Below are 69,741 nucleotides of genomic sequence, written 5' to 3' on the forward strand. Positions count from 1 at the left end.
TTGTCCACTGCCCGGACCGCAGCCCACTGCCCAGACAAAGCCTGGACCGCGACCCAGACCACAGCCCACTGCCCGGACCGCGACCCAGACCATAGCCCACTGCCCGGACCGCAGCCCACTGCCCAGACAAAGCCTGGACCGCGACCCAGACCACAGCCCACTGCCCGGACCGCAGCCCACTGCCCAGACAAAGCCTGGACCGCGACCCAGACCACAGCCCACTGCCCGGACCGCGACCCAGACCACAGCCCACTGCCCGGACCGCGGCCCAGCCCACTGCCCGGACCGCGGCCCAGACCACAGCCCACTGCCCGGACCGCGGCCCAGACCACAGCCCACTGCCCGGACCGTGGCCCGGCCCACAGCCCAGACCGAAGCCCAGACCGCTGCCCGGACCACGGCCCAGACCACAGTCCACTGCCCGGACCGCGGCCCAGACCACAGCCCACTGCCCGGACCGCGGCCCAGATCACAGCCCACAGCCCAGACCGCTGCCCGGACCGCGGCCCAGACCACAGCCCACTGCCCAGACCTCTGCCCGGACCGTGGCCCACAGCCCAGACCGCTGCCCGGACCGCGGCCCACTGCCCGGACCGCGGCCCACTGCCCGGACCGCGGCCCACTGCCCGGACCGCGGCCCACTGCCCGCACCGCGGCCCACTGCCCGGACCGCGGCCCACTGCCCGGACCGCGGCCCACTGCCCGGACCGCGGCCCACTGCCCGGACCGCGGCCCACTGCCCGGACCGCGGCCCACTGCCCGGACCGCGGCCCACTGCCCGGACCGCGGCCCACTGCCCGGACCGCGGCCCACTGCCCAGACCGCGGCCTAATGCTCAGATTGAGGCCCGCTGCCCACTGCCCAGCCCACTAACTACTGTCCAAACAGATGCCCCATCCCAGACTGCTGCCCACTTTCCAGTCAGTTTCCCACTGTCCCGAGACTGTTGAAGTGTAAACTGAGCCCTCAGTGACCTCAGACTGCACAGCAGGATAATTTATTTTCTCCTTGGATTGCTCTTTATTTTCACTTTTAACACATGACTCTACATATAAAGAATCCCTCTTTGCACAGTCACACGTGCACACTCACTCATTCACACGTACACACTGTGCAGCCTTTCCTGAGACACGATTTCAGGGGTGCCAGTCCTAGTCTCCACTTGTCTTGATGCCCACAGGCTGCTCATCGATTCTGGGCAATACCACTCAGGTTCTTCAGCTGTTCAAGCAGAAAAAGGGAACAATCATTAGCCTGGGTAAGCGACAGGGAATGGGGATGAGGCGGGGGCTGGGGAGGTGGTGAGAGGGCCCCGGGAGGTGGTGAGAGGGCCCCGGAGGGTTGAGGGCAGGGCCTTTGGGGAGGCAGTGGGGGGCCCAGGACGTGAGGCTTGAAGGGGGGGTTGCAGAGGAACCTGGAGGGTTGGGGAGGGGTGGGGTGGGGGGTGCACAGGGGCCTGGAGGGTTGGGGGGCAAGGGGAGGGTGGCATGGAGGTGAGGGGAGGAGGCTGGAGCTTCTGCCCAACAATCCCTTCTGTCTCCTGAAGATTGTCGTGGGTACTGGGATAGAGTCCCAGACACCAGGCGGCCTTCAGGGTGTCACCCAAGTAGCCAATCTTGTGTGATCTCAGACAACAGGTGCCAATTAGCTATTCAACTGCAACAGGCATCACTGCTGCCCTCCTCTCACACACACTTTCCAACGCTTGTGGCTGGGTAAATACTAGCAGCTCCCACTCTGGATGATATAGCACAGCCCAGGACCAGGATCCAGCCTGGGCCCTCAGGCTTGGTGTGTGTGACTCAACACCACAGCAGGCACTCGGGGTCTAGCACTTTGTATTGGTTGTAAATACCCAAACATTCACTTACTGTCACTGCAGCACCAACGAGACCCTGGAAAAGGGCTTTGCCTGTTGATCCAGCCTGCAAAAGGAAACAAGATTAGTCAATGATCCCCCAGCGGGCGGGCTGGCGGGCGATCCCCCAGCGGGCGGGCTGGCGGGCGATCCCCCAGCGGGCGGGCGATCCCCCAGTGGGCGGGCAGGTGGGCGATCCCCCAGCGGGCGGGCGATCCCCCAGCGGGCGGGCGATCCCCCAGCGGGTGGGCGATCCCCCAGCGGGCGGGCGATCCCCCAGCGGGCGGGCGATCCCCCAGCGGGCGGGCGGGCGGGCGATCCCCCAGCGGGCGGGCGGGCGATCCCCCAGCGGGCGGGCGGGCGATCCCCCAGCGGGCGGGCGGGCAATCCCCCAGCGGGCGGGCGGGCAATCCCCCAGCGGGCGGGCGGGCAATCCCCCAGCGGGCGGGCGGGCAATCCCCCAGCGGGCGGGCGGGCAATCCCCCAGCGGGCGGGCAGGCGATCCCCCAGCGGGCGGGCAGGTGATCCCCCAGCGGGCGGGCGATCCCCCAGCGGGCGGGCGATCCCCCAGCGGGCTTGGTCAGAGTAACAAGTGCATGATTGGAAGTATGTGCTGAGTGTGAATGGTGAGTGGTTGTGAACAAAGTTCACAAAGCCTGTGAGCCTGTGGAATTCGTTACCACAGAAAGTAGTTGAGACCAAAACATTGTATGTTTTCAAGAAGAAGTTAGATCTCGCTCTTGGGGCAAAAGGGATCAAAGGATATGGGGAGAAATCAGGAGCAGGCTATTGAGTTGGGTGATCAGCCGTGATCATAATGAATGGCGGAGCAGGCTCGAAGGGCCGAATGGCCTACTCCTGCTCCTAGTTTCTATGTTTCTAAGTTCCCTTTAAACTGGTTTTCAATGTCTGGTGCAGTTAATGTCATTGAGCAGCTGTATTGCTGCAGTTTTTCAAAAGAGCATGGCCAACATGGTTAGCTTCCAGGCTGCTGCATGGCTCTGCAGCTTAAGAGGAATATTGAATGTGACGAATACGCACCGTGAGTGATCCCCGAGGTGTACGTGTGGAAGCTGACAGCTCGAGCTGATGTTAGTGAAATTCCCCAGGATTCCAGGAGTCTCACCTGTTTGACAGAATGAGCCACGTTGACAGCATCATTAACACGGTTTTGCAGGAAGTTCCAAGTGTCCTCATAATCCGGAGAGGAATCCTGTACCAGCACGAGCTCTGTAGTATTGTAGATTCCTGCTAGAATGGCTCGCTTTGTGTACCAGTTAGACTGTCCAGGAGTCAAAAAAGAAAAACTGTTACTGTCACAGGACAATGATAGTAAAGAACAACCCCATTCAACCTCTTGTTCTAGTTAGTGCTGCTGAATTGTGCATGGTTGCAGCTTGCAAACTCACTGCTCAACAGGTAAGTGATCCCTGACAGAAAATCAGCCCAGCTTCCAGTAGAACATGAGGGAGTGACAGTGCATCACAAGTGAGGACAGGATCAGGCTCAGCTCTGATACTGTCCATTGTGGAATATCCTCACACATGAAGAGTGATGCCCAAGTGCAGCTGAGAGCTGGGAAACCTGCACCCCAGCTGCTGTCGGTTGGTGAAACCTGTACCCCAGCCGCTGTCGGCTGGTGAAACCTGTACCCCAGCCGCTGTCGGCTGCTGAAACCTGTACCCCAGCCGCTGTTGGCTGCTGAAACCTGTACCCCAGCTGGCGTTGGCTGGTGAAACCTGTACCCCAGCCGCTGTCGGCTGGTGAAACCTGTACCCCAGCTGGCGTCGGCTGGTGAAACCTGTAACCCAGCCGCTGTCGGCTGGTGAAACCTGTACCCCAGCCGCCGTCGGCTGGTGAAACCTGTACCCCAGCTGCCGTCGGCCGATGAAACCTGTACCCCGGCCGCCGTCGGCTGGTGAAACCTGTACCCCGGCCGCCGTCGGCTGGTGAAACCTGTACCCCAGCCGGCGTCGGCTGGTGAAACCTGTAACCCAGCCGGCGTCGGCTGGTGAAACCTGTACCCCAGCTGCTGTCGGCTGGTGAAACGTGTACCCCAGCTGCTGTCGGCTGGTGAAACCTGTACCCCAGCTGCTGTCGGCTGGTGAAACCTGTACCCCAGCCGCTGTCGGCTGGTGAAACCTGTACCCCAGCTGCTGTCGGCTGGTAAAACCTGTACCCCAGCCAGCGTCGGCTGGTAAAACCGTACACACCCCCTCTCCCCCACACTCTCACCTCCTTCCCTCCTACCTCAGTCTGACCTCCCTCCCCTAAGTTCATTGTGTTACTCACGTCTGTGGACCTGTCTCCTGCGTAGTACCAGATCTCATCCACCATATTCGTCAGGTTCCTCAAACTCTCGGCAATGTTTTGTGGGAGCAGTAAAATACTCATAGCCTGCCAGAGATTGGCAAGATTTGCTTTAGTGCATTTTCCATAACAGTTGTACATGGAGTATTACAATGAAAATGACACGTGGTCATGGGGAGTAATCAGGGACATTATTGCAAGGTCGGGTTAGTCAGCAGTGTGTTACGGACTGACACTCACACTGTGCAACACCACAGTGGGACTGGTAATTGGATACCAGCCTCTCAGTGGGTGGCACTCTCTAGGTTGATACTCCAATACAGTACTGAGACTGCTGGTTGTGGGATTTTGCTGTGTGCAAATTGGCTGCCACATTTCCAACATTACAACAATGACCATGCTTGATTTGCTGTAAAGTGTTGCGAGATCTCCAGAGGACAAAGTGATACGACTGACAGTATAACAGGAAGAGCCGTTGGGAGCCTGTCCAATATGTTATTCCAGCTGAGTGTGCTGTGGATATGTTTTTGATCAGGAAGAGGGGAAGGCAGGCTTTTAATGGCTTGGCGGCTTCATGTGTGTGAAACATGGGGTGTTGAGTTTACTCCGACTGGCAGAAATCCCCAGCTGCAGAGAGTAACACATCCTGGTGTTCAGACTGCATGCAACCAATCACAAGGCCTGAAAGATCCAAACCTTGGCAACAGGAGATGGAGATCATCAACAGTGGGACCGAGGACAGTGGGCGTCCTTCTTTTAAAATTCATTCACGGGCTGTGGGCGTCACTGGCTGGGTCAGCATTTATTGCCCATCCCTAGTTGCCCTTGAGGAGGTGGTGGTGAGCTGCCTTCTTGAACCGCTGCAGTGCATGTGGCATAGGTACACCCACAGTGCTGTTAAGAAGGGAGTTCCAGGATTTTGACCCAGCGACAGTGAAGGAACGGCGATATATTTCCAAGTCAGGATGGTGAGTGGCTTGGAGGGGAACTTCCAGATTGTGGTGTTCCCATCGATCTGCTGCCCTTGTCCTTCTAGATGGCAGTGGTCGTGGGTTTGGAAGGTGCTGTCTAAGGAGCCTTGGTGAATTCCTGCAGTGCATCTTGTAGATGGGACACACTGCTGCTACTGTGCGTAGGTGGTGGAGGGAGTGAATGTTTGAGGATGGGGTGCTAATCAAGTGGGCTGCTTTGTCCTGGATCAAGCTTCTTTAGTGTTGTGGGAGCTGCACTCATCCAGGTAAGTGGGGAGCATTCCATCACACTCCTGACTTGTTCCTTGTAGATGGTGGACAGGCTTTGGGGAGTCAGGAGGTGAGTTACTCTCCGTAGAATTCCCAGCCTCAGTAGATTACGGTGCTGAATTCAATTCACTTCATTATGCATACAGGTTATGTGTTCTCCAGCCTGTATGTTTATCAACGTACTGCGCCCAGGAGCCGGCTAGTCCCTGGGTTTACCCGAACATACAGGTGAGGTCTGACTGCTGTGCCTTTACCTGCGGCCAGGTGTCTATATAAGGGATCACCATCCGGAGCCTCGCTTCCACTGCATCCTTCACAAATCCATCAGTCTTCTTGGCTCTGTGTACAGAAAGGAAAATCTTCAGATACAGCAATAAAGAGTTAGATCAGAGAAGAAATGGTTTCCTGATACTCCCATCCTTTCCTGAAAGTTCTTGCTGAAGGTGGGTCTCATTCCAGTCCTAAACGCATTGAGTGCGGGGAGAGCAAGGCATCGCAGTTGTCTTGCTCAGGTCCCTCACCTGGCAGAATGGAGGGAGCGGGGTGAGAGAGGTGGGGAGTTGGGTAAGGGGGACAGGGTGATGAAGGTGGGGGGACCAGGCAAGGGAGGTGGGGAGTCAGAGCGAGGCAAAGCGTGGCAGGAGAGGGGGGGAACGTGGCGAGGGAGGGGGACGGCGGGGCCGGGGGGGGGGGGACGAGACGGGGCCGGGGGGGGGGGGGGGGGGGGGGGGGAAGAAACGGGGCGAGGGGGGGGTACGGGGCGAGGTGGGGAGGGACGGGGCGAGGTGGGGGGGGACGGGGCGAGGGGGGGGGAACGGGGCGAGGGGGGGGGACGGGGCGAGGGGGGGGGACGGGGCGAGGGGGGGACGGGGTGAGGGAGAGGGGGGTGGGCGAGGGGGGAGGGATTGGTGATGAGCATTCTCCTTTACCCATTGATCTGAGAGTCTTGTTGAGAGGGCACGTTTGAGAAGTTAACCAAAATGGTGTGGGTCCGGACATGGTAAAGACAGAATGGTTCAATATCTAAAAGCCATTCTTGAACCAGCTGTGTTTTACATCATTCCAACAGTTTTCTCCTCACTCTTACTGAACCCAGCTTTTTATTTCCAGACTCGTTAAAACCAAATCTAAACTCTCAAACTGCCACGATGGCTTTGAACTCTCTGGATAATTATCTACCTGTGTGAATCAGAAAAGTGGAGTGTCTGAGGCCATTATATCTACTGTCATACTTACTCCTGCTGTCCCGCCTGGACCTGAAGGTGTTGCTCAGTCAGTTGTTCAGAGAGCTGCTTGTTACACTGGCACACAAAGTGCAGAACGAGGTCCCCTGGGCCATGACTCAACATCCCAGTCACTGCTGGTGACAGATCCAGCACCTGAGACAGGATAACAGGCAGAGGACACATTGATGATGACACTGCAGCTTAGCACCATCCTATCCCTCATCATCCGATGACAGAATCAATCATTGGCACCAAGAGGAGACTGGGGCAGGGACAGGGAGAGTCAGCAGGAGGAGAAGGAGAGGTCGAGGGACAGGGTGGGGCTGAGGGAGAGGCCGAGGGAGGGGAGAGGTCGAGGTAGGGGAGGGGGGGCCGAGGGCAGGGGGGAGTCGAGGGCAGGGGGGGCCGAGGGAGGGAAGGGGCCGAGGGAGGGGAGGGGGGGCCGAGGGAGGGGGGGGGGGGCCGAGGGAGGGGAGGGGGGGCCGAGGGAGGGGAGGGGGGCCGAGGAAGGGCAGGGGGGGCAGAGGGAGGGGAGGAGGGGGGTCGAGAGAGGGGAGGGGGGGCCGAGAGGGGGGGGGGGGGGAAGGATAGGAGGGGGGGCCGAGGGTGGGGGGAAGAGGGAGGGGGGGCCGAGGGCAGGGGGGGCCGAGGGAGAGGCTGAGGGAAGGGAGGTGTGGCCGAGGGAGAGGCCAAAGGTGGGGGGGGCCCGAGGGAGAGGCCGAGGGAGGGGAAAGGCCGAGGGAGGGAGAGGGAGAGCGCGAGACGGCGAGGGAGGGACAGGGAGAGCGCGAGACGGCGAGGGAGGGAGAGGGAGAGCGCGAGACGGCGAGGGAGGGAGCGGGAGAGCGCGAGACGGCGAGGGAGGGAGAGGGAGAGCGCGAGATGGCGAGGGAGGGAGAGGGAGAGCGTGAGACGGCGAGGGAGGGAGAGGGAGAGCGCGAGACGGCGAGGGAGGGAGAGGCAGAGCGCGAGACGGCGAGGGAGGGAGAGGCAGAGCGCGAGACGGCGAGGGAGGGAGAGGGAGAGCGCGAGACGGCGAGGGAGGGAGAGGGAGAGCGCGAGACGGCGAGGGAGGGAGAGGGAGAGCGCGAGACGGCGAGGGAGGGAGAGGGAGAGCGCGAGACGGCGAGGGAGGGAGAGGGAGAGCGCGAGACGGCGAGGGAGGGAGAGGGAGAGCGCGAAACGGCGAGGGAGGGAGAGGGAGAGCGCGAGACGGCGAGGGAGGGAGAGGGAGAGCGCGAGACGGCGAGGGAGGGAGAAGAAGAGCGCGAGACGGCGAGGGAGAGGGTGAGCGCGAGACGGCGAGGGAGGGAGGGGGAGAGCGCGAGACGGCGAGGGAGGGAGAGGGAGAGCGCGAGACGGCGAGGGAGAGCGCGAGACGGCGAGGGAGGGAGAGGGAGAGTGCGAGACGGCGAGGGAGAGCACGAGACGGCGAGGGAGGGAGAGGGAGAGCGCGAGACGGCGAGGGAGGGAGAGGGAGAGCGCGAGACGGCGAGGGAGGGAGAGCGCGAGACGGCGAGGGAGGGAGAGGGAGAGCGCGAGACGGCGAGGGAGGGAGAGCGCAAGACGGCGAGGGAGGGAAGTGGGAGCGCGAGACGGCGAGGGAGAGGGAGAGCGCGAGATAGAGAGGGAGAAGGAGAGCGCGAGATAACGAGGGAGGGAGAGGGAGAGCGCGAGAGAGGGAGAGCGTGAAATAGCGAGGGAGGGAGAGGGAGAGCACGAGATAGCGAGGGAGGGAGAACGCGAGATAGCGAGGGAGGGAGAGTGCGAGATAGCGAGGGAGGGAAGACGGAGAGCGCGAGATAGCGAGGGAGAGCGCGAGATGTAGCCTGCAAAAGAGGGAGACATACACCAGCAAGTGAGTGAGGGTGGGAAGAGGCAACAGAGGGAGAGGAAAAGAATAGAGAAAACTGAGAGAGGGAGGGAGAGACGGAGAGAGAGGAAGAGAGCCAGCAGCAGGAGAGGGAGAGAGCGAGAAGGAGAGAGCAGGGAGAGCGAGCGAATGAGAGCACGAGAGAGAAAGAGATCGAGAGAGCGGGAGAGGGTGAGGGGGAAGAGAGCAGGAGAGGGTGAGGGGGAAGAAAGTGAGAGAGGGAAGGTTTGAGAGAAGGGAATGAAGGGAGGTGAGGGACGAGAGAGGGAGAGCGCGAGAGAGGGACAGAGGGAGATAGGGAGAGTGCAAGGGAGTGACAGAGGAAGAAAGCGAGCGAGGAGGGAGGAAAGAGAGGGAGAGAGTGTGAGAGCCATGTGGGATAGAGCAAAGAGAGGGACAGATGAAATTTGATGCAGAGAAGTGTGAAGCGATTCATTTTGGTCGAAAGAACACAGAGAGACAATATAAAATAAACGGTACAATTCAAAGGGGATGCAGAATCAGAGAGTCCTGGGGGTACATGTGCATAACTCATTAAATGTTGCAGGACAGGTTGAGATAGTGGTTAATAAGGCCTACTGGATTCTGGGCTGTGTTAATAAGGGCAGAGAGTACAAATGCAATGAGATTATGGTCACCCAGTATAAAACACTGGTTCAGCCTCAGCTGGGTTACTCTGTCCAGTTCTGGGCACCACACTTTAGGAAAGATGTGAAGGCATTGGAGAGAGTGCAGAAAAGTTTCCCGAGAATGGTTCCAGGGGTGATAGATTGTTGATAGATTGTAGAAGAGAAGGGTGAGAGGAGATTTGAGAGAGATATTCAAAATCTTGAGGTGTCTGGACAGAGTAGATAGGGAAAAACTGTTCCCATTCGTGAAGGATTGAGAACCAGAGGGAGAAAGATTTAAGGTGATTGACAAAAGAAGCAATGGCGACATGAGGGAAAGCTTCTTCACACAGCGAGTGATGAGGATCTGGAATGCGCTGCCTGTGAGTGTGGCAGAGGCAGGGTCAATCGAGGTATTCAAAGAGGAACTGCATAAACAGCTTTACTCTGTATCTAACCCCGTGCTGTACCTGTCCTAGAAGTGTTTGCTGGGGACAGTGTAGAGGGAGATTTACTCTGTATCTAACCCCATGCTGTACCTGCCCTGGGAGTGTTTGCTGGGGACAGTGTAGAGGGAGATTTACTCTGTATCTAACCCCATGCTGTACCTGCCCTGTGAGCGTTTGATGGGACAGTGTAGAGGGAGCTTTACTTGTATTTAACACCATGCTGTACCTATCCTGGGAAGTATTTGATGGGGACAGTGTAGAGGGAGCTTTACTCTGTATCTAACCCTGTGCTGTACCTGTCCTGGGAGTGTTTGATGGGTACAGTGTAGAGGGAATTTTACTCTGTATCTAACCTTGTGCTGTACCTGTCCTGGGAGTGTTTGATGGGGACAGTGTAGAGGGACATTTACTCTGTATTTAACCCGGTGCTGTCCCTGTCCTGGGAGTGTTTGATGGGGACAGTGTAGATGGAGCTTTCCTCTGTATCTAACCCCGTGCTGTAGCTGCCCTGGGAGTGTTTGCTGGGGACAGTGTAGAGGGAGCTTTACTCTGTATTTGACCCGGTGCTGTACCTGTCCTGGGAGTGTTTGATGGGGAGGGTGTAGGGGCAGCTTTACTCTGTATCTAACCCCGTGCTGTACCTGCCCTGGGAATGTTTGATGGGGACAGCGTAGAGGGAGCTTTACTCTGTATCTAACCTGGTGCTGTACCTGTCCTGGGAGTGTTTGATGGGGAGGGTGTAGAGGGTAACGTGAAACATGAGATGCTTTAACATCACCAGTGCTGAGAGGGTATGACAGATTGACCCTTTTAAACAGGCTGTTTCAATGGAAATGCGAATTAGGAATTTCGAATGGATAAACGGTACAGGAACAGGAAATTGAATTCAGCAGATTGGAAGTTTGTGCAGATACAACAATTTTTACTGCTTTGTAGCTATGAGCAAATCTTGGTTCCTCTACCTTGGCTCCCTCTGCCACGGCCTCCAGTGACCAGCCAAAGCTGGGAACAAATTCCAGAGCTGCAGAAAGGAGCTGCTGTCTCAGCTCCTCTTCAGATTCAAATCCCTCTGATTTCTGCCCATTCTGATCGGAATGACTGCTGGAAAAAGGTGAACAGAAGAGTAAGAAATGCACCCAGTTCCTCCATCATATCTGATTAACCCAGGAGAAAGGGGAGTCACATCTCCGAGCTGGAAAACAGTGACAGCACTGGTGTGCCCCATTGGTTCCCTGCAGCAGATCCAGCTGTGCCATTTTCTAACACGACTGATTGTGATCAGGATGGCGTGGAAATGTGGTGATCCAGTAACAGTCATTACAATTCAGAGAGACGGGGGTTGAAGGAAGGAACTGGAATCTTAATCCAGTTACAAGTGTTAATTCACAGAGACACCTTATATATCATACATCTCCAATCCAACAATTATATTTCAGTCTGTTCCTACCTTTTTCGAACCCATGACTAATTAAATGTCCCATTAACCCACCGTAATATAAAGAAAATCTCATCTTAAATTAAAATAACATTCCCAGGGGTGATGTTGTAGTCCAGTCCCCTGGTGCCCGCCAATTGTGAAAGGCCTCCAACACCTAGTTACCTCTGCAGGGACACGCGGGCACAGACATAACCTTGGAAGAGGGGCAGGGAGTCGGGCCAAATGACCCCTCGACTGCCCGCTGCCTTGGGCAGGCCCAGGAGCAAGTTAACAAGGAGGTCCCCTGAGCTGGTTGGCCCTCTGCACACCGGCTGTTCCTATATATAGCACAGCTCAGTCCCCAGTCCACCAGCTTAATACAATTAAACACTCAATCAATACACAATTAACAACAGTACTTTCTCACTCAGTGCCCAGTGCTTTGCCTCTTCCCTTCACCTCTTCCCAATTTCTCTAAATCTCTCTGGAGGTATGGAATAATACTGTCTTATGGATTCCATAGGGTCAGAAAGGTATTCAAACATGGAGGGAGTGTGGAGGGCCTTCTCGTCCAATCACTGCACACAGTTACATATGTACGGACAGATAGATGCACACAGCTCCAGCAGCATCTCCCGTAGAATCAGGAGAATTGTGCTCAATTTACCGCTCCAGCCGGCACCCCCAGCTCACCCAGCAGCCGGCACCCCCAACAGCCGGCATCCCCAGCTCACCCAGCAGCCGGCACCCCCAGCAGCCGGCACCCCCAGCTCACCCAGCAGCCGGCACCCCCAGCTCACCCAGCAGCCAGCACCTCCAGCTCACCCAGCAGCTGGTACCAATGGTTGGCTCATCCTGTCCATTTTGGTGTTTACCTGCCACAGAAGCACTATTCCAGTCCTATGTTTCTGTTCCCATATACCATCAGCATGCTTTCCTTAAATCACTTATCTAAACTATTTCTAACACACTCCCTACTGAGTCACTGACTCTAAGAATGCATTCCACAGACTCGCAAGCTTTGGTGTGAAAAGCCTCTCCCGCCCTCTATCCTAAATATCACACATCTCAAACACTGCAAAGAGTCTGTTTCTGTTCTGTCACAACTGTTCATGATATAAAACATCACTATTAAATCATTCAACCAGTTCCTCGCTTGTATCTAAAACAGGACCAATTATTTCAAGTTTTTGTTTGGATGTCTCCATAAAGCCAGCATCCAAGTGAATCTGCACTGCAACCCTCTATTGCTGTAACATCTTTCCAATAATGTGGAGGCCAATACTGCAAGCACTATGCCAACTGTAATACTGCAAGCACTATGCCAACTGTAATACTGCAAGCACTATGCCAACTGTAATACTGCAAGCACTATGCCAACTGTAATACTGCAAGCACTATGCCAACTGTAATACTGCAAGCACTATGCCAACTGTAATACCGCTGAGCTTTCATGTACATTTGCCATTACACTCAAACATACAGTACAGAATCTGGCAATTTTATTCTTTCATGAGATATGGGTATCGCTGGCTGGGCCAGCATTTATTGCCCATCCCTGATTGCCCTTGAGAAGGTGGTGGTGGTGAGCTGCCTTCTTGAACCGCTGCAGTCCATGTGGTGTAAGTACACCCACAGTGCTGTTAGGGAGTTCCACGATCTTAACCCAGTGACAGTGAAGGAACGGCGATATATTCCCTAGTCAGGATGGTGAGTGGCTTGCAGGGGAACTTCCAGGTAGTGACGTTCCCATCTATCTGATGCCCTTGTCCTTCTAGATGGTAACTGGAGACTCATAACGGGGGGAAGGTATGGTTCAAACCTAGTCGGCACTTGTGTTTAATTTGAGCTTTGAGGACTGTCTTATTATTTCGCATAGTTCCCATGACGGAACCATATGGTGACCTGTGAGGAAAGGTTACATCTTACACCATTTAGTTTCTCTTGTGATCTGAACGACTGGGGATGCTGCTTTTAATTTCCTGTGAAGCCGATTACTCCTCGATATGGTGAATGATGCCGTTGTACTGCTCATCTGCAGGAGCTTCAAAGCTGCTGACCATACCTGGAGTATGATTCCTGAGCCACTGTGTACGTCTGTGAGCTCTGGTAATGCTCTCTGGGCTGCTGCTCCTCACCAAACATGCTTAAGTACGTTGATGCTCGCAGACCCCTGCGCACTACATCACGGGAGTACAGACCAGCTGCTGGGAGAGAAAAGGGGCTTCAGTTCTGCCATTCAAACATAGCAAAAAAACACTACCCCACTAATCCCATCAAATACTCCCAGGGCAGGTACAACACAAGGTTAGATACAGAGTAAAGCTCCCTCTACACTGTCCCCATCAAACACTCACAGGGCAGGTACAGCACAAGGTCAGATACAGAGTAAAGCTCTCTCTACACTGTCCCCATCAAAAACTCACAGGGCAGGTACAGCACAAGGTCAGATACAGAGTAAACCTCCCTCTACACTGTTCCCATCAAACACTCCCAGGGCAGGTACAGCACGGGGTCAAATACAGAGTAAAGCTCCCACTACACTGTCCCCATCAAACAGTTCCAGGACAGGTACAGCACGGGGTCAGATACAGAGTAAAGCTCCCTCTACACTGTCCCCATCAAACACTCACAGGGCAGGTACAGCACAAGGTCAGATACAGAGTAAAGCTCTCTCTACACTGTCCCCATCAAAAACTCACAGGGCAGGTACAGCACAAGGTCAGATACAGAGTAAACCTCCCTCTACACTGTTCCCATCAAACACTCCCAGGGCAGGTACAGCACGGGGTCAAATACAGAGTAAAGCTCCCTCTACACTGTCCCAGCAAGCACTCCCAGGACAGGTACAGCACGGTGTTAGATACAGAGTAAAGCTCCCTCTACACTGTCGCATCAAACACTCCCAGGACAGGAACAGCACGGGGTTAGATACAGAGTAAAGCTCCCTCTACACTGTCCCCAGCAAACACTCCCAGGGCAGGTACAGCATGGAGTTAGTTACAGAGTAAAGCTCCCTCTACACTGTCCCCATCAAACACTCCCAGGGCAGGTACAGCATGGGGTTAGATACAGAGTAAAGCTCCCTCTACACTGTCCCCATCAAACACTCCCAGGGCAGGTACAGCACGGGATTAGATACAGAGTAAAGCTCCCTCTACACTGTCCCATCAAACACTCCCAGGGCAGGTATAGCACTGGGTTAGATACGGAGTAAAGCTCCCTCTACATTGTCCCCATTAAACACTGCCAGGACAGGTACAGCACGGGGTTAAATGCAGAGCAAAGGTCCCTCTGCGCTGTCCCCATCAAACATTGAGAAGGTTATGGTTCGGGTGAGATAAGGTTGGGTGAAGTAAGATGTGAGGAGGCTGATGCGAAGCAGAAATGGATTTGGGCTGAAGGGGATATCTCGATGATTTAAAGGTGGTGTTTGAAAGGGTGAAACATGAGACGGTTCATGTTGTAGATTTAAAATTAACCCTAACGTGATGAGACTAATAAACTGGGCAAATCTGCGGATAAAATAACCACCCGAGTCCCCGCGCCCTGTCCACTGTCCCAGTCCAGATTCCCTCTCCACTCTGCCCCGGTATCAGCACCATCTCCCCGGGTGGATTACCGATCCGCAGTCCTCTCTGCAGTCCGCTCCGCCAGAGCGCCGCCATCACGTCTTCTGTGATGTCACTGTTGTCGCGATCCGATGACGTCCAAACAGCGCCGAAATAGAGAGTGAGTGCGAAGTGGAGACATAAATACTGACATAAATATGTATATAAAGAGAGAGAGATAGAGGGAAATATCTATACAGAGAAAGAGACGGGGGAAGGGGGGCGGGGAGAGAGAGAGAGAGAGGGAGGGAGGGACGCGAGAGGGGGACGGGTGAGAGACGGAGGGGAGGAGAGACAGGGTGAAAATGGGTGGGAGGGAGAAGGGAAAGCGGGGAGACAGGGGGAGAGGGATAATGAGGAGATGTCTGCTCCGTGTAGCTGTCAGCATTTAATAATATTGTGTTTTTCAGGATTTTTAATGGATCGATTTGATATAATGTCAGGCCACAATGTGGCTGTCCTCTGGGACAATTCATCCACTGCTGAGTCCGGGATGCAATTGGTTCAAGACATTCGGGCAGTCACTGGGGAATTCGGGTATGTGGCAATGGAAAACATCGGGAGACTGACCATATGTAAGTTGCAAAGCTACTTTACTAACTTTGTTTTCTCCACTTCCCACATGGTCTATCTCTTTCCTGCCAGTAGTTACAGTGATATTATCACTCTTCTCACCTCTGGGGAGCTCTGACTGTCACCTCCATCCAGCCTGATTTCTTAGCTTACTCCACACCCTCTCATTTCCACCAGTCCTTGATTAGAGCGGACAACAAAATATTCTCCATATCTAATTAAGCATTTGAGTTACTGAGCAGCGAGGGATCTACCCTCCGCACTAGCACTATTCTCATCATTTGTTCCTGTTCTTTCCCAATATTCCGTCATCCCCACTTTCCGTAACAATTATCTAAGTTATTCTTAAATGTTGACATAAGTCTCTAACTCTGGTAGTGCATTGCACAGCGCTCAACCCTCTGTGTGAGAAAGAGTTTCTCTTGGTTGTTATTTAATCATGTACCTGTGCATGTTAATAAATAAGATGTATTTAATGCTGGGTGACTATGCTGTGATTGCCAATACAGCCTTTAGACTGTCCAATAAGATCTGCTTGGGGGGTGTTAGTGTGGCTTTGTTCTTACCGTGCTGTCCCATGACTTTCAATCACTGCTCTCTCTCTCTCTCTCTCTCTCTAACTTCAGCTGCTCACCGGGACTCCAGCTTTGACCTCGTGCTCTCAGGCTTAGTACCAAACTCTGCCACCATGCACAGTTTTGAGGTTTTTGCTGAAATAGCTCGAATCCTGAAGCCTGGAGGAAGATTTTACTTCACGGAGCCCGTGTGTGTATCAGGTGACATTCTACTTTGGACTTCTGCTGGGTAAATTCAGATATGATGTTCCTGAGATCGGAAAGAGACTGAGGCCAAACATTGATAACTTGAACTATATTAGATTGAGGGTGTAAAACGCAATGTCCTGGAAATACTCAGAACCTATGGCGAGAGTGATAGAGTTAATGTTTCAGCTCAATTCCCTTTCATCAGAACTGGGAAAAAGTTGGGTAGAACTGGTTGTAAGCAAGTCCAGAAGTGGGGAGCGAAGTACAAAAGAGAAGACCTGTGATAGGGTGGAAGCCAGGAGGAATTAAATAACATGTGTTGGGTTCAAGCAGTTACAAGCAACTGCTGCCCAAAATAATTGGAACAGTGATTGTGATTTGAAATGGTTGTGCTCAATATTGAGTGTGGAAGGCTGTAAAGGTTTCTTGAAAATAGGGTCCTGAACATTTGCTCACCCTGCAGCTTGACGCAGGAATACAGCACACCAATGGCTATACTGCAGGACAATGGCTATCCTGATCAGACAACTGTTCACTGTGTATTGCGCTAACTTGCAAATGGGCTAAGGGCCACCATGTTCAGACCTGAAAAGTGCCAGGTCCACCTCAGATTACCCTGGAAAAGCAAAGTATCTGAAAAATGTGAACAATAGGTTAAGTGAACCATTTCACACTGCTACCATGCAGTGGCTACACAAGTGATAGTTACTACTAGCAGGATGCTGTCGTCAATCCAGAAAGATGTTCTGCCTGCCACATGATTGAGAAACGTTGTGTGTGAATTTCAGTGCCTGTGTGATGCCAGGCTGTACATCACTGATTGACTGATCAAATCAAATGGCACGTTCCTTGAGTTACTCATAATAGGCAGAGTACAGACCGTACTCAACCTCCCCAGTGCTTGCAAAACCCAAGACAAAACATCTACTTGTTAGATGTGATTGCACAATTGGACAAGACTTGCTGAACAATCCTGAGTGCGCTGATAATTACACTACCAATTTAGGATAATCAAGATTTAATATAATTAAGATAAGGCAGTCCAACTTGTCACATGGCTCATTTATGCTTGCTAGAGGCAACATTCATAAGCAGGGCCCTGTTCTCTGCAAAGTGAATATGTTCAAGCTTTGCACCTTTTTTTGAATTACCCAGAAGCATGTTGCTTTCTCCATGGCAGCACCTTGGCCAATCAGAATTGATTTTCCAACTAATCAGCAGCCTTTTCTCCTGTAGTATAAATTGTTGTTCCCTTTGAAATTTGGCATTCTTGCTTTTGTTCTGAAGAGTGCAAGATGAACAGCTTTGACAACATGTCTCTTCAGCAATATTCAAGTTCTGTTCTACCATGTTCATTTATGGGATCTAGGTGTCATTATTATCCATCCCTAATTGCCCTTGATAAGATGGTGGTGTCCTTCCTTTTTGACAACTTGACCAGCCATTTCAGAGGGCAATTAAAAGGTAACCACACTGCTGTGGGTCTGGATCACATGTAGGCCAGACCAGGTAAGGATGGCAGGTGTCCTTCCCTATTGGACATTAGCGAACCAGATGGATTTTTACAACAATTGATGATAGTTTCATGATCACCATTATTGAGACTAGCTTCCAATTCCAGATTTCATTAATTGAATTTAATTTCCACCAGCTGGCTACCGTGGTGGGGTTTGAACCCATGCATTAGCCTGGGTTTTTGGATTACTAGCCCAGCGACATTCCCCTGTTGTGGGCCTGGAGTGACATGTAGGCCAGACCAGGTTAGGACAGCAGATTTCTTTTCTGAAATCACAGGGGGATTTGCTCGTGCTACTGGAGAGGGATTAAACTAACTTGGTCAGGGTGAGGGAACCAGGAGGTCATGTTGGAGAGAAAACCCAAGGCACACAGAGAGTTAAGAGAGACAGATAGCACTAGAGTAGGAAATGGTAAAGTATTAGGTGGGTTTGGAGTAAGAGAAAATGTAATAAGGTCTGATTTAGAATTACTGTGCATGTATGTGAATATGCATATGCAGAGTGTGGAAAATAAAACAGGTGAGCTGCAGGCACAGACAGCCACTCGGAAATATGAGGCTGTAGAAATAACAGAGATCTGGCTTAATAAAGGACGGGACTGGGTATTAAGTATTCCTGGATACAAGGTGTTCAGGAAAGATAAGGAAGGAAGGAAAGGGGGAGGGGTGGCAGTATTGGAGGAGAACATTGCAATGCTGGAGGGAGAGGATGTCCTAGAAGGGTCAAGTACAGAATCTATATGGTTAGAGGTAAGGAACCATAGAGGCACTATTACATTGCTCGGTGTAGTCTACTGGTCACCAACTAATGGGAAAGATCTAGAGGAGCAAGCTTGCTAGGAAATTACAGAGAGGTGAAAGAATTATAGAGTAGTTGTAATGGAGAACTTTAATTATCCAAATATAGACTGGGGTAGCAGTAGCGTAAAGGGCAGAGAGGGACAAGAGCTCCTAGAGTGCATTCAAGAAAATTTCCTACAGCAGTATGTTTCCAATCCAATAAGAAAGGAGGCACTGCTAGACCTGGTTCTTGGGAATGAGGTGGGTCAGGGGGATCACATTTCAGTGGGAGAACATTTAAGGGACAGTGATCATTGTATCATAAGGTTTAGGTTGGCTTTGCAAAAGGACAAAGAACAATCCAGGGTAAGAATAATTAAATGAGGGAAAGCCAGCTTCAATGGGATAAGAATAGATCTATGCCAAATAAATCGGAAACAAAGGTTGGCAGGCAAAATGGTAACTGAACAATGGGTAGCCTTTAAAGAGAGAATTCAAATGCATTGGGAGTTGTAGCATTTATTAATTATAAATTGATTAAGAAAGTAATAAATTAATTAAAACATAACAAAGGTGGCAGGGAAGATGATATGTTGTGGCTGCAGAATGTGGGAGCTCCTAGGTGCCGGACTAATTGAGGGCTACATGTGTAGTAAGTGTCTGCAGCTTAAGGAGCTTCGGCTCAGAGTCATTGAGCTAGAGGCCGAGTTGCAGATACCAACGCACCAGGGAGGGGGAAAGTTACCTAGACATTTTATACCAGGCATTAATCACACCCCTTAGGTTAGAGTCTTCTGATTTGGTCAGGGACAGGAGGATATGACAGTAGGTGAGGCAGGATTGAGATTTGGAGGAGCCTCGGCTCTTGCAATTGTCCAAAAAGTTTGAGGCTCTTGCAGCCTGTATGGATGAAATTGGGGCTGCAGGGTGGATAAGTAAACTGACCATGATGCCATGTTACAGGAGGCCATTCAAGTGGGTGGGAGGTTGGTAGGAATGTAGTGGTAGCAGGAGATTGTATAGTCAGGGGAATAGACACAGTTCTCTGCAGCAGGGAGTGAGAGTCCAGACGGCTGTGTTGCCTGACTGGTGCCAGGGTTCGGGACATCTGCTCTGGGCTGGAGAGGAACTTGCATTGGAAGGGAGAGGATCCAATGGTCATGGTCTACATTGGCACCAAAGACATAGATAGGACTAGGAAAGAGGTTCTGAATTGGGATTATGAGCAGCTCGGGGCTAAATTATAAAGCAGAACCTCAATCTCTGGATCATTACCTGAGTCACGAGCAAATTGGCGCAGGGTAAATAAGATTTAGAGAGATGAATGCTTGGCTCAAAGACTGGTGTGGGAAAAATGGGTTTCGATTCATGGGGCACTGGCACCAGTACTGGGGAAAGTGGGAGCTGTACCACTGGGACAGTCTTCACCTGGACCATGCTAGGACCAGTGTTCTGGCGAGTCACACAACTAGGGTAGTAGAGAGGGCATTAAACAAATAGTCGGGGGGAGGGATCATGCAAGGGGATATGTAAATGGAAGGGAAACAATGAGGTATTAGAGCAAAGTACCGACTTAGGTAATGATAACCAGAGTGTCGCACGAAGGGACATTCAAACTCAAAAGTGCATCAGCAGAAAAGGGCAGAGAGTGCACAAATAGTAAAAAGACAAAGTTAAAGGCTCTGTATCTGAATGTGTGCAGCATTCGTAACAAAATGGATGAATTGTTGGCACAGATAGAAATAAATATGTGTGATTTGGTAGCCATCACCAAGACATGGTTGCAGGATGATCAAGGCTGGGTCCTAAATATTGAAGGGTATTTGACATTTCGAAAAGATAGGAAGCTAGGAAAAGGTGGTGGGGTTGGGGTTGCTCTGTTAATTAAGGATGTCATTGGTACAGCAGGGAAAGATGACCTTGGCTCGAAAGACCAAGATGTAGAATCAGTTTGGGTAAAGTTTATAGGTCCATTAACAGTAGATACACGTAAACAGAGCATAGAAGAAGAAATAAATGGAGCGTGTAAGAAAGGTACTGCAATAATCATGGGTGATTTTAATCTATTTGTAGATTGAAAGAATCAAATTGGCAAAGGTAGCCTGGAGATTGAGTTCATAGAGTGTATTTGGGACATTCTAGGCTAGGTGCAGGCTACCCTAGACCTGGTAATGAGCAACGAGACAAGATTAATCAATAACCTTATAGTAAAGGCGCCTCCAGGTGACAGTGATCATAACATGATAGAAATTCATGTTCATCTTGAAGGGGAGAAGTGTGAGCCTAAGACTAGTGTTTTAAACCGGAATAAAGGTAATTATAAGGGTATGAAGACAGAGCTAGCTAAAGTGAACTGGCAAACTAGTTTAAGAGGCAGGGCAGTAGAGTTGCAATGAATGACCTTTAAGGAGATATTTGATAACTCCCAGCAAAGATTTATCCCAGTGAGGGGAAAAAAAGATTCTTTGAGAAGGATACATCATCCATGGCAGAATAAGAAGGTTAAGGATGGTATTGTTCTGACCACAGCAGATGTAAATTCCTCAAATGCTGGAATTCGCATTAAAGGTGCAGACTTAGTCACTGCTTGAGGTTTTTCTATCACCTGACATGTGTGACATGTTTGACAGAATTTGACTACATCTTTATGTAGTCCAGACCAATAGAAATGTTTTTGTATTTTAGCTTGAGTTCTCCTAAATCCCAAATGTCTAGCCATTGGAATTTCATGAGCCAGTCTCAAAATTTCATTCCAGTACCCAGATGGTATCGCTACTTGGTACACTATCGCCCACTTTTCATCTGCTGGAACATGAGGCGTTCTCTATTTCCGCATTAACACTTTGTCCTTAATGTCATAATACTCTGGAATGTATTCAGCTTTTGTTTCAGAATAAGCAGTCTGATATAACTTCTTCAAGTCTGGATCCTGCTGCTGTAACTCCACAAACTTCAATGAATTAAACACCTCAACCTCATCGACTTTCATCTTCTCTTCCTGAGTAATCTCTTCAAAGACAGACCCAGCCAACTGAATTTCAGCATCCTCCCCTGTCTCTTAGATTCTTCCTCTTCCTGTTTAAACTTGTGCGTCTGTGACCTCGTCAACATACAATCTGGAAACAATCCAGGATAATCTTTCTGTAAAACCCCTGTTGACTGTGTCTCAACAGGCTGCTCTACTACAGTAGGCATAGTCAACATCTGTGATCCAGCTATATCATTCCCTAGAATAAATTGAACCCATGTGCAATTTCTCTACTACCCCAACAATCATCTCTCCTGTTTTCAAATCACTTTTAAAATTTACTTTATACAATGAACTAGGTTTGACTCTTCCATGAATCACCCTCATCAAAGCTCTCTCCTGCAAAAATGCTTCTGGACAACAGATAGCACTATTCCATAATGTTAAGGACTGGCTAGCCCCCCTGTATCCCTTAAAATTTTGACTTACTTTCCTGCTTTTCCCTGTAAACATGGACATATTTTCCCTTTGCATACAAAATCTTTAAACACCTCTGTAACCTGCCCTTCAGAACTCCTTTGGGTAGATTACATACGAGCAAGGAACAGAAGTAGGCCAGTCAGCCCTTCCGAGCCTTCTCTGCCATTTAATAACCGCAAATCTGCATCCCACCTACCCCCGATAACCTATCGTCCACTTGCTTACCAAGAATCTATCCACCTCTGCCTTAAAAATATTCAAAGGCTCTGCTTCCACTACCTTTTCAGGAAGAGAGTTCCAAAGATTCGCAACCCTCTGAGTGAAAAAATTTCGCCTCCTCTCTGTTATAAATGGGCGACCCCTAGTCCTAGATTCTCCCACAGGAGGAAACATCCTCTCCACATCCACCCTGTCAAGACCCCTCAGGATCTTATATGTTTCAATCAAGTCACCTTTTACTCTTGTAAACTTCAACAGATACAAGCCTAGTCTGTCCAATCTTTCTTCATAATCAACCCACCCATTCCAGTTATTAGTCTGGTAAACCTTCTCTGAACTGCTTCCAACGCATTTACATCCTTCCTTAAATAAGGAGACCAGTACTGTACACGGTACTCCAAATGTGGTCTCACCAATGCCCTGTACAACTGAAGCATATTGTATTCAATTCCCCTCGCAATAAATGATAACATTCTATTAGCTTTCCTAATTACTTGCTGTACTTGCATACTAGCCTTTTGTGATTCATGCACTAGGACATCTAGGTCCCTCTGCACCTCACAGCTCTGCAATCTCTCACCATTTAGATAATGTGCTTCTCTTTTATTCTTCCTGCCAAAATAGACAATTTCACATTTTCCCACATTATACTCCATTTGCCAGATCTTTGCCCACTCACTTAACCTATCCATGTCACTGTAGCCTCCTCACGTCCTCTTCACAAATTACTTTACTGCCTATCTTTGTGTCATCAGCAATTGACAACTATCCCATCCATCCCTTCATCCAAGTCATTTATATAAATTGTAAACAGTTGAGGCCCCAGCACTGATCCCTGTGGCACACCACTCGTTATAACTTGCCAACCTGAAAAAAAACAATTTATGCCTACTCTCTGCTTCCTGTTAGCTAGCCAACCTTCTATCCATGCCAATATACCATGAGCTTTTATTTTCCACAATAACCTTTGATGTAGCACTTTGTCAAATGCCTTCTGGAAATCTAATTACGTTACATCCACCAGTTCCCCTTTATCCACAGCACCTGTTACTTCCTCAAAGAACTCCAATAATTTGGTTAAACATGATTTCCCTTTCACAAAATCATGTTGACTCTGCCTGATGACCTTGAGCTTATCCAAGTGCCCTGCTATAACTTCTTTAATAACAGCTTCTAACATTTTCCCTGTTAAACTAATTGGCCTGTAGTTTCCCACTTTCTATCTCCCTCCCTTTTTGAATAATGGAGTTACATTTGCTTTCTTCCAATCTAATGAGACCTTCCCCGAATCTAGGGAGTTTTGGAAAATTAAAACCAATGCATCAACTATCTCACTAGACACTTCTTTTAAGACCCTAGGATGAAGCCCATCAGGACCTGGGCACTTGTTAGCCCACAGCTCCAACAATTTACTCAGTACCACTCCTCTAGTGACTATAATTTTCCTCATTTCCATTTCCTGGTTTATAGCTGCTTCTGGGATGTTACTTGTATCCTTTATAGTGAAGACCGAAGCAAAATACCTGTTCAATTCATCTGCCATCTCCTTGTTTTCCATTATCAATTCTCCAGGCTCACTTTCTATAGGACCAGCACTTACTTTGTTAACTCTTTTCTTTAAAAATATTGATAAAAACTCTTACTATCTGTTTTTATACTTCCAGCTAGCTTTCTCTCATACTCTAATTTTTCCCTCCTTATCAGCCTTTAATCATTCCTTGCTGTCACTTACATTCTGTCCAATCTTCTGACGTGCCACCCGTCCTTGCACAATTATATGCTTTTTCTTTAAGTTTGATACTCCCTTTAATCTTTCTAGTTAACCACAGATGGTGTGTCTGTCCCTTGGACATTTTCTTGCTCATTGGAATGTATCTATTCTGTGCACTCTGAAATATCCCTTTAAATATTAGCCACTGCATCTCTATTAACCTAATTTGCCAATTCACTTTAGCCAGCTCAGCTTTCATGTCCTCATAATTGTCCTTATTTAAGGTTAAAAACATAGTCTCGGACCCACTCCTCTCCCTCAAACTGAATGTAAAATTCAATCATATTATAGTCACGGCTACCTAGGGGTGCCTTTACTATGAGATTCTTAATTAATCCTATCTCGTTGCTCAATACCAGGTCTACTATAGCCTGCTCTCTGGTTGGCTCCAGAATGTGCTGTGCTAAGAAACTATCCCGAAAACATTCAATATGCTCTCCATCCAGGCTATCTTGCCCATCTGACTTTTCCAGTTTATATGTAAATTAAAATCTCCCATGATTGTCACCATGCCTTTCTGACAAGCTCCAATGATTTCTTCCTTTATGCTCAACCCTACCAGGCGGTTACTGCTTGAGGGCCTGTACACAACTCCCACAAGTGACTTCTTGCCTTTACCAGTTCTCATCTCTACCTAAACTGTTTCCACATCCTGGGTTTCTGAATTTAGGTCATTCCTCTCTATTGTGCTAATACCATCATTAAATAACAGAGCCACCCCTCCACCTTTCCCTCACTTTCTGTCCTTCCTAAATTCCCTTGCCATGTCTCCATGGTGAACACATTCCCACTTCTCTGGCTACCACTGATTCTTCCTGCTCCACCTGTACAAAATCCACTGCTCTGTCTTGCTTCTGGATCTCAGAGCCCACTACTCTTACTTCCAGAACTTTTCTGAGTTCTTATCACTGCAATCGCTCTCCTGTTTATCCTCCAAAAATTTGATCTTGTATGTCCAGCCTTATTACAATAGTAACATCTCAGTTTCCTTCCTTCAACTCTACTTTCCACCTTTCTATCTTTAATAGACTGGCGTCCTTCAGCTTGATCCTTATTACTAACATTTTTCCCATCACTAGGTTTCCTAAATCTCCAACTTCCCTGCTGATTTCTGTATGACCCTTTTCCTACTGTTTGTGTGAAATATCATACATATTGGCTAAAACAGCAGCTTCCCTGATCATTTTGCTTTATCTTTCATCTAAATATGTTATGATGTTTACTGGAATGCTATTTCTAAAGTCTTCGATAATCATAATCTCTCTTATGTTTTCAGAAGTCTTGTCTAATTTTAATGCCCTGAACCATTGGTCTCAGATAATTTCTTTTTCTCTTGCAAACTCTACAAAAGTCTGATGAGGTCTCTTTCTTACAGTCCTGAATTTCACCTGATAAGCTTCAGGGACAAACTCATAAGCATTTAGTATTGCCGCCTTTACTATCTCGTAATCTGCAGACTGCTCCTCTAATAAACTAGCATATACATTCATTACCGTACCTGGCAATACGCTCTGTAACATTGTAGTCCAAGCACCCCTTGGCTAATTCAATTTCATAGCTACCTTTTCAAATGAGGTAAAATATCTTTCAACTCCATCCTCTGTAAATGTAGACTAAGATTTTTAATTAAATAAAATTCCTCAAAGGAATCGAAGTCCCCACCTGAATCACTATCTCTCCTTTCTTCCTTCATTCTAAGTTTCACTTTAGACAATTCACACTGTCTGGCTCCTTTCTCTCCTTGAAGCTCTCTATCTCTTTCCCTATCTCTTTCCTCAATTGCTGACTTCTCTCTCTGAAGTTGAAGTTCAATTTTTCACATTTCTATTTCTTGCAATCTTTTCTTTTCCTTTTTCTGCTCTTTTTCCCATTGAAGCTTTTTTGTTTCTATTTCTTTTTAACTGTCCTTTTCTTTTTCAAGTTTTATCATTCCTCTTTCTTTCTACTTTCTTTCTAACTCGAGTTTTTTTTTCATTTCTCTTTCTTTTTCTTCCAATTCAAGCTTTTGCCTTTCTCTATCTCTTTCTATCAAGCTGCTTCATTTGCAACTTAAGTCATACTACCTCCACTAGTTTAAGGCATCCCTTCCTCCAACTTTAAATGCTAGGTAAGTATTTTAACCATATCAGCCTTACGAAATTCCGCTTTTATCTGCTGTACTTTATCTGCTAACTCTCTCAACTAAGTTTTAGCCAGAGATTTCAAACACTCCACAGTCACGTTTCCTCGGCCCAGAAAAGTCTTAGCAATTTCTAAAGTCATTTTGCAGTCCAACCACTTTAAAATCTCTCAACCCAAAACTCCTGAGTTAAGCATTCTTCTCGTACACTTGGATTCACAAACTCCAACCCAATCAAGGAATTTTAATATTCCCACAAAAAGCCCCCAAATTTGTTATGACCACAGCTGTGCAAACCAAATCCCAGATCGAAACTTGACTTACAGGCCATACCCTTTTTTTGTATTTTGAAAACAAGAAGAAAATGTACTGATCTCAGCAGCAAGAAGTCCAGTAACACTTTGGGATTTAAAAATAATTTAAAAAAGAAGTTTTATTAAAAAGAATCGAAGGTAACTTAAGCACACAAGATTACAGTTGCACAATTAAAATTAGCCTTACAAAACATTCCCCCCAAAGACTCCCTACTTAGGCAGACCCACAAGTAAACATCATTATTAAGGAGGTTATAGCAGGGCACTTAGAAAATCATAATGTAACAGGAGAGTCAACATGGCTTTGTGAAAGGGCAATCACATTTAACTAATTTTAGCTTTTTGAGGAAGTAACAAGCAAGGTGGATAAAGGGGAACCTGTAGATGTCTAAAAGGCATTCGATAAGGTGCCACATCAAAGGTTACTACACCTTTGATGTAGTACCTTACTACACCAAAGTAAGTAATGATAATTAGCACAGATAAAGGATTGGTTAGCTAACAGTAAGCAGAAAATAGGGAAAAATGGGTATTTTTCAGGTTGGCAAGCTGTAACAAGTGGAGTGCCGTAGGGATCAATGCTGGGGCCTCAACTATATGCAATCTACATCAATGATGTGGATGAAAGGACTGAACTTATGGTAGCTCAGTTTACTGATGACTCCCTTATCTATCTGTCTTGGTGTAAAGAGATGGGGCTCAAGCAGAAAGTGGAGTTGAGAGCACAGCCAGATCAGCCATGATCTTATTGAATGGAAAAGTAGGCCTGAAGGGCCAAATGGCCAACTCCTGCTCCTAAATCCTATGTTCCTATGTGCAGTCAAGGTACAACTCTAAATCCTGAGCTCCCTGGATGATGAGAGATGGAGATGAAGGTAAAGAAGAAAACATGTGCTTATGACAGATGTCAAGTGGATGATGCAATTGAGAACCAGACTGAATGTAAAAGGTTCAAAGGGGAAGTGAAAAAGCAAATAAGAGAATCAAAAAGAGAATATGAGAAGAGACTGGCAGCTAACATCAAAGGTGATGGAAGCTCGGGGAGGACTGAACGGAGGAGTTCCTGCAAAGTGATCACCTAATCTGCATTTCGTCTCCCCAGTGTAGAGGAGACTGCATCATGAATACAGTAAACTAAATTGAAAGAAGTAGAAGTCAATACTACTTCACCTGGAAGGAGTGTTTGGGGCCTCGGTCAGTGAGGAGAGAGGAGATAAAGGGGCAGGTGTTACATCTCCTGCAATTGCATAAAAAGACACCACGGGAAGGGGATGAGGTGTTGGGGGAGATAGAGGAGTAGACTGGGGTGTTACAGAGTGAACAGTCCCTTGTGAACACTGATAGGGGAGGGCAGGGGATGGTGTGATTGGTGGTGTCACATTGGAGCTAGTAGAAATGGTGGAGAATGACCTATTGAATACGGAGGCTGTTGGAGTGGCAGGTGAGGACAAAGGGAACCCTTGCTTCTGGGACGGAGGAGGTAACAGCAGAAGTGCAAGAAAGGTGATGGATGCGATCAAGGGCCTGCCAACCCTGGTTGTTGGGGAGAATCCTCAGTTGACAAAAATGGGAGACTTATGGGAAGTGCTAACGTTAAACTGAGGGTTGAGTGTGTGAGGATTAATATCTGTTGTCACTTTGCTGTACCTCGATATACTGACGCTTGGGTCCTGAACACTGGCAAAGCCAGTGGAAAATGAGGAGCCTCTGGTGCCATCCTTGTGGGCTTAAATTTGATGATATCAATTCACTGCTAGTGTTTGCCGAGAAATCAGCTTGCATCTGGCAATCTGACTGTGAAGCCCTGAAAACCTATAGGAAGCAGAGACATCAGCTAATGTTGCTTTCTTCAGGGCAAGCAGAGGGAGCTTTACCCTGCCCCTTCCATACTCAGTCTTGCAGTGCTAACTGTTAGCTCTGATTGCCCAATGGAGGGCAGAGAAAGATACAATTGGAGAACTCACTGGGATGTCTTTCGAATAAACTTTCTTAATCCCGTCTCTCCTGAAGCTGGTGATGCTTGAGTATGTCGTTGGCAGATGTTGGGAGGAGGCAGTGGTGATGTAGCGGTAATGTTACCAGACTAGTAATCCAGAAGCTCAGGCTAATGGTCTGGAGAGTAAGGGTTTAAATCCCATCACAGCAGCTAATAAAACTTAAATTCAATTAATCAACAAACATCTGAATTGAAAGCTAATGTTAGTAATAGTGCTACAATGAAACTACCACTGATTGTTGTAAAAGCCCATCTGGTTCGCTAATGTCCTTTAGGGAAGGAAATCTGCCTTCTTTATCTGCTCTGGCCTAGATGTGACTCTTAAACACCCTCTGAAATGCTCTAGCAAGCCATTCAGCTCAAGGGCAGCTAATGATGGGCAACAAATGCTGGCCTTGCCAGTGACATCCACATCCCATTAAAGAATAAAAAGAAAAAAGATTACCTGTGGAGGACCTTGCAACCAGGCATGGCCCTGACATTACTCACCTCTGCCCATCCCAGTTCCATCAGGTGCCACTTGGTCGTGTCGGATGGGGGGTGCAGATGGGGTGCCCTGAGTTGCAGGGGTATCAGTCATCTCCCTCTGCCTATGTGCTTCAATGAGCAGTGCCATAAGAGGTCAAAGCTGCATTCACACCTGCCATGGAGCAGTGTCATGCTCTGACCCACTGCTCTCTTGTGTTTGCATTAGGTGATTCCAGCAAGCTGAAGACTGGATCCCAGCTCACCTCTGCCCTGAAGCTGGCTGGATTTACCGAGATCACTGAGGTAGGGCTGTTTACGGTAAGCCTATACAGTCAGTCCATCTGTTGCCTGAGATAAACTCAGCTGCGGTGCGGCAGAGTAGGGTTTTGGCGGAGGGAGGCTGAGTGGGGTTGGAGAGAGGCTGCAGTTGTGCTGGGGAGGGGTGAGGTGGCAAGGAAGGGCAATGGGGAGGCTATGATCAGGGCTGACTGCAGTCCTGAAGGCTCAGACTGTTACTGGTGGATCCAGAGGAAATGGGACCTCAGCCAAGTCACTATTCTCCCTGTGTGAGTGGAGACAAACAGCCCAGCCTTGGGTAACTTCACACCCTGTGTACTCATGATTCACCCCCACAGAGTTGCAGCAGAAGCACAGGTACATTGTATTCCCCCTCCCCCTGGCCGCAGCACCATTGGGTTGTCTGTATTGAAGATGTATATACCCACTGAGCCATTGTGGATGGGGCAGCCATCCCTCTGCTCCACGATAAGTTTATTTGCTTGGGGTAGTTCCTAATCCTCTTCGCACACTCAGCAGCAGTAACTAGATTCACTAACTCTGCTTCTTCACAGATACAAACTGAGCCTTTAACAGCTGAGCAGCTGTGTTCCATCAAACAATCTGTCGGTCACCAGGGTAACAACTTGATAAAGATGGCATTGATGGCCAAGAAACCAAACTTTGAAGTCGGATCCTCTGCTCAACTGAAACTGTCCTTTGTTAAAAAACCGAAAGCAGTAGGTAGGTGTTGATTCACTGCCTGAGAGCAGATGCCTCTGTGACGTGTTTAAAGGTTTTGTTGGAGTCATGGTTATGGAACAGGACTAATCATTTTCCTGTGTGCTGCTATGTAACCAAGGCAATAAAAGCAGCCTTGTCTTTGATACCCCCACCCCAGGAATAAATGAAAACCCGGTTTCTCCCTTGTCATTCTGGCTGCTGACTCCGAGAGTCCAGCATTGCCACACATTGCAGCAGCGGATCAGCTGAGAAATCACAGTCATCACTTCAAAGAATATTCTGAATATTTTTAAATATGCTTTGCTCAACGTGCGGGGAACTAACAGTTTGAAATGCAGGCAACCAACTTCAAACACACTCAGGACATGTGCGACATGGGATGAGATACAGAGTAAAGCTCCCTTTATACCATCCCCGCCAAACACACCCAGGGCAGATACAGCACGGGGTTAGATAAAGAGTAAAGCTCCATCTGCACAGTGTTTGTATCTAATAGGTTCTGTTGATGGATGTTAAATACCCAGTAATTGAAGGTAACAAGGTGAACAGATGTTGGGTGTTGATTAATTATACTTAGATGTGTATATAAAGAAGAGTGAGCCAGCACTGGCGGTGGGTGTGTTAGAGTGGAGAAGTAAGGTCTGTGGTGAACGATAAACAGTCTCCACTAAAGCAAAAATAAAAACAAAAAGCTAAAAGCTACTGCGGATGCTGGAAATCCAAAACAAAACAAAAACAGAATTACCTGGAAAAACTCAGCAAGTCTGGCAGCATCGGCGGAGAAGAAATCAGTTAACGTTTCGAGCCCTCATGGCCCTTCGGCAGAACTGCAGCATAGTTTCAGCAAGGGAGAAATATAAATTGGTTTAAGTTGGGTGGGGGGGGGGGTGGGGGGGGTGGTGGGGGAAGAGACACATTGAGGGTGTGGCGTGAGCAGATAATCAAAGGATGTCACAGACAAAAGGGTCAAAGAGGTGTTGAAGGTGGTGGTCTTTGTCTGAGAAAAGTGCTAATTAAGAATGGAAAACAGGATATTCAAAGTACAGCTCTAGTGGGGGTGGGGTGGAAAGACTAAAGGTTTTAGTTTTAGATTTAAAAATAATGGAAATAGGTGGGGAAAGAAGAATCTATATAAATTATTGAAAAAAAAAGCGGGTGGGGGGGGAAAAAGAAACGGGGTGGGGATGGGGGGAGGGGGAGTTTAAGATCTAAAGTTGTTGAATTCAATATTCAGCCCAGAGGGCTGTAAAGTGCCTAGTCGGAAGATGAGGTGCTGTTCCTCCAGTTTGCGTTGGGCTTCACTGGAACAATGCAGCAAGCCAAGGACAGACATGTTGGCAAGAGAACAGGGTGGAGTGTTAAAATGGCAAGCGACAGGGAGGTTTGGGTCTTTCTTGCGGACAGACCGCAGGTGTTCCGCAAAACGGTCGCCCAGTTTGCGTTTGGTCTCTCCAATGTAGAGGAGGCCGCATTGGGAGCAGCGAATGCAGTAGACTAAGTTAGGGGAAATGCAAGTGAAATGCTGCTTCACTTGAAAGGAGTGTTTGGGCCCTTGGACGGTGAGGAGAGAGGAAGTGAAGGGGCAGGTGTTGCATCTTCTGCGTGGGCATGGGGAGGTGCCATAAGTGGGGGTTGAGGAGTAAGGGGTGATGGAGGAGTGGACCAGGGTGTCCCGGAGGGAACAATCCCTACGGAATGCCGTCAAGGGGGGTGAAGGGAAGATGTGTTTGGTGGTGGCATCATGCTGGAGTTGGCGGAAATGGCGGAGGATGATCTTTTGAATGCGGAGGCTGGTGGGGTGATAAGTGAGGACAAGGGGGACCCTATCATGTTTCTGGGAAGGAGGAGAAGGCGTGAGGGAGGATGCGCGGGATATGGGCCGGACACGGTTGAGGGCCCTGTCAACGACCGTGGATGGAAAACCTCGGTTAAGGAAGAAGGAGGACATGTCAGAGGAGCTGTTTTTGAAGGTAGCGTCATCAGAACAGATGCGACGGAGGCGAAGGAACTGAGAGAATGGGATGGAGTCTTTACAGGAAGCGGGGTGTGAGGAGCTGTAGTCGAGGTAGCTGTGGGAGTCGGTAGGCTTGTAATGGATATTGGTGGACAGTCTATCATCAGAAATTGAGACAGAGAGGTCAAGGAAGGGAAGAGAAGTGTCAGAGATGGACCATGTGAAGATGATGGAGGGGTGGAGATTGGAAGCAAAATTAATAAATTTTTCCAGGTCCCGACGAGAGCATGAAGCAGCACCGAAGTAATCATCGATGTACCGGAGAAAGAGTTGTGGGAGGGGACCGGAGTAGGACTGGAACAAGGAATGTTCCACATACCCCATAAAGAGACAGGCATAGCTGGGGCCCATGCGGGTACCCATAGCCACACCTTTTATTTGGAGGAAGTGAGAGGAGTTAAAGGAGAAATTGTTCAGTGTGAGAACAAGTTCAGCCAGACGGAGGAGAGTAGCGGTGGATGGGGATTGTTGGGGCCTCTGTTCAAGGAAGAAGCTAAGGGCCCTCAGACCATCCTGGTGGGGGATGGAGGTGTAGAGGGATTGGACATCCATGGTGAAGAGGAAGCGGTTGGGGCCAGGGAACTGGAAATTGTTGATGTGACGTAAGGTGTCAGAGGAATCACGGATGTAGGTGGGAAGGGACTGGACAAGGGGAGAGAGAAGGGAGTCAAGATAACGAGAAATGAGTTCCGTGGGGCAGGAACAGGCTGACACGATCGGTCTGCCAGGACAGTTCTGTTTGTGGATTTTGGGTAGGAGGTAGAAGCGGGCCGTCCGAGGTTGGGCGACTATCAAGTTGGAAGCTGTGGGAGGAAGATCTCCAGAGGAGATGAGGTCAGTGACAGTCCTGGAAACAATGGCTTGATGTTCTGTGGTGGGGTCATGGTCCAGGGAGAGGTAGGAGGAAACGTCTGCGAGTTGACGCTCAGCCTCCGCGAGGTAGAGGTCAATGCGCCAGACAACAACAGTACCACCCTTGTCAGCGGGTTTGATGACAATGTTGGGGTTGGACCTGAGAGAACGGAGTGCAGTGAGTTCAGAGAGAGACAGATTAGAATGGTGAGAGGAGCAGAGAAATTGAGACGGCTAATGTCATGCCGACAGTTCTCAATGAAAAGATCAAGAGAAGGTAAGAATCCAGAGGGAGGGGTCCAAGTGGAGGGAGAATATTGGAGGTGGGTAAAAGGATCCGTTGAACGGGGAGAGGACTCCTGCCCAAAGAAGTGAGCACGGAGACGAAGACAGCGGAAGAAGAGCTCAGCATCATGCCGAGCCCGAAATTCATTGAGATGAGGGCGTAAGGGTATGAAACTAAGTCCTTTGCTGAGCACTGAACGTTCAGCATCGGAGAGGGGAAGGTCAGGGGGTATAGTGAATACGCGGCTGGGGCTGGGATTGGAAGATGGGGTGAGGACGGAGGGACAAGCAGGGGTGGAGGGTCCCAGATGGGTGTTGGAGTCGATGAGTTGTTGGAGCTTGCGTTCCTTAGCACTTGAGAGAAAGAGAAAAAGTTTCTTGTTGAGGCGACGGATGAGGCGAAGAATAAAATGAAACTGGGGGCACGCGCAGCTTTGAAAAAGGGTGCGGCGGTGCTGCTGGAGGGAGAGGTCGAGTGTGTTCATATGGCGGCGCATGGCACTGAGTGTGGATCTCAGAATGCGACGGGAACAGCAGTCCGAGAAACGTTTTATGTCCCGGAGATACCTGTAATCCTGGGTGGGTTCGAAACAAGAGGGATGGAATTTCAGTTGAAATCCACGTGGGGTGAATTGGAGACGGAGACAGTCACTGAGAAAGGAAATATGGCTGTGAAAGCGGGTTTTAGTAAACACCTTGTCAAACACCAGGAGATCCACTAAAGCATCTTAGTCTCAGTGTCTTCTTCACAACCAGGCTTGGGAATTCTCTGACACTCTGTCCCCATCAAACATTCCCAGGACAGGTAGAGTGTGGTGTTAAATACAGAGTAAATTTCCCTCTTTTATCAGGTATCTGTCTTCCCCACCACTCTTTGTGGGTTTCTCTGGACTGTGTGTTGTCATACCTAAGGAGGTCCCTAGCATATACCTCATTCTACCATTAAGATCAAGCCAGGGGATCAACCCTGGTTCAATGAAGAGTGTAGGAGGGCATGCCAGGAGCAGCACCAGGCACACCTAAAAATGAGGTGTCAACCTGGTGAAGCTATAATACAGGACTACTTGTCTGTCAAAACAGTGGAAGCAGCAAGTGGTAGACAGAGCTAAGCGACCCCACAACCAAAGAATCAGATCTAAACTCTGCAGTCTTGCAACATCCAGTCGTGAATGGTGGTGGATAATTAAACAACTCACTGGAATAGGAGGCTCCACGCATATCCCCATCCTCAATGATGGAGGAGCCCAGCATGTCAGTGCAAAAGATAAGGCTGAAGCATTTAGAATCATTTTCAGCCAGAAGTGCCGAGTGGAGGTCCCCAGCATCACAGATGCCAGTCTTCAGCCAGTTCAATTCACTCAACGTGATATCAAGAAATAGCTGAAGGCACTGGATACTGCAAATGCTATGGGCCCTGACAACATCCAGTTGTCGTGCTGAAGACTTGTGCTCCAGAACTTGCCGCGCCCCTAGCCAAGCTATTCCAGTACAGCTACAACACTGGCATCTACCCGGCTATTGTCCAGGCATGTCCTTTACACACAAATTCAACCCGGCCAATTACCCCCTCATTACTCTACTCTCAATCATCAGTAAAGTAATGGAAGAGGTCATCAACAACACTATCAAGTGATATACTTGTTAACTTACATAGCAATGAGCTCATGAATGCTCAGTTTAGGTCCTGCCAGGGCCACTTAGCTCCTGACCTCATTACAGCCTTGGTTCAAACATGGACAGAAGAGCTGAACTACTGAGGTGAGGTGAGAGTGAGTGGCACTGTGCGGTGAGCTACCTGAGAGAGGTTAGTTTGAAGGTGTCAGACAGATGTGTCAGATTATTTCCTAGCAAGGTAAGAATGTTGTCTGGTGTCTGGAGGTTCAAGATCAATAAGGGAGAGCCTTCCCACGGCACCTTCCCATGCAATCGCAGGAGATGTAACACCTGCCCTTTTACCTTCTCTCTCCTCACTGTCCAAAGCCCCAAACGCTCCTTCCAGATGAAGGAGCGATCTACATGTATTTCTTTCAATTTAGTCTACTGTACTCACTGCTCACTATGCGGTCTCCTCTACACTGGGGAGACCAAATGCAGATTGGGTGACTGCTTTACAGAACACCTCTGCTAAACCCGCAAGCATGACCCCTGACCTTCCAGCTCCCTGCAATTTTAATTCTCCGCCTTGCTCTCATGCTCACGTTTCTATCCCCAACTTGCTGCGGTGTTCCAGTGAAGCTCAATGCAAGCTCGAGGAACAGCACCTCATCTTCCGATTAGGCACTTTAGTCTTCTGAACTCAACACTGAGTTCAACAATTTTACACTCTAATGTCTTTCCCCATGCCCATTTTGTCTGTTTCCCTTTGCCACTTTTAGTCTTCATTTTGTTTTCTTCGTTTTTGCTTTTGGATGGCAGCTGGTTGTAATTCTGCCATTCTCTGGATACATCTTCTGTTTCTTTAGTTTCCCCATTCCCACTCCTTTTGGCTCTGTCCCATCGACTCTTTATTGTTTAATCTCTTCCATTTTCTGCCATATCAGAGACCTCTTCTTCTCCCTCCCCATATCACGTTTATAAAAGTTATTATATCTAATTTTTCCCTGTCCTGTTGAAAGTTCACGACCTGAAACGTTAACTCTGTTTCTCTCTCCACTGTTGCTGCCAGACCTGCTGAGTATTTCCAGCGTTTTCTGTTTTTATTATATAAGAGAGAGCCCTGTACTCGTTTTATGTAGTGTGGGTGTGTAGGAGGTAGTACTCTGTCTGTCCATAACTGCCAGGTCATTGCAGGTGGTCAGATGCTGAGAATGAGTGAGGTGTGAGGTCAGGCTAACCCGTGGATCTTGATGTTACAGAGAAACCTCAGCTGGACCTCAATACGAGGAAAGCCTGGACACTGTCAGCCACGGACATGAATGACGATGATGTGGTGAGCTCACCTTTTCAGACCCTGCATGATTCCCTGTGCTTCTGGTCTCCCAGAGCCCTAGTTGGGGGGGAGGGGATGTAACATTGCCCAGCCCCTGCTCCTGCCCTAGAGGTCCAGGTACAAGAAGGCCCAGAGATGGTGATGCACCTCTAATCTTTGCACTCACTCTCAGTGCTGTTCCCTCCTAGCTCGTCCAACTCTCCTGTACGGGGAATTGCAGCATATAGCATGATGTGCCATGTGGAGAGCGAGCTTGTGTTAACCAGCTCTCTATCACGGGCCTCACAAGCAGCCATGGAGGGTCCTGCAGACAACACTGAGAAGGATCAGTGGTACAGCTAGTTCCGTTGTGGTGGCTTGAATTCAACTTTCTGACCTGGGGAAAGAGCTACAAGTCAAACCAAGCTGAGACTACGTTAAGCTAATACAGGTCGAACATCCTTTATCTGAAAACCAAACACATCCAAAACCTGCATTTTTTTTTTTTAAACCTCATCGACCTTTAGCATGGGAAGTCTACGCAGTTTGTGTTTGCCCGCACTGTTTACCTGTATTTATTATTCGCTGATACATCTTACTTTTCTAGCCATTTTATTTACTTTAGACTATAGCTAGCCAGGGCTTAGCCTATTGTAATGTAAGTTTAAATGCAGAATCCAAAAACTGAAATTATATGAAATCCGAAATGCATACAACCCCAAGAGCTTTAGATAAAGGATACCCGACCTGTATTAACTTTTACTGAACCTTTACAGATCACTAGCTAATCTCAGTTGGAGAATTGTATAATTCTGGGAACCAACCTGGATGGGTCTCAAGGCTTGAACAGTGTTTTACTAGAATGGTACCGGGGTGTAAGACTTCCGCCAAATGGAGAGACTGGAGAAGCTGGGATTGTTCTCCTTGGAGTAGAGAAGGCTTGGAGGGATTTAATGGTGGTGTTCAAAGTTATTCAGGATTTTGATAGATTAAATAAAAAGGGATTGTTTCAACTGCTGGGAAGGTTAGTAACTAAAAGACACAGAATTCAGATAATTATCAGGGGAGAGGGTGAAAACAGATTGAATAGCAACTGGTAAAACGGATTTGGATAAATATTTGGAAAGGAAACATTTACAAGGCTTTGAGGAAAGAGTAGAAAAAGGGGAGTTCACATGCACATTGGCTGCTACTCCCTGGCCTTGAGTTTCTCTGCTCCAATTCAGCTTCACTGATGGTCAGATGAATTGTTTGACTTTCACCAGTGCCTCCCAGAATTCAGCCAGTTGGAGATGGTCTGGACCTCCATACAGTCTCCTCTAACCCGTCGTGACTGATGAGGATTGTCCCCAGTCACACAGGCTGCACTTGGGGACAGGTATAATGCAGATTAAATGCCTGATGATTCCAGTGTCTCCACCATCTGTTTGATACTGAATTTAGGAAACTCCAGCGAAATCCTGATGATCTCCCCTAGCTGTTTAACACCATCCCTTAGTCCAGCACTGCCACTGTACCATTCCTTCCCTACACTGAAGCTACATTGACCGTCAGCTCCCTCCCTCGCTCCTCCCTAATATTGCTGACTCTTTTTGCTTGTTGAAGTGACCGAGCAAGCCACTCAGTTGTGGCAGCTTGCAATGAGCAATAAATGCCAGCCTTGCCAGCAACATCCACACCATGAGAATGGATTAAAAACACCCCTCCATCCAGCCAACCAAAAGGCACCCACCAGCTAGGTGGATAAATCACCCAGTGAACTCAGAGCTTTGTCACCAATGAATTTGCTCAGAGATTGGTGACCCGGGATTGTGGGGAGATCCTAGTGTTTACCCAGGATCGGTGGGGCAGAGTCAGGTGTTCACCCGGGATCGGGAGGCAGTTCCTGCTATTTAGCTCAAAACTGGATGATTGTTAAATACTGAATCACCTATAATCAGCATTGAGAACAGCCTTGAGTGAACACCAGATGGCTTCACAGCTCTGCACAGGCCCTGCACAGGTCTATAGGCTCAAAGGCCCATCCGTCTGACCGCTGGCTATGGGAGTGAAGTGATGTTAATAGTCTAGGAATCCATGGACTTGGCTCAGATTCCACCATGGCAGTTTGAGGCTGTGAATTAGAGAAGCTGTAAAAACCTATCTGGTTCACTGATGTTCTTTCAAGGAGGAAATCAGGCAACATATGGCCTGTACAATAGGAAGGGTAGAAGCTGTACTGAGTGACAACTCAGCCATGTATCTCTGCCTTTCCCCAGGATCTCATTGATTCTGATGAGCTGCTGGATGAAGCTGATTTGAAGAAACCCGATCCGGCCTCGCTTCGAGCAATGGACTGCGGAGACAGCAAGAAAAAGAAACGGGCCTGTAAAAACTGGTCAGTGTCTCACACTCCCATCATCCACTGGGAAATAGTGATCATAATACAATTCAATTCATATGAAGTTTGAAAGCGACATATTCCAATCACAAACGACTTTTTGCGCCAACTGGATACGCATGAGGGGAGAGCTTGCTAAGATTGATTGGTAAATAAACTAAAAGGTATGACAGTAAATAAAAAGTGGGAAACAGTTAAAGAAACAATTCAAAATATCACAAAAAATACATCCATTGAAAAACAAAAACTGAGAAAGATCGATCTTAGAACGATCGATCCATGGCTTACTCAGTGTTTAAGGATAGTATTTTTAAAATTCGTTCACGGGATGTGGGCGTCGTTGACTAGGTCAGCATTTATTGTCCATCCCTAATTGCCTTTGAGAAGGTGGTGGTGAGCTGTAGGTACACCCACAGTGCTGTTAGTGTTCCAGGATTTTGATCCAGCGACAGTGAAGGAACGGTGATATATTTCCAAGTCATGATGGTGAGTGGCTTGGAGGAGAACTTGCAGGTGGTGGTGTTTCCATCTATCTGCTGCCCTTGTCCCTCTAGATGGTAGAAGTCGTGGGTTTGGAAGTGCTGTCTAAGGAGCCTTGGTGAGTTGCTGCATTGCACCTTGTAGATGGTATACACTGCTGTCACAGTGTGTCGGTGGTGGAGGGTGTGGATGTTGAAGGTGGTGGATGTGGTGCCAATCAAGCGGGCTACTTTGCCCTGGATGATGTCGAACTTCTTCAGTGTTGTGGGAGCTGCACTCATCCAGGCAAGTGGGGAGCATTCCATCACACTCCTGACTTGTGCCTTGTGTCTTGGACAGGCTTCTGGGAGACAGGAGGTGAGTTACTCTCCACAGAATTCCCAGCCTCTGACCTGCTCTTATAGCCACAGTATTTATATGGTGAATCCAGTTTAGTTTCTGGTCAATGGTAACCCCCAGGATGTTGATAGTGGGGGATTCAGCGATGGTAAAGCCATTGAACATCAAGGGGCGATGATTGGATTCTCTCTTGTTAGAGATGGTGATTGTCTGCCACTTGGCGAATGTTACTTGCCACTTGTCAACCCAAGCCTGAATGTTGTCCAGGTCTTGCTTGCATATGGGCACGGGCTGCTTCAGTCTTAGATTAAAAGAAGAGGCTTATAATGTTGCAAAGAACATTGCACTGTAACCTCTCCAGTGTGAATGCTTGGGAACAAGTCATTTCTGAATTTCAGAAGTTCCTAGATTATAGAATTATGTCAGAATGCCTAGCACGAGTGTGTGAACCAATATAAATATTTACCTGAATCATAAAACCGTGATTAAACATTACAAAGCAGTTATAAAAATTGTTTTACTTATCCAACCACTGTTTTACTTATCCAAACACTGCATCTTCCATGTTTCCTCTTCCAAAGTACTGTTCTAAAATGATGCCATTAGCTGCTTAGATCTGTTCAACAACATTTTTGGATATCTGGTGTTTCCAAACAAGTGATTCCTGGACCGGAGAATTTCCAGTGTAGCAAGTCTGAGGATTGGGAGTGCTTTAGAAACCAGCCAAGGGTTACCTGAAAGTTGATAAAAAGTGAAAAAATAGAATATGAGAGTAAACTAGCCTGGAATATAAAAACAGATTGTTAGAGATTTTGCAAATATATAAAAAGGAAACGAGTAGCTAAAGTAAACATAGGTCACTTAGAAGCAGAGACAGGAGAAATTATCATAGGGAATGAGGAAATGACAGAGGTATTGAACAAATAACCTTGTGTCTACCTTCACAATAGAAGAGACAAGTTACACATGAGGAATAGAGGGCAACCCAGGGGCTAAATAGAGTGAAGAAATTAAGGCAATTAAGAAAGTAGCAATAAAGAAAAGAATTGGAGAAACTTGAGTGAGTAAAATACAACAAATACCCAAGACCTAATAGCCTGGCTACACCTTAAGGTTCTAAAAGAGGGTAGCTGCAGAAATAGTGGATGCGTTCGCTCTGATTTGCAGAAATTCCCGAGATCCTGGGAAGGTCCCAGCAGATTGGAAGTTAGCAAATGTAACACCCACGATTCAAGAAAGGAGGGAGAGACAAAACAGGGAACTACAGGACGGTTATCCTGGCATCAGTCATTGGGAAAAGGCAGGAATCTATTATGAAGTAAGTCGTAAAAATGCACTTAGAAAATCATAGTATGATCAGACAAAGTCACCTTGGTTTTAAGTAAGGAAAATCATGTTTGACAAATTCATTAATTTTTTGAGGATGTAACTAGTAGGGTAGATAAAGGGGAACCAATAGATGTAGTATACCTGGATTTCCAAAAGGCATTCCATAAGGGGCTACACAAAAGGTTCATACATGATGAGGGCTTATGGATTTGGGGTGATATATTAGCATTGGTTAATGGACAGGAAGCAAAGAGTGGGGATAAATAGGGCATTTTAAAGTTAGCAGGCTGTGGCAAGTGGAGTGCCACAAGGATCAGTGCTGGGGCCTCAGCTTTTTACAAACTATGTTAATGATTTAGAAACAGGGACCAAGAGTAATGGGTTTAAGTTTCCAACAAGATGGCAGATGGAGTATAATGTGGCTAAAAGCAAAATACTGCGGATGCTGGAAATCGGAAACAAAAACAAAAATAGGTGGAAAAACTCAGCAGGTCTGACAGCATCTGTGGAGAGGAAGACAAAGTTAACAGGGTATTGAGTATAAAAGCTGGGAAGTCATGCTGCAGCTGTATAGAACCTTGGTTAGGCCGCACTTGGAATATTGCGTGCAATTCTGGTCGCCACATTACCAGAAGGATATAGAGGCTTTGGAGAGGGTGCAGAGGAGGTTTACCACGATGCTGCCTGGTCTGGAGGTTATTAGCTATGAGGAGAGGTTGGAGAAACTCGGATTGTTCTCACTAGAGCGACGGCGATTGAGGGGCGACTTCATAGAAGTTTGCAAAATTATGAGTGGCATGGACAGAGTAGATAGTCAGAAGCTTTTTCCCAGAGTCAATTACTAGGGGTCATAAATTTAAGGTGAGAGGAGAAAACTTTAGAGGAGATGTGCGGGGCAAGTTTTTTACGCCGAGGGTAGTGAGTGTCTGGAATTCGCTGCCAGAGGAGGTGTTGGAAGCAGGTACGATAGTGGTGTTTTAAGAGGCAGCTTGACAAATACATGAATAGGGTGGGAATAGAGGGATACGGAGCCCGGAAGTGCAAAAAGTTTCAGTTTGACGGGCAATATGATCGGCGCAGGCTTGGAGGGCCGAAGGGCCTATTCCTGTGCTGTACTTTTCTTTGTTCTTTGTTCTTTAACGTTTCGAGTCTGTATGACTCTTCATCAGAAGTAGAGAGAAATAGAAATGAGGTGAAATATAAGCTGTTTAAGGGTGGTGGGACAGGTGAGGGTGGGACAGGTGGAGCTGGATAGAGGGCCAGTGATAGGTGGAGGCAAAGAAGAGATTGCCAAAGATGTCATAGACAAAAGGACAAAGGGGTGTTGACAGTGGTGATATTGGCTAAAGGATGTGCTAATGGTGACATTAAGGGTAGAAAGCAGGACAAGCAAGTGACAGATGGCCCTAGTGGGGATGGGGTAGGGGGAAGGGATCGAAATAGGCTAAAAGGTGGAGATAAAACAATGAATGGAAATAAATTTAAAAATAATAATTGAAATAGGTGGGAAAATCAAAATATATTTTAAAAAATATATAATAATTATTAGAAAAAAGGGGGATCGGAAAGGGGGTGGGGATGGAGGAGAGAGTTCATGATCTGAACTTGTTGAACTCATTGTTAAGTCCGGAAGGCTGTAAAGTGCCTAGTTGGAAGATGAGGTGCTGTTCCTCCAGTTTGCGTGAGCTTCACTGGAACAGTGCAGCAGGCCAAGGACGGACATGTGGGCATGAGAGCAGGATGGTGTGTTGAACTGGTAAGCGACAGGGAGGTCTGGGTCATGCTTGTGGACAGACCGAAGTTGTTCCGCAAAGCGGTCACCCACTCTGCGTTTAGTCTCCAATGTAGAGGAAACTGCATTGGGAGCAGCGAATACAGTAGACTAAATTGAGGGAAGCGCAAGTGCAAGTGACGCGCTGCTTCACTTGAAAGGAGTGTTTGGGCCCTTGGACGGTGAGGAGGGGGGAAGTAAAGGGGCAGGTGTTGCACCTTCTGCAGTTGTATGGGAAGGCGCCGTGGGAGAGGGTTGAGCTATAGGGGGTGATGGAGGAGTGGACTAGTGTGTCCCAGAGGGAATGGAATGTGGGGAACTGTGAAGGTCTTGATTTTTGTCACAAGAATATTTTTTGAAAGGTGTGAAACTTGTAAATGTTAAGATTCAGAGGGACTTGGGTGTATTCATACAAGAAACAAAAAGTTAGAATGCAGGTACAGCTAGCAGTTAGGGAAGCAAATGGTATGCTAGCCTTTATTACAAGGGGATAGGAGTGCAAGAATAAAGAAATCCTGCTACAGTTGTTCAGGGGTTTACTGAGACCACATCCAGAATAGTGTGTGCAGATTTGGTCTGCGTATTTAAGGAAGGATATTCTTGCATTGGAGGCAGCATGGGGAAGCTTCACTAAATTGGTTCCTGTGATGAGAGGGTTGTTTTATGATGAGCGGTTGAGCAAATTGGGTCTATACTCTTGAGTTTAGAAGAATGAGAGGTGATCTGATTGAACCATTCAGAATTCTGAAGGGGTTTGACAGGGGAGACACTGAGAGGCTGTTTCCTTGGCCAGGGAATCTAGAACAAGGGGGCACAGTCTCAGGATAAGGAGTTGAACATTTAGGACTGATGAGGAGAAACGTTTTCACTGAGTGTTTGAACCGCAATATCACAGTATCTTTACAGTGCAGAAGGAGGCCATTTGACCCATCGAGTTTGCACTGGCTCTCTAAAAGAGCATTCTAGCTAGTCCCACTCCCCTGCCTTGTTCCCGTACCTTTGCACATTCTCTCTTTTTAGGTAGCAATCCCATTCCTTTTCGAATGCCTTAATTGAACCTGCCTCCACCACCCTTTCAGGAAGTTTGTTTCAGACTCCAACCATCCTCTGCGTGAAAAAATTTCCTCATATCACATTTATTCCTTTTGCCAATCATTTTGAATCTGTGCCCTCTAGTTCTTGATGACCTCTTGAGTTTCTAACTATTTACCCTGTTCATCCCCTCAGGATCTTGAATACCTCTATCAAGTCTCCTCTCAGCCTTCTTTTCTCCAAGGAAAACAGTCCCAACCTCTCCAGTTTATCCTCATAGCTACGGTTCTTCATCCCGGAATCATTGTTGTGAATATCCTCCGTACTCTCCCCAATGCCTTCACACCCTTCCTCAAATATGATGCAGTACTCCAGATGAGGCCGAACATGACCTCCTTACTGTTGTACTCAATGCCCTTATTAATAATGCTTAAGGTACTATATGCTTTATTAACTGCTCTCTCAACATGCCCTACCATCTTCAATGACCTATGTACATATATATCGAGATCGCTCTGTTCCTGCACCTCCTTTAGAGGCTCTCCCTTTATTTTATACACTCTCTCCATATTCTTCCTGCCAAAATTGAATCACCTCACTCTTCTCCGCATTGAACTTCAACTGCCACTTGTCTGTCCAATCCATCAACATGTCTATGTCCTTTTGAAGTTTAAGACTATCCTCATCACAGTTGACAACATTTCCAATCTTTGTATCATCTGCAAATTTTGAAATGATGCCCTGAACATCACAGTCTAGGTCATTGATATATATCAGGAAGAGCAAGGGTCCCAACACTGACCCATGAGGAATTTCACTACAGACCTTCCTCCAATCTGAAAAACAAGCATTTATCACTAGTCTCTGTTTCCTGTCACTCAGCTAATTTCTTCTCCAAGTGCCTACTTTCCCTTTTATTCCATGAGCTAGAATTTTGCTCCTAGGTCTGTTGTGTGGCACTGTATCAAATGCCTTTTGAAAATCCTTTGAATTCTCAACCCGAGAAGGTTGTGGATGCTCCATCATTGAGTATGTTCAAGGCTGGGACAACAGATTTTTTGTCTCAGGGAATCGAGGGATAAGGGGAGTCGGTGGGAAAGTGGAGTTGAGACTGAAGATCAGTCATGATCATATTGAATGGTGCAGCAGGCTCAACAGGCTGTATTGTCGACTCGTGCTCCAATTTCTTATGTTCTTATCTAACACTATTAAAACTGGTCAGTCTCTCATACTCCTATAATCTTTCACTGGTAACAGAGAATCTAACCATCTCCCCTTGGCATTACCATCACTGAATCCCCCACTATCAACATCCTGGGGGTTACCATTGACCAGAAACTGAACTGGGCCAGCCATATAAATACTGCGGCTACAAGAGCAGGCCAGAGGCTGGGAATTCTACGGTGAGTAACTCATCACCAGACTCCTCACGGCCTGTTGTTATGAGTGGTTCCTGGGCAAGGCCCCCAATTAGTTAACTTCCCAAATGGGCCCCCAGTTTTGTTACGCCCTGGGTGAGGAGGAATAAGTTGGCTCCCCTTCTTTATTCAACCCCCTCGGTTGGTTGCACAAGGTTAATTTAAAAGGGATCCCTTCCCCTGTGGATACCTTTTCCCAGTCTAAATGTCTTTATTTTTTAGAAGGAGCCAATTTAACCAGGCTGTCTTGAGTCAAGGACAGAGTGAGTTTCTTTGTTACTAAAAACCCCCCAAAAGTAATAAAAATGCAGCACATATGTACACAGACCAAAAATGAGAAGTTAGGAGTCTAGATAAAAGTTTAAAAAAAGACATACAAATCTGTTTTTGGCTTGTCTGTGAGGTGTAGATGGCGAAACATTATGGCTGTTAAGTTGGGTGATTCTGGTAGAGCTGACTTTGGCAGTTTAGCAGTTGGTTTGGAGACAATTGGCTTTGCAGGTTAGCTGATGAAAATAGCCTATTTTCTTTTTAATTGTGGCTTCTGCAGAGGGAGAGATCACCTGCAGCTGCAGGGGTGACGAGTTGGTTGAGCACTGCTCTGCAGTTAGCTTTTTAATCCATTTTCCCTGTGTATTCCTGTAAGGCGGGGGGGGTGGGGGTGGTGGGGAAACCATGTCTTGCACTGAGAGTCTGTTTTATTTCACCTCTGACCATTTTACACATTCTGAGATAGGAATCAACAGAAGATGGATTTTAGATGTTTGCTGAGACGTGGTAATCAGTCTTTGTCTCCGCAACCACAGGAGATTAATGTTCAGTCTTTGGCATCTTTCCTATCCCCCTTTCAAGTGTTTTTGCTCGAAGGAGGCCATTAAAGCTTTTCAGGTGCAACATTTCATGTTCTCTCAAGACAAGCCTGTCAGTATAATCCATATACAAACTTTCTAGAATGTGGTCACTTGCATTATCAGCCATCTTTTGCTCAGTGTGCTTGCTTGTATTTCTTTAAAAACATGCAAGTCTTCCTTAAAAAGTTCAATATGCCCGTAAGTAATCTTTGGCTGGAGTTGGCACTTCAGACACTGTCCACCATCTACAAGGCACAAGTCAGGAGTGTGATGGAATACAAAACAAAAACAGAATTACCTGGAAAAACTCAGCAAGTCTGGCAGCATCGGCGGAGAAGAAATCAGTTAACGTTTCGAGCCTTCATGGCCCTTCGGCAGAACTGCAGCATAGTTTCAACAAGGGAGAAATATAAATTGGTTTAAGGTGGGTGGGGGGGGGGGTGGGAAGGGGGGCGGGGAAGAGACACATTGAGGGTGTGGTGTGAGCAGATAATCAAAAGATGTCACAGACAAAAGGGTCAAAGAGGTGTTGAAGGTGGTGGTCTTTGTCTGAGAAAAGTGCTAATTAAGAATGGAAAACAGGATATTCAAAGTACAGCTCTAGTGGGGGTGGGGTGGAAAGACTAAAGGTTTTAGTTTTAGATTTAAAAATAATGGAAATAGGTGGGGAAAGAAGAATCTATATAAATTATTGAAAAAAAAAAGCGGGTGGGGGGGGGAAAGAAACGGGGTGGGGATGGGGGGAGGGGGAGTTTAAGATCTAAAGTTGTTGAATTCAATATTCAGCCCAGAGGGCTGTAAAGTGCCTAGTCGGAAGATGAGGTGCTGTTCCTCCAATTTGCGTTGGGCTTCACTGGAACAATGCAGCAAGCCAAGGACAGACATGTTGGCAAGAGAACAGGGTGGAGTGTTAAAATGGCAAGCGACAGGGAGGTTTGGGTCTTTCTTGCGGACAGACCGCAGGTGTTCCGCAAAACGGTCGCCCAGTTTGCGTTTGGTCTCTCCAATGTAGAGGAGGCCGCATTGGGAGCAGCGAATGCAGTAGACTAAGTTAGGGGAAATGCAAGTGAAATGCTGCTTCACTTGAAAGGAGTGTTTGGGCCCTTGGACGGTGAGGAGAGAGGAAGTGAAGGGGCAGGTGTTGCATCTTCTGCGTGGGCATGGGGAGGTGCCATAAGTGGGGGTTGAGGAGTAGGGGTTGATGGAGGAGTGGACCAGGGTGTCCCGGAGGGAACGATCCCTACGGAATGCCGTCAAGGGGGGTGAAGGGAAGATGTGTTTGGTGGTGGCATCATGCTGGAGTTGGCGGAAATGGCGGAGGAAATGGCGGAAACTCCAGCATGATGCCACCACCAAACACATCTTCCCTTCACCCCCCTTGACGGCATTCCGTAGGGATCGTTCCCTCCGGGACACCCTGGTCCACTCCTCCATCACCCCCTACTCCTCAACCCCCACTTATGGCACCTCCCCATGCCCACGCAGAAGATGCAACACCTGCCCCTTCACTTCCTCTCTCCTCACCGTCCAAGGGCCCAAACACTCCTTTCAAGTGAAGCAGCATTTCACTTGCATTTCCCCTAACTTAGTCTACTGCATTCGCTGCTCCCAATGCGGCCTCCTCTACATTGGAGAGACCAAACGCAAACTGGGCGACCGTTTTGCGGAACACCTGCGGTCTGTCCGCAAGAAAGACCCAAACCTCCCTGTCGCTTGCCATTTTAACACTCCACCCTGTTCTCTTGCCAACATGTCTGTCCTTGGCTTGCTGCATTGTTCCAGTGAAGCCCAACGCAAACTGGAGGAATAGCACCTCATCTTCCGACTAGGCACTTTACAGCCCTCTGGGCTGAATATTGAATTCAACAACTTTAGATCTTAAACTCCCCCTCCCCCCATCCCCACCCCGTTTCTTTTCCCCCCCCACCCGCTTTTTTTTTCAATAATTTATATAGATTCTTCTTTCCCCACCTATTTCCATTATTTTTAAATCTAAAACTAAAACCTTTAGTCTTTCCACCCCACCCCCACTAGAGCTGTACTTTGAATATCCTGTTTTCCATTCTTAATTAGCACTTTTCTCAGACAAAGACCACCACCTTCAACACCTCTTTGACCCTTTTGTCTGTGACATCTTTTGATTATCTGCTCACACCACACCCTCAATGTGTCACTTCCCCACCCCCCCCCCTCCCCCCCCCCCCCGACCCACCTTACACCAATTTATATTTCTCCCTTGTTGAAACTATGCTGCAGTTCTGCCGAAGGGCCATGAAGGCTCGAAACGTTAACTGATTTCTTCTCCGCCGATGCTGCCAGACTTGCTGAGTTTTTCCAGGTAATTCTGTTTTTATTTTGTTTTGGATTTCCAGCATCCGCAGTAGCTTTTAGCTTTTTTTTATCTTTGTGTGTGATGGAATACTCTCCACTTGCCTGGATGAATGCAGCCTCAACAATACTCGAGGAGCTCGACACCATCCAGAAAAAAGCAACCCGTTTGATCGGCACTCCATTCATCACCTTCTACATTCACTCCCTCCACCACTGATGCACAGCTTCAGCAGTGTGTACCATCTGCAAAATGCACTGCAGCAACTCACCACAGCTCCTTTGACAGCACCTTCCAAATGAGCGCCCTCTACCACCTAGGACAAGGGCAGCAGACACATGGGAACACCACCACCTGGAAGTTCCCCTCCAAGTCACTCACCATCCTGACTTGGAAATATATTGCCGTCCCTTCACTTGTTGCTCGATCAAAATCCTGGAACTCCCTCCCTTGCAGCACTGTGGGTGTACCTACACCACATCGACTGAAGAGGTTCAAGAAGGCAGCTCACCACCAATTTCTTAAGGATAATTGGGGTTGGACAATAAATGCTAACCTAGCCAGCGACGCCCACATCCCGTAAAAGATTAAACATGACCTACCCTTGATCACCGCTCCTTACTTCCTTCCTTCCATCCTTCACTCCCTGGACCTCCCTTTCTCAGGTTGTTACGTCATTCTGCTGAGTGTATCAGAGCTTGTTGAGTCTGGGTAATAACCAATTTTTTTTTATATTGATTGATTTATTTAATACATTTGAGTTAGTCATTCCTTATTGCTAAAATGAACTGAAAAGTAACTCCCAGTCTGTATTTCAGCACCTGTGGGCTGGCTGATGAATTGGGTGGAAAAGGATCCAAAGGTGCGAAGATACCGCAGGTGAAATCATCTTGTGGAAGTGTGAGTATCCCCAAGCTGCCAGGCGTGGCAGCCAATCAATCTACAGCATGCAATTACAGGAAAGAATAGTGGAGTATGTGCAAACCCTCCCAGTGACTGTTTCCCCCAGCTGGTTACAGTGGTGTCAATTTCCTCATCTTGTTTCCTAGCTGTCTCTTTCCCCATCACTCGTTACACTGGGGTCTTTTCCCCTTCTCTCGTTACACTGGGGTCTCTTTCCCCATCTCTCGTTACGCTGGGGTCGCTTTCTCCTTCTCTCGTTACGCTGGGGTCTCTTTCCCCTTCTCTCGTTACGCTGGGGTCTCTTTCCCCTTCTCTCGTTACGCTGGGGTCTCTTTCCCCTTCTCTCGTTACGCTGGGGTCTCTTTCCCCTTCTCTCGTTACGCTGGGGTCTCTTTCCCCTTCTCTCGTTACGCTGGGGTCTTTTTCCCCTTCTCTCGTTACGCTGGGGTCTCATTCCCCTTCTCTCGTTACACTGGGGTCTCTCTCCCCTTCTCTCATTACACTGGGGTCTCTCTCCCCTTCTCTCGTTACACTGGGGTCTCTCTCGTTACACTGGGGTCTCTTTCCCTTTCTCTCGTTACACTGGGGTCTCTTTTCCACCCTCCCTCTTTACACTGGGGTCTCTCTCCCCATCTCTCGTCACACTGGGGTCTCTTTCCCCTTCTCACGTTACACTGAGGTCTCTTTCCCCTTCTCTCGTTACACTGGGGTTTCTTTCCCCTTCTCTCGTTACACTGGGGTCTCTTTCCCTCCCTCGTTACACTGGGGTGCCAATTCCCTCCCTTTCTTGTTATACTGGGGTCTCTTTTCCACCCTCCCTCATTACACTGGGGTCTCTTTCTCCTTCTCTCATTACACTGGGGTCTCTGTCCCCTTCTCTCGTTACACTGGGGTCTCTTTCTCCTTCTCTCGTTACACTGGGGTCTCTTTCCCCATCTCTCGTTACACTGGGGTCTCTCTCCCCTTCTATCGTTACGCTGCGGTCTCTCTCCCCATCTCTCGTTACACTGGGGTCTCTTTCCCCTTCTCTCGTTACACTGGGGTCTCTTTCCCCTTCTCTCGTTACACTGGGGTCTCTTACCATCCGTTTCTCGTTACACTGAGGTCTCTTACCCTCTCTCTCTCATTGCACTGGGGTCACTTTCCCCTTCTCTCATTACACTGGCGTCTCTTTCCCCTTCTTTCGTTACACTGGGGTCTCTTTCCCTCCCCCTCTCGTTACACTGGGGTCTCTTTCCCCATCTCTCGTTACACTGCAGTCTCTTTCTCCTTCTCTCGTTACACTGGGGTCTCTTTCCCCTTCTCTCGTTACACTGGGGTCTCTTTCCCCTTTTCTCGTTACACTGGGGTCTCTTTCCCTCCCCCTCTCGTTACACTGGGGTCTCTCTCCCCATCTCTCGTTACACTGGTGTCTCTTTCCCCTTCTCTCGTTACACGGGGGTCTCTTTCCCCTTCTCTCATTACACTGGGGTCTCTTTCCCCTTCTCTCGTTACACTTGGGTCTCTTTCCCCTTCTATCGTTACACTGGGGTCTCTTTCCCCTTCTCTCGTTACACTGGGGTCTCTTTCCCCTTCTCTCGTTACACTGGGGTCTCTTTCCCCTTCTCTCGTTACACTGGGGTTTCTTTCCCCTTCTGTCGTTACACTGGGGTCTCTTTCCACTTCTCTCGTTACACTGGGTTTTCTTTCCCCTTCTCTCGTTACACTGGGGTCTCTTTCCCCTTCTCTCGTTACACTGGGGTCTCTTTCCCCTTCTCTCGTTACACTGGGGTCTCTTTCCCTCCCCCTCTCGTTACACTGGGGTCTCTTTCCCCATCTCTCGTTACACTGCAGTCTCTTTCTCCTCTCGTTACACTGGGGTCTCTTTCCCCTTCTCTCGTTACACTGGGGTCTCTTTCCCCTTCTCTCGTTACGCTGGGGTCTCTTTCCCCTTCTCTCCTTACACTGGGGTTTCTTTCCCCTTCTCTCGTTACACTGGGGTCTTTTTCCACTTCTCTCGTTACCCTGGGGTTTCTTTCCTCTTCTCTCTTTACACTGGGGTCTCTTTCCCCTTCTCTCCTTACACTGGGGTCTTTTCCCCTTCTCTCGTTACACTGGGGTCTCTTTCCCCTCCTCTCGTTACACTGGGGTCTCTTTCCACTTATCTTGTTACCCTGGGGTTTCTTTCCCCTTCTCTCTTTACACTGGTGTCTCTTTCCCCTTCTCTCCTTACACTTGGGTCTCTTACCCTCCTTCTCTCATTACACTGTGGTCTCTTTCCCCTTCTGCGCTACATTGGGTTCTCTTTCTCTCCCCCTCTCGTTACACTGGGGTCTCTTTCCCCATCTCTCGTTACACTGGGGTCTCTTTCCCCTTCTCTCCTTACACTGGGGTTTCTTTCCCCTTCTCTCGTTACACTGGGGTCTTTTTCCACTTCTCTCGTTACCCTGGGGTTTCTTTCCTCTTCTCTCTTTACACTGGGGTCTCTTTCCCCTTCTCTCCTTACACTGGGGTCTTTTCCCCTTCTCTCGTTACACTGGGGTCTCTTTCCCCTCCTCTCGTTACACTGGGGTCTCTTTCCCCTCCTCTCGTTACACTGGGGTCTCTTTCCCCTTCTCTCGTTTCACTGGGGTCTCTTTCCCCTTTTCTCGTTACACTGGGGTCTCTTTCCCCTTCTCTCGTTACACTGGGGTCTCTTTCCCCATCTCTCGTTACACTGGTGTCTCTTTCCCCTTCTCTCGTTACACTGGGTTCTCTTTCCCCTTCTCTCGTTACACTGGGGTCTCTTTTACACCCTCCCTCGTTACACTGGGGTCTCTCTCCCCATCTCTCGTTACACTGGGGTCTCTTTCCCCTTCTCTCGTTACACTGGGGTCTCTTACCCTCTCTAATTACACTGGGGTCTCTTTCCCTCCCTCTCTCGTTACGCTGGGGTCTCTTTCCCTCCCTCCCTCGTTACACTGGGGTCCCTTTCCCGTTCTCTCGTTACACTGGGGTCTCTTTCCCCTTCTCTCGTTACACTGGGGTCTCTTTCCCCTTCTCTCGTTACACTGGGGTTTCTTTCCCCTTCTCTCGTTACACTGGGGTCTCTTTTACACCCTCCCTCATTACACTGGGGTCTCTCTCCCCATCTCTCGTTACACTGGGGTCTCTTTCCCCTTCTCTCGTTACACTGGGGTCTCTTACCCTCTCTTTCTAATTCCACTGGGGTCTCTTTCCCTCCCTCTCTCGTTACGCTGGGGTCTCTTTCCCTCCCACCCTTGTTACACTGGGGTCTCTTTCCCCTTCTCTCGTTACACTGGGGTCTCTTTCCCCATCTCTCGTTACACTGGGGTCTCTTTCCCCTTCTCTCGTTACACTGTGGTCTCTTACCCTCTTTCTTGTTACACTGGGGTCTCTTTCCCTCCTCTCTCGTTACACTGGGGTTTCTTTCCCTCCCTCCCTCGTTACACTGGGGTCTCTTTCCCCTTCTCTCGTTACACCGGGGCCTCTTTTACACCCTCCCTCGTTAAACTGGGGTCTCTCTCCCCATCTCTCGTTACACTGGGGTCTCTTTCCCCTTCTTTCGTTACACTGGGGTCTCTTTCCCCATCTCTCGTTACACTGGGGTCTCTTTCCCTTTCTGTCGTTACACTGTGGTCTATCTCCCCTTCTCTCGTTACACTGGGGTCTCATTCCCCTTCTCTCGTTACAGTGGGGTCTCTTGCCCCTTCTCTCGTTACACTGGGGTCTATCTCCCCTTCTATCGTTACACTGAGGTCTCTTTCCCCTTCTCTCGTTACACTGGTGTCTCTTTCCCCATCTCTCGTTACACTGGGGTCTCTTTCCCCTTCTCTCGTTACACTGGGTTCTCTTTCATCTTCTCTCGTTACACTGGGATCTCTTTCCCCTTCTCTCGTTACACTGGGGTCTCTTTTCCACCCTCTCTCGTTGCACTGGGGTCTCTTTCCCCTTCTCTCGTTACACTGGGGTCTCTTTCCCCTTCTCTCGTTACACTGGGGTCTCTTACCCTCCGTTTCTTGTTACTCTAGGGTCTCTTTCCCTTCCTCTCTCGTTACACTGGGTTCTCTTTCCCTCCCTCCCTCGTTACACTAGGATCTCTTTCCCTCCCTCGCTCGTTACACTGGCGTCTATTTCCCTCCCTCTCTCGTTACACTGGGGTCTCTTTCCCTCCCTCCCTCGTTACACTGGGGTCTCTTTCCCTCCCTCCCTCGTTACACTGGGGTCTCTTTCCCTCCCTCCCTCGTTACACTGCGGTCTCTTTCCCCCCCTCCCTCGTTACACTGGGGTCTCTTTCCCTCCCTCTCTCGTTACACTGGGGTCTCTTTATCCTTCTCTCGTTACACTGGGATCTCTTACCCTCCGTTTCTCGTTACACTGGGGTCTCTCTCCCCATATCTCGTTACACTGGTGTCTCTTTCCCCTTCTCTTGTTACACTGGGGTCTCTTTCCCTCCCTCTCTCGTTACACTGGGGTCTCTTTCCCCTTCTCTCGTTACACTGTGGTCTCTTTCCCCTTCTCTCGTTACACTGGGGTCTCTTTCCCTCCCTCTCTCGTTACACTGGGGTCTCTTTCCCTCCATCCCTCTTTGCACTGGGGTCTCTTTCTCCTTCTCTCGTTACACTGGGGTCACTTTCCCCTTCTCTCGTTCTCTGGGGTCTCTTTCCTTCCCTCTCTCGTTGCACTGGGGTCTCTTTCCCTCCCTCTCTCGTTGCACTGGGGTCTCTTTCTCCTTCTCTCGTTACACTGGGGTCTCTTTCTCCTTCTCTCGTTACACTGGGGTCTCTTTCCCCGTCTCTCGTTACACTGGGGTCTCTTTCTCCCTCTCTCTCTCTCATTATCCTGGGGCCTATTATATCTTGTTTGTTTTGATCTTTGTGTTCAGTGCATTGATTCCATTGCTCTCTGACTGTTGCAGTGCTACCTGGGTGATGCTTTCCGCTGTGCCAGCTGCCCTTACATGGGGATGCCTGCCTTCAAACCCGGTGAAAAAATCCTGTTGTCTGACCAGACTCTAACTGATGCCTGAACGGATTCAGTAGATTGTGGATTATTGTGAGGCGATGTGTGAGACAGGATCTGCTTTCCCAAATGAGCGTTCCTCTTTGATCTGAAGTCTTGGATCATTGTTCTTTTGGCTCCACCAAGGCGATTAACCTTTCTTTCAATTGGATACCTTCAGATTGATGCTGTATTCACATTCCTGCTGACATTAGTGTGATTTGTATTCAGTGTGAAGTATTTACTGAGATGAGGGAATAAATGCTGACCTGTTCTACTGTTTTTCCACCACTGCTGTGAATATTGAATGATTTTGGTGCTGATTCATTTTCCTGTATTGTACTATACTATTAAATTGGCTTCAGTCTTTATCACTCTTCTCCCGTTCCCTGGGACTGTGTCTCATTATTACCAAGAGTGTTAGTCAACCCTGTCTGGTTCTCTACCACTACCTCAGCCAAGTGACCATTCCCATGATGCCTTTCTATAGGATATTTGACCGAGGTTCTTTGACACCTGTCCTTATCCTGTGCTCTGTCAACTCCAATGTTGCCTCATTAACCTGTCTCCAGCCACACTGACCTCCCCTTCCCCCTGCCCCTTCTAATCCAGGGCCTGCTGAGACTAATTGTCACCCCCTTCATTTCTCCACTGCCATTTTGAATTCTCCCTTCCACATCAGAGGCAGCCCTGTTTACAGCACCTAGCGGTTGGCGCTGAATGTCAGTATGTGGGCAAGTTGCCCATCCCTAGTTGCCCTTGAGAAGGTAGCGGTGAGCTGCCTTCTTGAACCTCTGCAGTCCATGTGGTACACCCACAGTGCTGTTAGGAAGGGAGTTCCAGGATTTTGACCCAGCGACAGTGAAGGAACAGCGATATATTTCCAAGTCAGGATGGTGAGTGGCTTGGAGGGGAACTTCCAGGTGGTGGGTGTTCCCATGTTTGTTGCTTCGTTCATCCTTCTAAGTGACCGAGGTCATGAACTTGGAAGGTGCTGTCTAAGGAGCCTTGGTGAGTTCTTGCAGTGCATCCTGTAGATGGTACACACTGCTGCTACTGTGCATTGGTGGTGGAGGGAGTGAATGTTTGTGGGTGGGGTGCCAATCAAACGGGCTGCTTTATCCTGGATGGTGTCGAGTTTCTTGAGTGTTGTTGGAGCTGCACCCATCCAGGCAAGTGGGGATTATTCCATCACACTCCTGACTTGTGCCTTGTAGATGGTGGACAGGCTCTGGGGAGTCAGGAGGTGAGTTACTCATCACAGGATTCCCAGCCTCTGACCTGCTTTATTTGACTGAGAGGTGGGTAAAAACAGTTTGATTGGGATTTGGCCCTGGGTAATAATGAGTCAAATGTGTTTGCAAAAGATGGCACAGCTGCCTTTATTATTATCTGACACAGCTAAACGTTTCAGAATATACGTCATTGACTATTCAACTACCGTGTGAGAAAAAATAACAAAAAGTCACAGGGGCCAGCAGAGGTATACATGCAATAAAGGATGCAAACTTCAAGAAAATATTTAGTCCTGGAGAAACCCAGCACATGGAAATAAGAAAGCCCAAAATGAATTTGCAGTTTACCAACAATTGAGAGAGTAGCAAAGGATTGATCTAGCAGCAGAGTGAATGGATGGTGAGTAATGAGTTCTCTAGTGTTATTGATACTATGCTAAGTGTGGCCTCCTGGGTCAGAACTCTGTCCAGATTTATCACTGTGAACAGCTTCTCCATGGGCCTTGATTCTAGCTCTGTTGAAACCGTTTCTTCAGGATGTCCAGTGCTTTTTGCATCCACAACTCCTTTGGGTCAACACAGATTTCTAAACCACCTGTAGTCTCGAACCTGTGCAGAGAATAGAGCTCAGAAAGTGGCAAGGTGACCTGGTGCCAGTATAACATGGAGTTAAAAGCTTCCCTCTGAACTAGGGAAGGCAACCCTGGACTCTCCACAATTCAATGTCCATTTCCCATACAGTCTCGTAATGCATTCCTGGGAATGCTTTCTACTCTTAACGCCACCATTAGCACCTCCTTTAGCCAGTACCACCACCATTAACACCCCTTCGACCTTTTGTTAATGACATCTTTTGCGATCTCTCCTCTGCCTCCACCTATCGCTGGCCTTCTATCCAGCCTCACCTCTTCCACCCCACCTTAAGTAGTATATATTTCACCACATTTTTACTTCTCTTTAGTTCTGAAGAAGAGCCATACGGACTGGAAATGTTAACTCAGTCTTTCTCTCCATGGATGCTGTCAGACCTGCTGAGTTTTTCCAGCATTTTTTTGTTTTTGTCTCAAATTTCCAGCATCCGCAGTATTTTGCCTTTATTCCTGGGAATGTTTGGAGATAGTGTAGAAGGAGCTTTACTCTGTATCTAACCTCGTGCTGTACCTGCCCTGGGAGTGTTTGATGGATCAGTGTTAAGGGAGATTTACTCTGTATCTAACTCCATGCTCTACCTGTTCTGGAGTGTTTGATGGGTCAGTGTTAAGGGAGTTTTATTCTGTATCTAACTCCATGCTCTACCTGCTCTGGGAGTGTTTGATGGGTCAGTGTTAAGGGAGTTTTACTCTGTATCTAACCCCGTGTTCTACCTGCTCTGGGAGTGTTTGATGGGTCAGTGTTAAGGGAGATTTACTCTGTATCTAACCCCATGCTCTACCTGCTCTGGGAGTGTTTGATGGGTCAGTGTTAAGGGAGTTTTACTCTGTATCTAACCCCGTGTTCTACCTGCTCTGGGAGTGTTTGATGGGTCAGTGTTAAGGGAGATTTACTCTGTATCTAACCCCATGCTCTACCTGCTCTGGGAGTGTTTGATGGGTCAGTGTTAAGGGAGTTTTACTCTGTATCTAACCCCGTGTTCTACCTGCTCTGGGAGTGTTTGATGGGATGGTGTGGAGGGAGTTTTACTCTGTATCCAGTATATGTTCTGTGGACATGAGGGTCCTCCTAATGTTAAAGTAATAGAATTTTTTTATTTCTCCCTATCATAAGATTGAGAAATAAGAGCAGGAGTGGACCATTTGGCCCCTTGAGCCTGCTCCACCATTCAATAAGTTCATGACAGATTTAATGTAGCCTTAATTCCACTTTCCTGCCTGTCCCCCCCATAACCCTCGACTCCCTTGTAGATCAAAAATCTGTCTAACTCAGCCTTGATTATATTCAATGACCCAGCCACCACTGCTCTCTGGGATAGAGAATTCCAAAGATGAAGAATTTTCTGAGAGAAGAAATTCCTTCTCATCCTGCAAGTTAACATTTTGTGCCTCATGTGATTCCTAACCTGCCTTTATTGAGCCTCCTTATCTGGTGTGCAGTGAGCAGTGTTGGCAATGTACTGGAGACCAGTGCCCTGACAATAACTGGTGTAGCTTTATCGAAACCCATCACTGTTCACAGTTTCACGTTCCCATACCCTGTAAAGCACCTTGAAATGCTTAGGTTGGTGGAGCCTTTGATCTGCCATGAATGATTTGAGGGAATCAAAACCTATGATAAGACCCCTACATAGTGTACTAGTTTGTCCAATACATTTGGTATTTGTGTCAGGTCTAGATATGAACACGAAGCTAGTAATTCCCTGCTACTGACAACTTACAGGATAGCAGGAGGTGGGCAGTCCAGCGCTGTTTTGGAGGAATCAGTGAGTCCTTCCTCTGGCGTGGAAGGATTGCTCTGAATTGCTGTGGATAAAAGAGAATGATTTCAGATACTTAGAAGTGTAAAGGAATTATCATTTTTTCCTAATATTACTGTGGGATACTGAAGCAAGCTTGTATGTGTATGTTTGTGTGTGTGTGCGACAAATTTAATTAAACTGAAGACAGTTAGACTGCAAGGTTTCAACCATCAAAGGGATTTTGGTGTAAGCAGGCATTGTGAAATGGAATTGGATGAGCTAACATTTGCATTTGTCGGTAAGTTGAGAGGTTGTTTAAATTTCAAAGGGGAATTAGGTGACAAGAAAATTGGCTGCATCTTGCAGAAGTTCACAGGTAAACAAGCAGTGGGGATATCATGTTTTATTGACCCCAAAGCAAAGACAAGATGGATACATGAAAGATGTTATATTTGGAAGAGCTTGGGTTTCAAAGAAAGTTTGAAACAATGGATCTAAAGATCAAAAAGGAGAAAATATATTTAAATAAAGATAGAAAGCTGTATGGTGTGTGGCCCTGTGAGATCTTGAGAGGTGGACTGTGTTAAATAGACCTGTGGAAAAGCAGCCTCTAGCCACCCCAGAGAAGTGCTGGTTTGGACAAAGTGCAAGGTTTTGTTAAAAGCCTTGAGGTTCCATTGTCAAGTGAGGGGGAAAGAGAAGCTGTGAACTACCTCCCTTATAGCAACGGTGGGTGCTTGTGATAATGCTGGGTGTTTTATAGATTAAGAATCTATTCAGACTGTTGCCTGAAAGGGCTGTGTAGTTGGGAGTCTAGTTAAGTGGAAATATTTTGAGAACTGTCATAAGACTAAGTTTGACTGTATAACTGTAACCTTGTGTGTAACTTTTTGCTTAATATTTTACTTTAATATTTAAAATCTCCAAAAGTGGTAGTGGATTCTACTTCTGACTTCCGTGTACATATCTTCTCGTGATAAATACAAATTGCAAAATCATTGTGAGAACTTGACCAAGTTTCCCTTTGGGATTTGGCCAGCCTGGAAATTAGCACCTGCCATATCATAACAAAAGCAGTACAGGAAAATTAAGAGCCAATACTTTAAACCATTGCTAGATAGTGTGCTCTGTAAGGAGACCCACACTGACTCTCGACTCCCAACAGGCTCCACATGCTTTGTGTTACATTCAGTCAGTATGTTATTCAGCGTTGACCATGTCACGCTTGAGTGAGGCCCTTTGTTGAGTCCACCATTATTTAAACTTTTCCCTGCACTCCTCAGCTCAAATAAAAATATTGGCTGTGTCATTGATAATGAAGAAGAAAGCTGTAGACTGCAGGATGATATCAACCGACTAGTCAGGTGGACAGAACAGTAACAAATGGACTAGAATTTTGAAAAGTGGGAGGTAATGCATTTGGGGAATAGATAGACTGGACAGGATGAAATTGTTTCCCTTGGTGGAGAATTCTAGAACCAGGGGACATAGATTCAAGATAAGTTACATGAGGAAGAACTTTTTTACGCAGAGTGAATTGGGTGTCTGGAATTCGCTGCCCAAGTTGGTGGTAGAGGAGGAAACTCTAAACTCTTTTAATAAGTACCTGGATCTGCACCTAAAGTGCTGTGAGCTGCAGGGCTATGGGCCGGGTGGGGGAAGGTGGGATTAGAAAGGGCACCTGGGTGTCCTCGGACTGGCATGGACAAGATGGGCCGAATGGCCTCCTTTGCTGTAACTTTCCTATGGTTCTATGGAAGGCTAACAAGGCAAGAGAATCCATAATAAATAGTAGGAACTGAGAAGTGTGGAGGAACAGAAGAACTTTGGAATGCATACAAACCCCTGAAGGTGGCTGGACAGGTAGAGAAGGTGGTCAAGGCTCAAGGGATTCTTGCCTCTATTAGCTGAGGTATAGGATAAAACTGTAAGTGATGCTGGAACTGTGTAAAATCACTGGCCAGGCACAGCTGGAGGACTGCATGTAGTTCTGGCCACTGCACTTTCAGAAGGATGGGATTGCACTAGAGAGGAAACAGGGGATTCACAAGGATGTTCCCTGGACTGGAGGATTTTTTATCTGAGAAAAGATTGGATAGGCTGGGGCTGTTTTCTTCGGAACAAAGATTTAATTGAAGAAAATTATGTGGAGTCTGGAGAGAGGTGGATAGGAAGGAAGGTTCTACTCCCCTGGGTTGAGGGGTCCATAAAGGGGTGGGGGGGAGGTGGATGCAGAAGGTAACATGATGGTTTAGAGGGGATTCAGGGGGAAAGCTCTCTGCCCCTACCTCTCCCTCTAACCCAGGGATCACTGGACAGTGATCAGGAGCAGGAACCATTTCTCTTTCTCTCTGCCTCTGTCTGTCTGTCTGTCTATCTCTGCCTCTCTCTGTCCGTCTCTCTCTCTCTCTCTCTGTCTGTCTCTCTCTCTCTCTCTCTGTCCGTCTCTCTCTCTCTCTCTCTCTGTCTGTCTCTCTGTCTGTCTGTGTGTGTCTCTCTCTCTCTAATCCCAGGATCACTTGACAGTGGTCAGGAGCTCTACCATTCCTGCTCTGAATGGAACTTAGCCTACCAGGAAGTACATTCATTGGTTTATCTGACCTCAAAGCACAGACTTGACACCAAGAATCTCCCACAAACAAAGAATTTAAAATATAATGAAACCTAGCCTAGACTGTTTAAGCTTCAATGTTTACCTGCGGCATCAATGACCCTGATCCAAACCAGGCCCAGCAGGAGTCCAAGTGTAAGGTAACCCTTCATAACTCAGGATTCTCCACAGCACAAGTGAGCTACAGCAGAGTGAGACAGAGGTGAATGAGTGAGCAGTGTCCTGGGAACAACTCCCTCTTTATACTGAGGCAGGAGAAAGTTCCTGGCTGTGACTGGAGCAGGCATGTGACTGTGATCCTGCTGTGTAATTACATTGGAAAAGTTTCAAGTCAGGATTCAATTGAAGAGAGATTTACCACATTCCAGCATCAAAGTCTACAAAGCTGATTATTTGGATTCCTATTCTTGGTAAAGTCTCTTGATGAAAAGCAGTGTCATGTGGACCTCCTGAAGCTGTCAGAAGGGGGCCCAATGTGGAATGTGAAGCTGTGCTGGAGTTTGGTTTGTGCTGAGCAGTCTGTCCTCATGCTGACTGTTTCCGTAGAAATAGAGTCTGGAATCTGCACTCCAAACACAATCAGATTAATCACCAAGGATAATACTGGTACTGAATCATGGGACACAGGGAAGGTAAAATCATAGAAAGTTTACAACACAGAAGGCCACTTGGCCCATCGTGTCTGTGCCAGCCACCAGCCACTTTAAATCCATGCCCCCTAGTCACTGACCTCTCTGCTAAAGTAAATAGGCTCTTCTCCTCCACTCTATCCAAACCCCTCACAATCTTGTACATCTCAATCAAATCTCCCCTCAGCCTCCTCTGCTTCAAGGGGAACAACCCCAACCTATCCAATCCTTCCTCATAGCTGCAATTTTCCACTCCTGGCAAGATCCTCATAAATCTCCTCTGTACCCTCTCTAATGCAATGACATCCTTTCTGTAATGAGGTGAACAGGACTGCACACAGTACTCAAGTTGTGGCCTATCTAATAATTTATATAGTTCCAGTATAACCTCCTTAATATAAGAGCAGGGGGATTAAGTTTTGAACTAGAATGGTCCGTGAAAATCCTGATTCAGCAGCAGAGTAAAAGAACCTGGTGACAATCGAGAAAGGGTGAGAAAACTTTGAAAAGGGCTTAAAAGTGCCAAATTAACAGCGCAGTAAGGGCAGCACCTGGAGAATTCCATATTAATAAACATGTGTTTCAATACACCCCACAGCTCAAGTCCAAGATCAGTGCCATTATACATGGTGACAGTGTGGACTGCAGTTCATTCCTCAGACTCCGATGTGCTGCAGTCACGGCACACCACCAGCCCTGCCATTCTGTCTAACCTTATTTATTTAATTCGTCAATTAGTTAATAATTTACACAGGTAAAGTAATAGAAAGTTGCACTCACTTAACTTTGAGACAAAGGAAGAAAACTCACCAACCACTGGAGGCTGAAAAGAGTAGAGAAAGGAGCACCTCTTTCCCCCACTGCACCAAATCCCAGCCTGGACCAGCTTCCTAACTACACACACTGCCTGCATCTCACTCCAGTGTAACCCCCTCTCCTTGTGTCCCCATACTCTGTGTATGGCTGAATGGTCTACTCCTGTTCTTATAGCACCTGAATGCGCTGTCGAAACTCACATGCCCAGCATGTAAAGCAGTATAACTGCCTTCTAGCCGTCCACCCTGCCTCAGGCAATCGGCTCATTGTGTAATGCCTGGAGAGTGATCAATACAGGGAGATGATGATGAAAGTTGGGAGGAAATTCAAACCTGTTTGTTTAATAAAAATGAAGAATGAAGCTGCTGAGAGACAAGAGAAACTCTTCAAAAATCTCCTTTATTTCATCATCACATTTTCAATCTATAAAAATGAGGAGCTGAGAAATCAGTGAAACAATGAGGGAAGTGAAGGGATCAAAGAATAACCAATTCTTTACCAATAGAATCAGAGACAGAGAATTCCACTGTCTGCCCCACCCGCATCCACTCTCCTTCTCCCTCCCTCCCCCAGTGTTACCCCAACAGCCCCACCCTTTCTCCTCCCTCCCCCAGTGTTACCCCAACAGCCCCACCCTTTCTCCTCCCTCCCCCAGTGTTAACTCAACATCCCCAACGCCACCCAGACTCCCACCCCCTGTCCCAGTGTTACCCCAACAGCCCCACCCTTTCTCCTCCCTCCCCCAGTGTCACCTCAACATCCCCAACCTCACCCAGACTCCCACCCCCTGTCCCAGTGTTACCCCACCACCCCCACTCCTACCCACTCTCCCAGTGTTAATCCAACACCCCCACCTATTCTCCCAATGTCATACCCATCGCCTGCCCTACCCCACCCCCTCTCCCAGTGTTACTCCAACACTCCCACCCATTCTCCCAGTGTCATACCCATCACCTGCCCCAACCCACCCCCTTTCCCAGTGTTACTCCAACACCCCCGCCCATTCTCCCAGTGTCATACCCATCACCTGCCCCAACACACCCTCTCTCCCAGTGTTACTCCAACAGCACCGCGGCGACCCACTCTTCCCCCTCCCAGTGCTACACCAACACCCCCACCCCCACAAAGACTCCCATCCCCTCTCCCAGTATTACCCCCATCCCACCCACTCTCCCACTCCCTCCCCCAGTGTTACCCAACACCCCCACCCATTCTCCCAGAGTCATACCCATCGCCAGCCCCAACCCACCCCATCTCCCAGTGTCTCCCAGACCTCTAGCCCCACGTGTTCTCCAAGTGACTACTCCATCCACTATCCCAGTGTCTGCCCCCACTCAACCCCCTCGCCCAGTGTCAGGCCCACCCACGCCTACCCCTCTCTCCCAGTTGCAAACCTGTCAGCACCCCCCCCACAAAGTGACACTCCCACCAACCTCCCTTCTATGCCTTGGACCACATTTACACAGTTCCACCATCTTGTTTCAGTCACTTTTGGCGATTGTGGTTTACACAGGAAAAGTTAGTTACCATCGAGAATATTTACTGCTCATTATCACATCAACTGGAAATTTACAAGTGATCGGAGAATCAGTTTCTGAATCCAGTCCTGAAACACCTTCCACATTCTGCCTGTGACCCAGGACAATATCGCGCCACTTCAACAGTCATAGTATTTTAAATGGTTTTAAAATTCTTTACTCTCAATGACTTCTTCTCTCTTCAACTCCTCAGTCCCTTTTCCAGAAATGCGACTGCAGTTTGGACCCATTCCTCACTCGCTTTAGTACAAATTCTCATATTCTGCTTGTTTGTAAAACTGAAAGAATGAAATGAGGTGTGATTGTCAGAGAGTCACAGATACCAGCTCCAAACCTTTCATTTAAGCACACTGCAGTAACAAATCCCTTTAAACACTTACACAACAGCAGGAGTGGAGCAGCCAATTGTTTTCGTGTAGCTTACAAGTCTTTTATGAGGAATATGGGTGGGTTTAAAATTCTCACAGCATTCGAATATTACAGGGCCAACTAGAATGAGGAGGAGAAATGAACACAGTTAAACATGGAGTGGGTATCACAGCAGATTCTCACTGAGAGGAACATTATCCTTCATGTTTAATATAGAAATACAGCGAGTCTATAGAAGAGAGACAGGCCATTTGGCCCATCTGCTCTATACTGGTGTTTCTGAGCCTGCTTCCACAGTCACCAATCAGCTTTCTCCTTTCTAGAGAAAAGACACACAGCCTGTTCACCCTTTACACACACTGGACAAGCTGATCACACTGTTAAAATACAAATGGGATAACTAGAGGCATCGAGTGTAAAAGATATCTTTGTCAATCCCGGGTTAGGTCTCAGTTGTTTCACTGTCTGCAGCTTCCTCTGGACAGAGTGAGGAGGAATCATTACATTGAACGCTAATAAATAACACAAGCAATTGATGGAACCCAGCAGTTAGTTTATAACCTGTTTGTAACAGTTTTGGCCATTCTCAGATTCTCGGACACTCTCTTACCTGGTGAAGCAGCAGCATCCTGGATCAAGCAGAGGCCCAGTGCTCCCAGAACAGCAGCAGCAACACACAGTGCTGTCTTCATCATGTCCTTTACAAGTTGCACGTGTTCAGTGTTGAAAGGTGAGTGTGGGGTGAGGATTGAGTTGTCCCCTCATGGTTTATATCATGTAAAACTGCACAGAGTCAGCAATACGGAGATGCCCTGGGCCTTGCCCCATTCTCCAGCAATGAAAGTTCTCCGGTGTAATTGTTCCTCCATTCCTGCGATCCCTGGAAAGGGAAGTACATGTTGTTCTGTGAATGGGAGTTCTTGGCTTCAGCACCGAATGGCTGGAACTTTCTCGGTCAGTGTTTCTCAGTAAACTGTCAGCTCATTTCCCTCAGAAAATCTCACAACTTCCCTATCTGGGCGAGGAGAGAGGCAATGAGAAGAATCAAACTTCCTGATTGGCCCATTTCATACTGAGCACCCAGCTCTGGGCAGGCGGTGAGTTTATCATCAAAATATATCACTGCATGTGGGAAAGGCAGAAAGACTGCATTTCTATAGCACCTTTCACCACCTCAGGATATCCCAAAACAACTCACAGTCAGTGAAACACCCCAGAAGTGTTGTCACTGTTATAATGTAGGAAAGACAGCAGGAGGTATGTACACAGCAAGATCCCACAAACAGCAATGTAATAATAACCTGATAATCTGTTTTAATGATGCTGAGTGAGGGATAAATATTCTCCAGGACACCTGGGAGAGCTGCCCTGCTCTTCTTCCAAATAAACCCATGGGATATTTTACATCCACTTGCGAGGGTGGACGGGGCCCCAGTTTAATGTTACCTCTGAAATGCCACACCCCCGGCAGTGCAGCACTCCCTCAGTACGGCAATGCAGAGTCAGCCAGATTTTGTGCTCAATGTTTTTGGAGTGGGTTTTGAAGCTTTGACCTTCTGTGTGAGAGGTCAGAGTGTGACCCAGTGACCCGTGGAGCCACAGCTGAGAATGAGGTAACTGATGGTGATAATGGAAGAATTGTGAACCACAAACTCAACATTGCAGATGTCAGAAATCAGAGAACGGAATTCAGTTGCTCTTTTAACACAGGGAATGATTATTCCCATCAAGAATCACTATTTATCACATAAACTGGAAAATTACAAGTGTGCAATGAGGGAGAGGGGTTCAGGAGAATATGGACACAGGAAGTTCAGGGTGAAGGTGGGGAGACATTCTGCTCTCTCTGTTTCAGTATCCCCTGTCTCCTCATTCCCTCCTCAGTGGGAGGAGGGTGTTGTGAGGTGGCCTGATCTATGCAGCAGGGGCCTCGGGGCGTTGATGTGGAGCACAAACACTTCCAGTTGTGTTTCCAGTTCAAGGGGAGAGGAGAGAGGCTGTGAAAATCACACCCATTTGTGGGACAAAGTAGACGAGAGAAAATATTGTGTGCTTGTGATAATCGCGGGCGGTTTTAGTCTACACATAAACTGAAAAAATCAGATTGGCAGTAGTAGCCTGGATGAGGAGTTCTTAGAAAGCTTTCGAGACAGTTTCTTAGAGCAGCACGTATGGAACCAACCAGAGAGCAGGCTATATTATACTTGGCATTGTGTAACGTGACAGGATTAACTGATGACCTCCGAGTAAAGACACCCCTAGATAGCAGCGACCTTAATATGATTGAATTTTACATCCAGTTTGAAGGGGAGAAGAGTGGGTCTAAGACTAGTATCTTAAACTTAAATAAGGGCAAATATGTGAGGATGAAAGCTGAGCTAGTTGAAGTGAACTGGGAAACTAGGCTAGAGGATAGAAGAATAGAGAAGCAGAGGAAGACATTTAAAGGGATATTTCAGAGTATTCAGAATAACTAAATTCCTACAATAAAGAAAAATTCTAAGGGAGGACCCACCATCCGTGGTAAGCTAAAGATGTTAACGAAAGCATCAAACTTAAGAAAAAAGCATACAACTCTGCAAAGATGAGTGGCAGGATGATTAGACAGAATATAAAGAATGGCAGAGAATGACTAAAAGGTTAATCAGGAGAAAGAAATTCAAGTATGAGAGGAAGCTAGCTGGAAATGTAAAAACAGATAGCAAGAGTTTCTACAGGTATTTAAAAAAGAAAAGAGTAAGTAAAGTGAGTGTTGGTCCTCTAGTGAGTGACAGTGGGGACTTAATAGTAAATGATAAGGAACTGGCGGAAAAAATTAACAAATATCTTGCTTCTGTGTTCACTAAAGAAGATGCAAAAAACATTCCTGTAATAGCTGCAAATCAGGAGGTGAACAGGAGAAAGGAGCCTGGTGAAATTGAAATCACTTGGGAAGTGGTACTGAGCAAATTGATTGAGCTTCAGGCTGGCAAGTCTCCGGGTCCTGATGGACTACATCGTAGGGTCTTAAAAGAGGAGGCTAATGAGGTAGTCGATGCATTGGTATCAATTTTCCAAAACTTGCCAGATTCTGGAAAGCTTCCAACAGACTGGAAAGTAGCAAATATAACCCCTCTATTCAAGAAGGGAGGGAGGCAGAAAAGGAAAAATTAAGGAGGTTAGAGTTGGGCATTTAGAAAGGCTGAAGGCAATTAGGAAGAGTCAGCATGGTTTTGTGAAAGGAAAATCATGTTTAACCAATTTATTGGAGGGTTTTGAAGGAGTAACATGCTCAGTGGATAAATGGGAGCCTATAGACATACTGCGCTTGGATTTCCAGAAGGATTTGATAAGGTGTCATATCAAAGATTATTATGGAAAATAAAAGTTGCATGGCGTAATGGATAACATATTAGCATGATTCTTGTTAGGCAAGGGAATCAAAGGTTATCGGGATTAAATGGGAATGTGGAAATTGAAACACAAGAAGATCAGCCATGATCTTATTGAATGGCAGAGCAGGCTCAAGGGGCTGAATAGTCTACTCCTGTCCCTATTTCTTATGTTCTTATGTTCTTCCAAGGGATCTACTAGAACCCAGACTCCAAGGGAGCAAAAGATGGCAGGGCATTGAACTACGGGAGCTATTGCTGGCCAGCACTCACCTGAAGGCCATCCATGGAGAAATGAGAGTGTGGAGATTGGAGAGTTGGGCTGTGTTCACTAAGCCAGTGATCGGAGATCAGTTTAAACAGCTCTCTCTCTCTCTCTCTACCTGAGGGCAGCTGCCCTGTGCAGACTGACGTGGAATCTTCCCTGAACTTCACTGCTCAAAACCAGAAGCTTTGTCTATATTTGTCTATATAATGTCCATATTTAATATTCCCCTCGTTCACTGAATCACACACACATTCTCCAGAAAAACAGCCTCTTAGAAGTGCAGCAGTGAACAAGAAAGGGGGAAATGATGCCGTTTAAACTCCATCTGAAGATCACCAGTTGCAGCTTTCACTTCCCTACCAGGGACACTGAGAGTTTCTGCTGGGAGAATTCAGAGAGATCAGGAAGAGAGCAGCTCAGGGTAATAACACCCATACTGGGATAGGATTTAGATACTCTCAGCTCACACATAGGGCCTGAATAGAGAATGGACACAGTCTGTTCTAATCCTAATTCATCAAACAGACACCATTCACATTGAGGATCCATTCACATTGAGGATCCATTCACACTGAGGATCCATTCATACTGAAGATCAATTTATACTGAGGACCCATTCACACTGAGGATCCATTCACACCGAGGATCCATTCACACTGAGAACCATCCATTCACACTGAGGATCCATTCACACCGAGGATCCATTCACACTGAGAACCATCCATTCACACTGAGGATCCATTCACACCGAGGATACATTAACACTGAGGGCCCATTTACATTGAGTATCCATTCACGCTGAAAATCCATTGACACTGAGACTCCATTCAAACTGAAGGCCCATTCACACAGAGATACATTCACACCAAGCATCCATTCATACTGATCGTCTGTTAACACAGAGAATTCATTCACTCTAAGGATCCACTCACACTGAGAATCCATTCACACTGACAACCCATTCAAACACAATCCATTCACACTGAGAATCCGTTCACACTGAGGATCCATGTACAGTGAGAAATCATTGACACTGAAGATCCATTCACACTGTGATCCATTCACACTGAGGATTCATTCACACTGTGATCCATTCACACAGTGATCCTTTCATGCTGTGATCCATTCACACTGAAGATCCATTCACACTGTGATCCATTCACACTGAGGATTCATTCACACTGTGATCCATTCACACAGTGATCCTTTCACACCGTGATCCATTCACACTGAAGATCCATTCACACTGAGGATACATTCACGCTGAGGATCCATTCATAGTGAATGTCCATTGCTTCCACATCGAGTGTGAGCAGACTCTGTGTTTTATAACTGGCCTGAAAGGGGAAGTCGGTTTGTCAATTTATTTGAGAAGCTCAGTGGAAGGTGGGCGGATTGATCAGTTATGTTATTTGGGGTCGCTGGACGATGATTCCCACAGTCAGATTGGACATCGCTCTGTGATCATGTCAGATATCTTTCTGTGTTAATATCACATATCTCTCCATGATAGTGTTGGATATCTCTCTGTGCTCATGTCAGATATCTCTCTGTGATCATGTCAAATATTGCTCTGTGATCATGTCGGATATCTATCTGTGATCATGTTGGATATTTCCCTCTGATCATGTCAGACATCACTCTATGCTCATGTCAGATAGCTCTTTGTGATCATGTCAGATATCATTCTGTGATCATGTTGGATACCTCTCTGCGATCATGTTGGATATCTCTCCCTGATCAAGTCGGATATATCACTGTGATCATTTCGGATATCTCTCTGTGATCATGTTGGATATCTCATTGAGATCATGTCGGATATCTCTCTGTGATCATGTTAGAAACCTCTCTGTGATCATGTCAGATATCTCACTGTGATCATGTCGAATATCTCTCTTTGATCATGTTGCATATCTCTCCATGATCATGTTGGATAACTCTCTGTGTTCATGTTGGCTATCTTAATTGATCATGTCAGATATCCCTCTGGCATCACGTCGGATATATCTCCATGATCATGTAGGATATCTCTCAGTGATCATGTTGGACATCTCTTTATGATCATGTGGGATATCTCTATGTGATCATGTCGGATACCTTCCTGTGACCATGTCGGATATCTCTCTGAGATAATCTTGGATATCTCTCTGTGATTATGTCAGATAATTTCTCCAAGATCATGTGAGATATCTCTTTGTGAAGTTGTCAGATATTTTTCTGTGATTATATCAGATATCAGATGTGATAATGTTGGATATCTCTCTGTGATCATGTTGGATAGATCTCTGTGATCATGTGAGACACCTCTATGTGACCATATTGGATATCCTTGTCAGGTATCTCTATCAGATAATCTCAGATATCTCTCTGTGTAATGTTGGATATCTCTCTGTGATCATATCAGGTATCTCTTTGTGAGCCTGCTCGATATCTCTCTGTGATCATGTCAGACATCTCGCTGTGAATCTGTCGGATACCTCTCTATCATCATGTTGATATCTCTCTGTGATCATCTCAGAAACTTCTCTGTGATCATGTCAGATATCTCTCTGTGATCATGTGAGATATCTCATTGTGATCATGTGAGATATCTCTATGTGACCATATCAGATACCTTTCTGTGACCATGTCGGGTATCTCTATCAGATAATCTCAGATATCTATCTGTGTAACATTGGATATCTCTCTGTGATCATGTCAGATATCTCATTGTGATCATGTGGAATATCTCTATGTGACCATATTGGATAACTTTCTGTGACCATGTCGGTTATCTCTATCAGATAATCTCAGATATCTCTCTGTGTGCTGTTAGATATCTCTCTGTGATCATGTAGGATATCTCTTTGTGAATTTGCCAGATATCTCTCTGTGATTATGTCATATATCTTCATGTGATCATGCTGGATATCCCTATGCAATAATGTCAGACATCTCACTGTGATCATGTCAGGTCTCTCTTTGTGATAATGTCAGATATCTCTCTGTGATCATGTCAGATATCTCACTGTGATCATGTTGGATATCTCACTGTGACCATGTTGGAGATATCTCTGTGAT

General features: G+C 47.4%; 4 protein-coding genes across 16 annotated transcripts; 1 reads left to right on the top strand and 3 right to left on the bottom strand.

The window, feature by feature from the left end:
* Positions 1-993: 993 nt before the first annotated feature.
* On the bottom strand, positions 994-14,752 carry coq9 (coenzyme Q9 homolog (S. cerevisiae)). 7 transcript variants are annotated; one of them, XM_078543894.1, is made up of 9 exons: positions 14,605-14,752; positions 13,048-13,186; positions 10,528-10,666; positions 6,646-6,788; positions 5,664-5,748; positions 4,151-4,255; positions 2,985-3,140; positions 1,872-1,925; positions 994-1,221 (listed from the first exon to the last, which is right to left on the bottom strand). In XM_078543894.1, exons 1-9 carry the CDS (start codon positions 14,648-14,650, stop codon positions 1,186-1,188), a joined length of 903 nt encoding a protein of 300 aa, XP_078400020.1. In that variant the 5' UTR covers positions 14,651-14,752; the 3' UTR covers positions 994-1,185. The 7 variants fall into 7 exon arrangements, with proteins under 7 accessions (XP_078400020.1, XP_078400021.1, XP_078400019.1 ...); XM_078543895.1 differs by having other exon boundaries at positions 10,528-10,663; positions 13,048-13,189; positions 14,605-14,722; XM_078543893.1 differs by having other exon boundaries at positions 13,048-13,189; positions 14,605-14,722.
* Positions 14,717-53,831, top strand: ciapin1 (cytokine induced apoptosis inhibitor 1). Of its 7 annotated transcripts, none has more exons than XM_078543888.1 (8): positions 14,717-15,168; positions 15,793-15,942; positions 28,788-28,864; positions 29,413-29,581; positions 35,588-35,661; positions 37,899-38,017; positions 48,388-48,469; positions 53,370-53,831. In XM_078543888.1, exons 1-8 carry the CDS (start codon positions 14,955-14,957, stop codon positions 53,478-53,480), a joined length of 996 nt encoding a protein of 331 aa, XP_078400014.1. In that variant the 5' UTR covers positions 14,717-14,954; the 3' UTR covers positions 53,481-53,831. The 7 variants fall into 7 exon arrangements, with proteins under 7 accessions (XP_078400014.1, XP_078400013.1, XP_078400011.1 ...); XM_078543887.1 differs by having other exon boundaries at positions 14,837-15,168; positions 48,376-48,469; XM_078543885.1 differs by having other exon boundaries at positions 14,911-15,168; positions 28,788-28,879; positions 48,376-48,469.
* Positions 53,832-54,807: 976 nt separating this feature from the next.
* On the bottom strand, positions 54,808-59,936 carry LOC144681339 (C-C motif chemokine 18-like). The gene is made up of 3 exons (XM_078542932.1): positions 59,776-59,936; positions 57,059-57,143; positions 54,808-55,296 (listed from the first exon to the last, which is right to left on the bottom strand). Exons 1-3 carry the CDS (start codon positions 59,840-59,842, stop codon positions 55,197-55,199), a joined length of 252 nt encoding a protein of 83 aa, XP_078399058.1. The 5' UTR covers positions 59,843-59,936; the 3' UTR covers positions 54,808-55,196.
* Positions 59,937-62,576: 2,640 nt separating this feature from the next.
* Positions 62,577-64,040, bottom strand: LOC144681340 (eotaxin-like). Its single transcript, XM_078542933.1, has 3 exons — positions 63,653-64,040; positions 63,054-63,162; positions 62,577-62,951 (listed from the first exon to the last, which is right to left on the bottom strand). The coding sequence occupies exons 1-3, from the start codon at positions 63,735-63,737 to the stop codon at positions 62,855-62,857; spliced, it is 291 nt and encodes a 96-aa protein (XP_078399059.1). The 5' UTR covers positions 63,738-64,040; the 3' UTR covers positions 62,577-62,854.
* Between the last annotated feature and the right edge of the window lie 5,701 nt (positions 64,041-69,741).

This window comes from Cetorhinus maximus, chromosome 6 (genome assembly GCF_964194155.1).
Source record: "Cetorhinus maximus chromosome 6, sCetMax3.hap1.1, whole genome shotgun sequence".
NCBI classification, from domain to species: domain Eukaryota; kingdom Metazoa; phylum Chordata; class Chondrichthyes; order Lamniformes; family Cetorhinidae; genus Cetorhinus; species Cetorhinus maximus.

Excerpts from the sequence above, each read along its gene's own strand:
- coq9 (XM_078543893.1), bottom strand. The coding sequence starts at position 14,650 with ATGGCGGCGCTCTGGCGGAGCGGACTGCAGAGAGGACTGCGGATCG. Across the intron at positions 13,190-14,604 it reads GCAGAGAGGACTGCGGATCG|CAGCTGGTCTGTACTCCCGT; the intron begins GTAATCCACCCG and ends TTTCTCTCCCAG. Across the intron at positions 4,256-5,663 it reads ATATAGACACCTGGCCGCAG|GCTATGAGTATTTTACTGCT; the intron begins GTAAAGGCACAG and ends AATCTCTGGCAG.
- ciapin1 (XM_078543885.1), top strand. The coding sequence starts at position 14,955 with ATGTCTGCTCCGTGTAGCTGTCAGCATTTAATAATATTGTGTTTTTCA. Across the intron at positions 15,169-15,792 it reads CATCGGGAGACTGACCATAT|CTGCTCACCGGGACTCCAGC; the intron begins GTAAGTTGCAAA and ends CTCTAACTTCAG. Across the intron at positions 35,662-37,898 it reads ACATGAATGACGATGATGTG|GATCTCATTGATTCTGATGA; the intron begins GTGAGCTCACCT and ends GCCTTTCCCCAG.
- LOC144681339 (XM_078542932.1), bottom strand. The coding sequence starts at position 59,842 with ATGAAGGGTTACCTTACACTTGGACTCCTGCTGGGCCTGGTTTGGATC. Across the intron at positions 57,144-59,775 it reads CAGGGTCATTGATGCCGCAG|CAATTCAGAGCAATCCTTCC; the intron begins GTAAACATTGAA and ends TTTTATCCACAG. Across the intron at positions 55,297-57,058 it reads TGCCCACCTCCTGCTATCCT|GTTCGAGACTACAGGTGGTT; the intron begins GTAAGTTGTCAG and ends TTCTCTGCACAG.
- LOC144681340 (XM_078542933.1), bottom strand. The coding sequence starts at position 63,737 with ATGATGAAGACAGCACTGTGTGTTGCTGCTGCTGTTCTGGGAGCACTG. Across the intron at positions 63,163-63,652 it reads GGATGCTGCTGCTTCACCAG|TTGGCCCTGTAATATTCGAA; the intron begins GTAAGAGAGTGT and ends TCCTCATTCTAG. Across the intron at positions 62,952-63,053 it reads TGCTCCACTCCTGCTGTTGT|TTTTACAAACAAGCAGAATA; the intron begins GTAAGTGTTTAA and ends TCATTCTTTCAG.